This window comes from Silene latifolia, chromosome 10, assembly GCF_048544455.1.
Source record: "Silene latifolia isolate original U9 population chromosome 10, ASM4854445v1, whole genome shotgun sequence".
NCBI classification, from domain to species: domain Eukaryota; kingdom Viridiplantae; phylum Streptophyta; class Magnoliopsida; order Caryophyllales; family Caryophyllaceae; genus Silene; species Silene latifolia.
In genome coordinates, this window is record NC_133535.1 from 121,772,657 (window position 1) to 121,844,745 (window position 72,089).

The following is a 72,089-nucleotide window of genomic DNA, read 5'->3' on the forward strand; positions in this document are numbered from 1 at the left end:
AGATTGAAAGATTAGCGGAGTTAAATTTCTTACAAGTAATTGGAAAGACTAGTGGAGCGAAAGCATTTTATTTTCTTTCTAGGGTGGAAAAAGACCGAGAGGCTTAATTCGAATAGGGACTTAGACGACCTATTTGACATCCTGAGACGGTATTGGACAGACCTTGACTTTGCTTGACTGACCCTTAGGCCATGGTGAACCGAAGTTCCTAGCTGCTTTTAATTTCGAATTTAAACTTCGTTTAAGTTCCGATTATTAGTTTTGAATCAATCAACCAACCCCCCCCCCCCCCCCCAATAATTGTTACTTCAATAGATTAAAAATAGCAAATAGAATTGATCTTGTCTCTCTGTGGTTCGACCCTTACTATCACTAGCTATAGTTTTAGTTTGGTTTATAAATTTAATTTTGATACAAAACGACGGTATCAAATTTTGGCGCCGTTGCCGAGGAGACGGTGTAATTCTGTTTGCTTTATTTTTAGTTTATTTTTCTTGTCTCAAGGAACTTTGGTTCCTTGAGGCCGTTCCTTATCTTTTCCTTCTAGTTTTGCTTGTGCACAGTTAGAAGAAGATTTCGAGAGGAAGACTTGAGTACTCCCGATTTTGCTACAATCATGCCAACAATATATGATCATTCTCAGCCAAAGGTACAAGATATTCCTCAGGGATTTAACCTCCCTGTTCCTACACAGGGGACTTTTGACATCTACCTCTCTCACATCTCTTTAGTGGAGCGGAATCTGTTTGGGGGATTACCAGATGAAGATCCTGGGAAGCATATGGATATCTTCACGGATTACTGCTGTTCCATACCTGTACCGGCTGGAGTGACTCAAGATGAAGTAAAGGAGACATTATTTCTATACTCCTTGAAAGATTCTGCGCGTGAGTGGTACCACTACCTTGATAAGGTAGCAGCTGGAGTTACAAACTGGACATCTCTAGCTTTGGCTTTCCACAAAAGATATTATCCGCCTGTGAAAACCAATGCTTTGAGAAGTCAAATCACAAATTTCCAGCAAGGACCCGAAGAGGAATTACATGAAGCATGGGTCCGTTTCAAGAAACTAGTTCGATCTGTTCCTCACCACTGTTTTCAGCAGTGGTACCTTTGCAACCAATTTTATAATGCCTTGTACGATGACTACAGAGTCATCCTTGATGCGGCTGCAAATGGTAGGTTCCAAAACAATGTGGAGTCTAATAAAGGTTGGAACACTATTGAGGAGATGGCAGTTCATAGAGCTGAATATGGGAGTTCGCGTGGAAATTCGCGAAAGCCAAGTGATGAAATGAGTGCCGTTGCGACACTCATAGCTTCTATTACTGCCCGACTCGAAAAGCTTGAGACTTCTAAAGCTTCCGAGAAGAAAATTGAAATTCCTGTTCATAACTCAGATGAGACCGCGGAATTGAGAGAAATAATCCGAGCTCTTTTGGTTCAAGTCACGAAAATAGAAGAAGCTGGGATTGAATCTGCAAGGAATTTCGAGAAGCAGTTGGAGATTTTAGTGGCTAACCAAATCGCAAATTCTTCAAGTAATCGTGAGGTTCCTATCGAGACACTTAATACAATTCACCTCCGCAGTGGTCTCTCATATGACGGTCCTGATAAGCCAAGAAAAGACTCGGAAAATGATGAAAAGTCAGATTTAAATTCTGGTGCGAAAACGAACTCTACTTCCAGTACCAGTGGTCGATCGACCAACAACATCAGTCGATCTACCAGAATCTCTGACGAAAAAGCTTCTGACAAGGAACTATTTGAACCCAGCGCCAGTGGTCGATCGACCAACAACATCAGTCGATCGACCAAAGTTCCCGACGAAAAAGTTTCTGACCAGAAACTGTTCGAAGCCAGCGCATTTGGTCGATCAACCGAGCCCAATGGTCGATCGACTGGGTCTCCAGTGCTGAACGAAAATCCGTCAATTGAATTGCAACATACCTCAGTCAGTGACGATTTGACGGAGATTTTAAACATTCGGAAGACAAAAATTGTCGACCCTACGACATCTGTTGCAGTCCCGTATCCAGAGCGTTTAAAGAATACAAAGTTGGAGCATAAGTTCGGTAAGTTTTTGGAGATCATCAAGAATCTCGAGGTAACCATCCCTTTCACTGACTTAATTACCCAGGTACCTTCTTACACTAAGTTTATGAAGGATATTTTGAATCGTAAGAAAATTTTTAATGATGTTGGTACTAAAGCTTTCACGGAGGAGTGTAATGTTCTTTCAAGAAACAACGTACCACCTAAATTAAAAGACCCGGGTAGTTTTTCAATTCCATGCACTATAGGTATCCATGAATTTGGGAAAGCCCTTTGTGATCTAGGGGTCAGTGTCAGTGTTATGCCATACTCTGTGTGTGAAAAGTTGAATATAGGTAACCTTAAGGTGACCAATATGACCCTTCAGATGGCAGATAGATCGATTCAGAGACCCTTAGGAATTTTAGAAGATGTACCCGTTCGAGTGGGTAAGTTCTTTATTCCTGTCGATTTCGTCGTTTTAGACATTGCTGAGGATAGTCAGATACCTATTATCTTAGGTAGGCCATTTTTACATACGGCTGGGGCCGTGATAGATGTCAAACGCGGAGTCTTGACCTTAGAGGTAGGGGATGACACAATTGAGTTCAGTCTTGCTCGCACTGCGACTGAACCTGCTGATGATGATACGTGTTATTCCGTTGATATTGTTGACAGGGATGTTAATTGTAACTGGAGGGAATCCTTAGCCAAGGATCCATTAGCTGATTTAACCTGTTTAGGTGAGTGTGGAGTTTATCCAGCGGAGAATGCTGATGAGCTGGATGTTTTGGAAGCAGTAATGGAAGACCACGATCTCACAGAGGAAGAAGTTGAGATGATCATAAGCATGGCCAACGAGAATTTGGTAAACACTTGCTATACCATTGAAGCTGATTCTGCCTATGCTGTTGAGGTAAAGGTGCCAGAGCGTAAGCCACTTCCTCCTAATCTTAAGTATGTCTTTTTAGATGATACGGAGCAATACCCAGCTATTGTTAGTGCTAAGCTTGACGATAACCAGCTTTCTGCTTTGATGTGTGTACTTAAGAAAAACAGGAAAGCTTTAGGTTACTCTTTGGATGATATTAAGGGCATCACCACGACATTTGTATGCACAAATTGAGCTGGAGGAGGGTCACAAGCCCTACGAGACGGGGTCGTGAAAGTCAATCCGAAGATGCGGGAGGTTGTCATGGCGAGGTGATGAAATTACTCGATGCAGGTATTATTTATACAGTTGGCAACTCCAAGTGGGTTAGCCCAGTTCAGGTAGTCCCGAAGAAAGGAGCGACCACTGTGGTACAAAATGAGAAAAATGAATTAATACCAACTCGAGTTGTAACAGGTTGGCGGATGTGCATTGACTACAGACAGTTAAATGCCGCCACAAAGAAAGACCAATTCCCCCTCCCCTTTGTTAACCAGATGACCGAAAGACTAGCCTCTAATAAATTTTGATGTTTCTTAGACGGATATTCAGGTTTCTTTCAGATCCCTATTCATACGGATGATCAGAGTAAGACCACTTTTACCTGTCCATAGGGTGTTTTCGCATACCCCATAATGCCTTTCGTATTGTGTAACGCCCCAGCTACCTTTCAGAGGTGCATGATGGGGATTTTTTCTGATTATATAGAAAATATGATGGAGGTATTTATGGATGATTTCTCAGTTTATGGTAATGACTTTGATCGTTGTTTAGCTAACCTTGATAAAGTCATGCAACGTTGTATTGATGTTAATCTTGTTTTAAACTGGGAAAAATGTCAGTTCATGGTCAATGAGGGAGTTGTGTTGGGACATTTGATTTCTGATAAGGGCATATATGTTGATAAAGCAAAAGTGCAGGTGACTGAGCAACTGCCTCCTCCTACGAATGTTAAAGGAGTGAGGAGTTTCCTTGGCCATGCTGGTTTTTATCGGCGGTTCATAAAAGAATTTTTGAAAATTGCTAAACCGCTTACACAATTGCTTCTTAGAGATGTTGTTTTTGAGTAGACTGATGAGTGCCTTTTAGCTTTTAACAGGTTAAAGGAGGCTCTAGTTTTTGCGCCAATCATTCAGCCGCTTGATTGGGACCTCCCATTCGAGATTATGTGTGATGCCAGCGATTATGCGATTGGTGCAGTTTTAGGACAGCGGAAAAATAAAGTTTTGAATGCCATATATTATGCGAGCCGAACTCTGGATGAGGCTCAAGTTAACTATTACACTACTGAGAAGGAGTTTCTACCTGTAGTTTTTGCCTGAGATAAATTTCGGTCTTATTTGTTGGGTTCTAAGGTTATTGTTTATACCGACCATGCAGCGCTGAAGACTCTCTTTCTTAAGAAGGATGCTAAGCCGAGGCTTTTGAGGTGGATACTCCTTTTGCAGGAGTTTGATTTGGAGATCAAAGATAAGAAAGGTGCAGAGAATGTGGTGGCTGACCATTTATCTCGTCTGCAGCTGACAGAAAGGGAGGATTCGTTACCCATTAATGATTCTTTTCCTGATGAGAGTCTGTTAGCTATTACTAATTCGGGGTCTTATCCACCTCCGTGGTTTGCTGATTTTGCTAATTTTGCAGTGACAGGTAAAATACCACCCAAGCTTTCATGGCAGCAGAAGAAGCGGTTCGCTTATGATGCTAGACAATACTTTTGGGATGATCCATTTGTTTTCAAAGAATGTGCAGACGGTCTTATCCGGAGATATGTGCCTCAATGGGAAGTCAAGGATATCCTAGAAGCTTGCCACTCTTCTTCCTATGGTGGTCACCATGGTCCGTCCCGGACTGTGGCTAAGGTACTCCAATATGGTTTCTATTGGCCAACTTTGCATGCAGATAGTCGGAATTTTGTTGCTAAGTGCGATGCTTGTCAAAGATCGGGGAATATTTCAAAGAGACATGAGATGCCACAGGTAGGCATTCTAGAGGTTGAGATTTTTTATGTCTGGGGCATTGATTATCAAGGACCCTTTCCGAGCAGTCAAGGTAATAAATATATCCTCGTAGTTGTAGATTATGTGTCCAAATGGGTAGAAGTTGTTGCTACCCCCTCATTACGATGCAAAAGCCGTGATTAATCTGTTTAAAAAGATAATCTTCCCTCGTTTTGGTGTCCCTAGGGTTGTCATTAGCGACGGAGGTATGCATTTTAAAGAAAAACAACTTTGTGCTATGTTGACTAAATTCGGTGTCCAACATCGTAGAGGTTTGGGGTATCATCCTCAAACTAGTGGTCAAGTTGAGATTTCTAACCGAGAATTGAAAGAAATGTTAGCTAAAGTTGTTTCTAAATCACGGAAAGATTGGAGTCTTAAATTGGATGATGTCTTTTGGGCTTATAGGACTGCGTTTAAAACGCCAATTGGGATGTCACCATTCCGATTGATTTATGGTAAGACATGTCATTTGCCTGTTGAATTGGAACGTAAATCTTGGTGGGCTATTTGTGATTTGAATTTAGATCCTACCCTCTCTCCTGAGAAACGTATGACGCAGTTGAATGAGTTAGAGGAATTTAGGCTGCTGGCCTATGATAATGCTAGGATCTACAAGGAGAAGACGAAGCGATGACATGACAAGAGGATCATCAAGCGCGAGTTCAATGTCGGTGATAAGGTACTCCTTTTTAATGCTCGTATCCGTTTATTTCCTGGTAAGCTGAAATCCAGGTGGAGTGGCCCTTATACGGTCACATCGATTACAAAATTCGGATCGTTGAATTGAAACCTCATCCGAGACCGATTCAAAGTGAATGGTCAATACGTGAAACACTATCACGGTGCGAGGCATTTAATTTGTTGGGCAGGTCGAAGTACTATACTTTGACCCACTTTTAGAAGCTGCAAATTGAGGTAAGAAGGTCGTGCGGGACCTCTTAAACCAGCGCTAACCGGGAGGCAACCCGGCTTGTAATTTTTATGTAATTAGGAACTTTACAGTTTTATTTAATTAATTTGCATTAGGAGCTTTAGCTTATTTCATTTTAATTAGCAATTTCTTTTATGGAAAGACGCGCGCCTTTGAGAATGTTTGCAGGTAATTATTTTATGCAAAGTGCGTAGGGCGATTTGCTGGATTTCGATGAGAGAAAGACGGGAAATTGAAGTTGAAAAAAAAACAATTTTAACGTAATTGAGCTTAATTGCCAGTACTTGAAGTCGATCGACCAAGTGCATCAGTCGATCGACTGAAGAGAAAAAGTCAGAGAGCTGTTAAAGGGGAAGACTGGTCGATCGACTGGGTCTGATAGTCGATCGACCACAGCGCGAAATCAGAGGGCAACTAAAAGGGAAGTTCTAATTCATTCTTTCATTTATTCATCATAACTCATTGATCGTAAAAAAAAAAAAGAAAAACCCTAGTACCTCCCCTTTTCGCGATTTTTCTTGCTAATCTACCCTTTAATTTCGATTTTTCTTGCTCAAATCCCAAGTTCTCATCAAAGGTATGTTTCTAATCCTCTTTTCGTCCTTTAAATTCGATTTTCGCTGAATTTTTTCGCCCAAATCCGAGCATTTTCACCTTGTTTCAAAAAAAATCGATTTGGGGAAAATCGATTTAGGGCAAATTTCTTTTCGAATTTGTGCTTTAATTGCATTTGCTATCCTATTTCTTTGAATTTCGAGCCATATCAACAACTAGGAGGAGTCTAATTTCGTTTTCCCCAAAATTTTCGAAACCCTAATTGGATGATTGATCTCTGTTTGTGATTTAGGGTTTAATAATTTTCATTATTCAAGATTGCGGGAATCTAGTTGTTGAGTTTGTTAATTGATACGTGCCTAATATATAGTCTTTTTAGCCTATTTCAGCACGTATTTCTATGCATTTTTAAACTGTTTTTATGGTATTTTGCCCCGAATTGGCTACTTTGGTTGGTTTTGTCCATTTTGTAGAAATGAACGCAAAAGTAGTGGAATCGTACTCTTTTTCGTCCTTTTTGCATGCATTTAGAGGAGACGAGATCTGTCCAGAGTAAGATACTGCGTTGGGAAGCGTCATGGCACTGATTACGAGGCATTTAGGCGCGGACTTGAGCTGATTTGAAGACGAAGTACACGATCGAGCAGTTTTACCACTCGATCGAGTGGTTTTTACGTCTCCCATTGGTCGATCGAGTAGAATTCTACTCGATCCTTAGCATGCAGAAAGATGAGTTACTCGATCGAGTAACTTTCTACTCGATCGAGTAGTTTTGCTGGGGTGTTTGCTCGATCGAGTGGTTTTATTCCACTCGATCGAGTGGTTTCGCTGATTTGGGCTTCTAATTAGCCCGTGTTATGTTTATTTCGTTAAAACTTAATTACTTTGCTATTTAAGCACGCTTTACTAGGTCATTAGAAATCTTTTCATATTATCAGAAACTTTACTACGTTGCTTTACATTACTCACTGTAACCTTACTTTGGGATTATTCTTACTCGGATTTGATTGTTCTTTACGCCGGATTCGCTTGATTTTAATTCCTTCTTCTTCTCTTATTAATAATTGATCATTGTTTGCTTAAATTTCTTGTTTACTCCATTTAATCGCTCTGCCCTAATTTACTTTTATGCAAGTTATTATTTATTTCATTATGTTTACTGCTGGAATTTTATCTGCTGTTAGTTTAATTAGCGACATGAGTAGCTAAACCCATTTCATGTTGGGATTAGGGGATCTGCGGTAGGAATGTGACGATGTAGTAAATGAATTGGATCAATTAATTACGAGACTCTGTCACCATAGCAATTTAATTGTATTTACCGACTTAGTTGAGTGCACACTTCTGAGTCACCTCTTTAATCTGGCTAAAATTAATCCTAGATCGAAAGATTGGACTAAATAGGCCTGCTATGAACAGTAGACTACCCTGACGAGAATGAAAGTTAAGTTAGTGGTATTTTAGGATAGAAAGTGGATCGAAAGGACCTTTCAACATCCGTCTTACATTAATTGGTCTGAGTCATTTACAGCTGAGTCACTGGACTACCGTAGTGAACCGAAATCCTGACATGTCCCTCTCTATCTGATAGTTTAATCTTATTTCTCTGCCTTTATTGCTCTCGCCCTTTATTTATCTTTCCGTTAAAACTCGTAGTTTAGATAACAAATCAAACAACCCCCCCCCCCCCCCCATCTGTGACCAAATAGACGGACTACTACAAATATCTTGCCTCCCTGTGGGGATCGACCTGACTTCCCTAGCTATAAAGTTAGTTTATTTTTGACAGGTACACGAAAGACGTGTCAAATTTTGGCGCCGTTGCCGGGGAGACAGTTGCCCTATTTGTTTTCGTTCCGTTTATTTTATCCGTCTCAGGGAATTTCTATTCCTTGAGGCCGTTCTTATTATTTTCTTTCAGTGTTGTTTATGCCCAGGTCAGACAGGTTTGAATTACTTTCAGCTGATTCAGAACCGGAGAGATTATTCAAGCATAGACTCCGTCTGCTAAGGAAATCACGAAAGGAAGACTTGAGTACTTTCGAGCCAGAGCTAGATCATTCTCTTTTCGCGGAAGACAGTCCGATTTCTACAGTAAAGATGCCAAAGCTTTCCAGTTATTCAGTGCCTAAAGCATCCTCTATTCCGAAGGGTTTCAATCTCCAGACTGAGGATGGTAATACATTCGATATCCGTCTTTCTTATATCAATCTGGTGGAGAGGAATATCTATAGAGGTGTGGCAGGTGAAGATCCGAGGAAGCATATGGAGACCTTTACCGATTACTGTTCTACTATCCCCGCCACTAAGGGGGTAACTCAGGACAAGATTAAGGAAGTTCTATTTCCTTTCTCTTTAGTTTGATTCACCCGTGGAGTGGTGATCGACTGGACCGCACAACTGCTCGGGTTACAGATTGGGAGTCTCTTGCTCTTGCATTTTACAAGAGATATTTCCCTCCACAACATACCAATTTGCTGAGGGCCAAGATTACTAGTTTCAGACAGGCTCCCGATGAAATTTTCTATGAAGCATGGTCACGATTCAAGAAGTTGGTGAGGTATATCCCTCACCATGGTTTTGACCCATGGTTTCTCGCTAATCAGTTCTACAATGGGCTGTATGATGACCAGAGAGCCATACTTGATGCGGCATCTAGTGGAAGATTTCAGGAGAATACAGATGATGATAAGGGATGGTCCCTTATTGAAGAGATGGCGAATCACAATCTTGAATATGGTAACCCGAGGGATGGGATTAGGACAGTTCATGCGATTGATAAGCGGTTTTGGCTCACCGGAGACCATAAATGCTAGGTTCGACAAGTTGGAATTACAAGTCATGGCGGGGAGCCTCGGACGGTCCATGTTCTTACTAGGGGAGAGACCGTTTCATGTGAGAGATGTGGGAGTAATGATGGCCACACTGTTGTTGTTGGTCGCTTGTAGAGAGAAGGAACAAGTCCTTGCCTTTCAAAGAATATAGGCAAGGAGAGGGTTCCTATTACAATAATCAAGGGGCATCCATCCTAATCTGAGGTGGACTAGTCGAATGTGCTCAATCCTACTACTCCTCCGCACTTTTGCAGACCTTATGTCCCTCCACACAAGAATCAACAAGGCTTTCAAAAGCCCCCTTCTTTTACTCCTCCTAAACATGGTGCATCATCTTCCGGTGGGGTGAGTGAAATTGGTGAGCTTAAGTCTATGTTGCAAGCCTTCACAAAGCAGTGGCAATTGAGTGATCAACAGAAAGATGCGTCCATAAAGGCACTTGAAACTCAAGTTGCCAAATTAGCCACTAATCAGTCCACAAGAAAGCAGGGTCAATTACCGACTCAAAATGAGAAGAATCCACACGAGATGGTAAATTTCATCAATCTCAGCAGCGGTCGTTCATATGAGGGACCGGAAATGCAGAAATCAGACCCGAGGAGAGCTGTAACTGATGGTGAACAGTGTTCTGGCAAAGAAAATGAGATCACGGCAAAGAAAGTGCTCGATCGACTGGTTTCAGGTGGTCGATCGAGCTGATTTGGGGACGAAGGTGGTCGATCGAGTGAAAATACCACTCGATCGAGTGAATAGGAAAGGCAGAATGGTGGATCAAGTAGTTTTTCTACTCGATCGAGTGACGAGCAAAATGGAGTTGCTCGATCGAGTGAAAAAACTACTCGATCGAGTGACATTGATGAAGATTCTACTCGATCGAATGGGTATATTGGTCGATCGAGTAGTTTTGATGACGGGAAGCTTATTCGAGAGCCTGCTAGTGCTCGTTTAAGCGATAAATAACCGGAAAGACCTCGTTCGAGAGGTAAGAAGCGTCTAAAGGATACAGAACTTGCTCCGGAAGATACAGAGAAACAAGGGACTCGAGATACCTATCACGGTTCCCTTTCCGAGGCGGTTGCAGAATACTAAGGCCAATCAACAATTCGGCAAATTTGTCGAACTTCTGAAAAGCTTGGAAGTCACTATGCCGTTCACTGAGTTGCTGACAAAGGTACCCTCTTATCTTAAGTTTATGAAAGAAATTTTATCGCGTAAGAGGAGTATTAGTGATAGTGAGACCGTAGCTTTGACTGAGGTGGGGTCAGCCCTATTTTAAAATAAGTTACCTCCTAAGCAGTCAGACCCGGGTAGTTTTTCAATTCCGTGTCATATCGGTAACTATTTGATTGATAATGCGCTATGCAATTTAGGCGCTAGCGTAAGTGTCTTACCGTTGTCTCTGGCCAAGAGACTTGGTTTGACAAAGCTGAGTTGCACTAACATGACAGTCCAGATGGCCGACCGTAGTATATCACGGCCACTAGGCATAGTTAAAGACGTACCTGTGAGGATCGGGAGGTTCTTTATTCCCGTTGATTTCGTTGTCTTAGACATCCCCGAAGATGCACACACCCCTATTATTTTAGGAATACCATTTTTGTCCACTGCCCGTGCAGTTATAGACGTCGGGGGAAAGACTTTGACCTTTCAGGTAGGGGACGAGGAGCTGATTTTTCATCAGTCTAAGTCCCGGAGGGCTCCCATGCAAGCTCAGCCTTGCAATGTCCTCTCTTCTATTGACCCTATTATTGACACTCCAGATGAAAATTTGGAGTATTGTGCTGCAATTGTTACCCCTCCGCCTCAGACTGAGAGCAAAAAGGAGGAAAGTTCGTCTGTTTTCCTTGCTGTAGGTACAGATGAAAGCAATGAAGGAGCTGTCAAGGGACATGGTGCAATTACAGTCAATCAAATTGGAGATGATGACGCTTCACCGGTGATAGAGGAGCAAGGACGAGGAAAGTTCGCGCTTATGTGGATGTGAATTACTCCCCTCCTACCGTTTCAAATGATAATTCATGCTCATGGAAATTGAAGAGGGACAACAATGTTCTTTGAGGTGACGTCCTCCGGTCGAGCCCTTCAAGGGGCTCTTGAATTGCATTGAGAATTAAACGGGGAAATGCCCCGTGTAACACTTTGTAATAGATAATTTTTGAATTTTCCGTTGAATATATTTTATTGCTTTTAATTAGGACAATTAATTTATAGACTGTTTTTAGCGTAGAATTAAGACTATAGACTGTCCCTATGCGTATTTGGTACTTTGGGAAATTTTTGCACGTGTTTTTATGCAGGTTTGGGGAAGTTTTACGCATTCCAGGGAAGAACTGACGAAACTCAAGAGCTTACGCGAGAAAAGAGCTCGATCGAGTACTTTTTGTACTCGATCGAGTGAAAATTTGGTCGATCGATCACTTTTTCAGGTCGATCGAGTAAAGCATATAGTGGGACTTCTCGATCGAGTATATTTCTACTCGATCAAGCAGATGAAACATCAAGGTGTTCGATCGAGTGGTTTAAAACCACTCGATCGAGTGAAAATGAACAGGACGCAGGGAGTTGTTACTTTAAACTCTTTCTCTTTGTTCTAATTTCATTTTTCCCCTATTTTTCGTCTAAACACCCCCTTTTTTCGATCAAACTCTCCCAAATCCCCATATTTTCTTGTCCAATCTACAAATACGCCTCCTACAATCTATTCCTTGCTAATTAATCTTTCAAAACACCTTATTTTCCCCCTTGATTGTGCTCGTTTTCACGGTTTTAAAGAAGGGTTAGGGTTCGCGGTTTTTAGTTCAAAAAATCGCTTGTTTTGCTTGATTCTTTGAAGATTAATTGCATATTGTAGGTTGTTCTCATCAAGTAAGTGATTCCTCTAGCTTCATTGCAATTTAATTTCGATTATTTTGATTATTATGAGGTAATTTGTTTCTAGGGTTTCGAAAATCCATGGTTGGTCGATTTTCTTCGACTTTCATTGTGTTTATTGCCCCTTGTTTATCTTGCTTGATGATCAACCCCAATTCCTCGCTGTTTGTTGCATGCCTTTTTTGAATTTCACATGATTTTCGCGATATGGGTTCAGGACAGTCAAAATTTTCGACTATCAGACGGGGTATTACTGCTGTCATTTGTCCAGTTAGCTTACTTGCTGCGAATTTGCTGCTGTTGTAGACTATTGCCACACCCCTTGTCGATGATTAACATGCTTCAATTCGAATGTTGCGTGAATTTTTGCGATTAGGGCTGTTTCTGTCGAAATTCTTGACTGTCAGACGGGTTTGCCTACTTTCATGGCTTAATTCCCCTCAGTGTTGCTTGTATGCTGTTGTTGTTCACTGTCATGCCCGCTTTATCGCCATTTACATGCTGCTTTTCGATTTTGTTTGAGGAGTTGTTGGGAGTTATATGCTGTAGGTCGAAAATTTTCGACTGGTAGGGGAGTTTTTATGGTTTAACATGCTGTTTTTCCTGCTGTTTTAGCCTCTGTTAGCCATTGTTTCTTATCATACCCCTTACCCTTTGTTTACAAGATGGATTCTAGTTCTTTACCCTCTACTAGTTCATCCTCTAGTCCGTCTTTGAGTGAGACAGTGGCCCCTGCTGTTGCCACTGCCTCCGCCTTAGTCACTACTGCAGCCCCAGTGTTTCTAGTTTCAGCTGCAGGGACAGTTTTTGCTCCAGCTAGCTCAGCTGCTAGCTCAGTTCAGGTTGCCACTTCCTCTACGGTCACCACCACAGCTAGCACTGCTGCTAGTCCCTCTTCAGTGGTGACCACAGCAGCCACTACCTCTGCACCAGCCTCTACTTTTACACCTGTGGCGGACTCGCCAGCAGTCGCAGCTGCCTTCAGAGCAGCCCTGGTTCCTCACACCGTCGCTGCACGGGCTTCTGCTTTGAGTTCCAGAGGCCGAGGTCGTAGACAGTCCCGAGCTACGCCAGCTCCAGTCACCTCTACTTCCGCTCCTAGCACTTCTACAATTGCTATTGCTTCTACTTCTGGCACAGTCACGGTCTGAGGTGACACTTCCCTCGACCCTCACCCAGATTATCCGCAGGTACTTTTCGTTATCGCCTTACATCGTAAAAAATTTTATAACCTGCTTCGCTGTGTGCATGTACCTTCCCGATTTCTAGAGAAATCGGCACTTGAGAGACTCGGTATCTACGAGTCGGTTTGTGACTAACTACGGGGCACGGGGATGGCCGGGCTCATCACTATGAGCGGTCGTACCTTTTTAGAGCTGAGCCTCGAGTTTCTCAGCTCTTTTACCTTCTCCCCCGGGGCACACGAGGCTGACCCTGATAGCTCTTCAGTGTCCTTCCGGTTGTTTAACCGGACCTTTCCGATGACACTAGGGGAGTTTGGTAGGTTACTTGACCTTTCCTCTACGGGCCTGACTGCTGCCCCAAGGAAGGTCTACCATCAGCTTTGGCGGTGCTTGGCCCAGACCACTTTTAGGGAGCGAAAGCTCCATCAGGTCCACCTCCCCCCTGTCTGCTGTTTCCTTAGACTGATGGGGAGCACTATTTTCGGCCGAAAGGAGCCGAACAACATGACCAACACCGAGCTCTCCATCCTGGACGGTTACCTAAACATCGACTGCGAGGGTCCTTTTACCCTCAACATAGCTTATTTGACCGCCCAGTACCTTCTGAGCCAGGGGAAGAAGGAGACGGGAACCATTGCCTGCGGTGGCATAGCCACCATTCTTGCCCGTCGTCTTTTCCCCGTTTGGCCTCGTGACCTGCAGTACCTCGAGGGAGAGAGGCTACTGAGTCTGGACGCCATGCTTTCTCAGCATTGGCTGACCCCAGACTACCAGACTTGGAAGATTGACGGCTCCTTATCTGTAGACTTACCTTGTGACACTCTCCCCCGTCTTGAGCCCCTTCCCTACATTGCTAGGGGCGCCCGTCTGCCACCACTACCTCACCTTCTCCTTCCACCTAGACCTACTCCTGCTGCACCCGCCGCCAAGAAGCGGCGTCTTGAGACCGGAGAGGGGTCTACACCTTCAGGGAGTGCCCAGCCTTCCACGGCTACTCCCGATCCGACCCCTACTCCCACTCCTACTCCTACTCCCACTCCCACTGACCAGACACAGACTGAGCCGGTCTTACCGGCTACTTTCGTACCACCTCCTCCCTTTGTGGCGCCCGCGGTCATGGACCAAGGGGGCGCCGTTTACGGTTTGTTGCTTGAGATTGCAGCACGTCAGGCTCGTATGGAGAGGGACATGGCTCTTGCCTTGCATCCTCTGTACGAGTACCACTTGCGGCGACACCGTCCGATTCTAGAGGGTTGGCCACACCCTTCCTTCTTCCGGTTCCCAGCTGAGGGGTACCCGGAGTCTGCTGACGAGGAGGAGGACGAGGACCCGGAGGTGGCAGTGGAGAGAGCTCGAGCAGAGGAGCAGAGGAGGAGAGAGGAGGAGAGAGACCCGGAGTTCAGGGTGGAGGAGATCCGTGACAGCAGTGACGACGACGACGACGAGTAGCTACTGGTCTACTCACTTCCCCAGTTTTCTGGCTGGTTTGGGGAAGTTCGTATATTGTATGTATCTCTTACTCTTTTATTTTGTCTCCTTTATATTTATTATTTTTTTTTTCTTATTGATTGGTTGTATATTCCCGTTCCCTTGTATATATCTGCTGGTGTATGCTGGAGGACAACGAGGGCGTTGTCCGTTTTGGTTTGGGGAGGGTATTGCATCCTTTTGAGTCTGCATTTGTATTTGTTTTGCATTCACGTTTATTTTTCAGCCTGCATTGTTGTTTATTTTCATAAAAAATTAAAAATCCAAAAAAAATTAGAAAATTTCAAAAAAATCAAAAAATATTCACGTTTATTTTTGCATATAGGTTGAGTCGGAACGGTAGATTTCCGTGATGATAATGCACTATAACTTGTCTTTTTGCTTGAGCCCTGCACTTCCTTTGATAGTTATTAGCTTTGTCATACGCATAGTCTACGAGTTTCTGTTCAAATATAGCCGATTGTCTAGATTTGACCTGATAAATTGGCAAACTACTTGAAAAATTATGAGTTTTAGAGCCATAACTGGTGACATTCATGACCAGTTCATTAGGAATTGAGAGTAGTACTCCTTGCATAGCATGTTCATTATTTTTGCACTTTTATGACATTCAATTTCTTGTCAAATGCACATATTCGGGTTTGTGGTCGGTGTCACATGCAGGGAGGTGCTTGCAAATTTCCCTTTCTTTATGTTCTTCGCCCATTTAGCTCCACATTAGCCAAATTTGCCCTTTTGACCCATTAGCTACATCCTAAATTAAGCCTGCCTAGTCAAGCTAGTTAGTATGTTCTTTTGTGGTATGTTTTTCCGTTGCAGTCTGGCCCATATTTCTCTGTTTTGGAGTTGGTGGGAATTGAGGAAGGAGGAATAAGAAAAAAAAAAGAATTGAAAAAGAAAAAAAGGAAAGACGTGAAAAAGAAAGAAAGAAAAAAAATGAAAAAAAGAAAAGAAAAGGAAAAGCTGGAAACGTGAATCAGGAGTAAAAAAAAAAAAAGGAAGTTTGAAACAAAAGAGTTGTTTTATTTGAGTTAGTTCATTCAGACTGTACTAAAAAAAGGCAAGTTTGTGACCATCTGACTCCTCCGTTTTATCCCATTATTTTTGAGGAGATTGTGTTTTGAGTCTAGTGAGTTTTGTGCCAAATGAGGGCAATTGTACTTAGCTTTTCAGTCAGTTGAGATTCGGATGGTTTCTTTATGGTCCTGTTAGGAACTAGCTTGACGCTTTTACCTCCACATTTTCATAACATGTTTTGCCTTTTCTCACCTGAACCTCACTATTCCCATATTATTTGTAAGCCCTCGGCTGTGACAGACATTATCGGTTGGAGTGTGTGCATTAGTACTTGAATTATCTTTCACTTTTGTTGCATGCATGCTATGTAGGTCGCAGTTAGGTGAGTGACTGTCTTTTCGTACCTCTTTTACATATATCATTCACCTTTGCTTCATGAGAGAAGAGTGACCACGAGAGAGTCTGATTTTGTTGGTCTTGCAAGGTCGATAGGTTGGCTATATTTCTGAACAGCTTATAATTCGTTTACGTATTGACTGCTTAGCTTTAACTGTTAGTTTTTGTTGCATTAAATTGGTTCAAGTAGACAAGTTAAGCTAGCTCTGAGTTATCATTTCCGTTCCATTAGTTTAGTTTTGAGTTTACTCGAGGACGAGTAAAGGTTCGGTTTGGGGAGATTTGATACGTGCCTAATATATAGTCTTTTTAGCCTATTTAAGCACGTATTTCTATGCATTTTTATACTGTTTTTATGGTATTTTACACCGAATTGGCTACTTTGGTTCGTTTTGTCCATTTTGTAGAAATGAACGCAAAAGTAGTGGAATCGTACTCTTTTTCGTCCTTTTTGCATGCATTTAGAGGAGACATGATCTGTCCAGAGTAAGATACTGCGTTGGGAAGCGTCATGGCACGGATTACGAGGCATTTAGGCACGGACTTGAGCTGATTTGAAGACGAAGTACTCGATCGAGCAGTTTTACCACTTGATCGAGTGGTTTTTACGTCTCCCATTGGTCGATCGAGTAGAATTCTACTCGATCCTTAGCCTGCAGAAAGATGAGTTACTCGATCGAGTAACTTTCTACTCGATCGAGTAGTTTTGCTGGGGTGTTTGCTCGATCGAGTGGTTTTATTCCACTCGATCGAGTGGTTTCGCTGATTTGGGCTTCTAATTAGCCCGTGTTATGTTTATTTCGTTAAAACTTAATTACTTTGCTATTTAAGCACGCTTTACTAGGTCATTAGAAATCTTTTCATATTATCAGAAACTTTACTACGTTGGTTTACATTACTCACTGTAACCTTACTTTGGGATTATTCTTACTCAGATTTGATTGTTCTTTACGCCGGATTCGCTTTATTGTAATTCCTTCTTCTTCTCTTATTAATAATTGATCATTGTTTGCTTAAATTTCTTGTTTACTCCATTTAATCCCTCTGCCCTAATTTACTTTTATGCAAGTTATTATTTATTTCATTATGTTTACTGCTGGAATTTTATCTGCTGTTAGTTTAATTAGCGACATGAGTAGCTAAACCCATTTCATGTTGGGATTAGGGGATCTGCGGTAGGAATGTGACGATGTAGTAAATGAATTGGATCAATTAATTACGAGACTCTGTCACCATAGCAATTTAATTGTATTTACCGACTTAGTTGAGTGCACACTTCTGAGTCACCTCTTTAATCTGGCTAAAATTAATCCTAGATCGAAAGATTGGACTAAATAGGCCTGCTATGAACAGCAGACTACCCTGACGAGAATGAAAGTTAAGTTAGTGGTATTTTAGGATAGAAAGTGGATCGAAAGGACCTTTCAACATCCGTCTTACATTAATTCGTCTGAGTCATTTACAGCTGAGTCACTGGACTTCCGTAGTGAACCGAAATCCTGACATGTCCCTCTCTATCTGATAGTTTAATCTTATTTCTCTGCCTTTATTGCTCTCGCCCTTTATTTCTCTTTCCGTTAAAACTCGTAGTTTAGATAACAAATCAAACAACCCCCCCCCCCCCCATTTGTGACCAAATACACGGACTACAACAAATATCTCGCCTCCCTGTGGAGATCGACCTGACTTCCTGATACGTGTCTTTTATATGATGTTTTACATCCCATTTTACACGCATTTCAGAGCTCATTCATGTAGTTTATGCTGCATTTCTCCCTATTTCCGTCTACTTCCGTATTTTGTACATTATTGCAGAAATGTGAAGAATCCAACGGAAATCGAGCTAAATCCGTCCCCGAGTATCATGCATTGCATATGACGTGAAGTATTCACCCGAGGAATGAGCTTGGTGCGCAGTTCAAGGCCCAAAAGACAAGTCCACGAGTTTATAGAAGTCTAGTAGCAGCTTAATCAGTCGATCGACCACCTCCATCAGTCGATCGACCAACCATCGGGTTCCAGAAGCTACTCTTTGCTGAAGACCAGTCGATCGACCCAACTGCTATTCCAGACGAGAATTAAAAGACTGAGGAAGCGCAAGCCCATGATGCTAGGTTTAGGAAATAAGAAGTTACGTTAATTGCTATATAACGTAACCTAGAAACATTGAGTTAGGCATCTAGTTTTATTCAGAAATTCATTAGTTTTACATTAGCTTTAATAGTTAGGGTTTGGGATATCGTTTGCATCAGATTTTATTCATACTTCTAATCATTTCGTTACTGTTCTCCTGCGATTTTCGGTATTCCTCTGCCCTAATTTTAGTTCTTCTTTATTTCTTCATTAGTATAGAATTGCTAGTTAGGTTCCCAAAGCCAATATTATTTGTCTATGTTAATTGTTTACTTTATCGTTTCAAGCATGAATTCATTAGTTAGTTTCATCATCGTTATTATTGTTTTTACCCTTAGCATGAGTAGCTAGATTATTTGTGCTAGGATGTAGGCGAATTTTAGCGTAGGCGGCAAAGTATTGAACACGGACTGAATTCGCGCGTCAGTCGATCGACTGACATTCTCAGTCGATCGACTGACCTCGTGAGGTTACCCTTCGTTTTAATTGATTTTAATGTTGTATTTAACGAATCGAATGCATGCGACCAGTTAGATGCTTAATTTATGACTGACCCATAAGATCGAAAGATAGGGAAAGTTATTTGACCACCAATTAAGATGACTAAACTGTGCTGAGATCGAAAGATAGGTATAGTTTAGACCGTTAGTCACTTTTCAGGACGAGAGTCAGTATTAGTGATATTAGGGACCTATAGCGAGATCGAAAGATGCTATCTGTTAAGAGTGGACCGAGAGGACCTCTTGTTTCCCGCCTCACTTGTGTTTGATTCAGACCGACTTAGTATGCTGCCGCCGAAGCTTTAATGAACCGACCATCCTAGTACCCCTTCTTTATCTGTTTAAGCCATCTTTTTAGTTTACTGTTTTTATTTATTCTTACCTTTAGACCAAATCAACTCAACCCCCATACTTGTTACCTTAGACTGAATTTAGACAACTAGAATTTACATCTGCCTCTCTGTGGTTCGACCCGACTGCCACTAGCTATAGTTGTAGTTGGAAATTATAAATCTTATTTTTGACACCTCACGACGGGTATCAAATTTTGGCGCCGTTGCCGGGGAGGCAATAGTCCTAATTTTAGTTGTTTTATTTTTAGTCTTTCTTAGTTTAAGGGACTTCTGTTCCTTAAACTTTTCTTATATTCTTTTTGTAGTTTCTTCTTATGGGCAGGTCACAGGGTGGTGAACTAGTACCCTTCAATCCTGAGATAGAGAAATCTTTGCGCGAGTTGAGATGATCACAAAGGGTATTACTGACAGAGGAAGAGCTGAGTACTCTGTCAAGCTATCACGAGAACGAGTTGTTCGAGGAAGACCCACAGTCTTCACCCGTTTCTACTTCTTCAGCCGAGACAGTTACTTCTCTAGAAATTCAAGTCATGGCCGAGGAAGCGAGTATAGCTAGTCATTCTGAGCCGACAGCTGACAACTTATATAAGGGGTTCGAATTACCAGGAGATGCCAGGAAGTTCGAACCAAAGCCTTCATACATCAATATGGTTGAGAGAAACCAGTTCGGGGGAGCTGCAAATGAAGATGCAGCTAAGCATATGGAGACCTTTATTGACTCTCTTGTTCCATACCCCCCACCAGCCGGCGTGACCCAAGACCTGATCAAGGAGACCATGTTTATCTTCTCCCTTCGTGATGCTGCAAGGGAGTGGTATAGAGATCTGGACCTAGCCGTTCATGGGATCACTGACTGGAATTCCTTGGCATTGGCCTTCTACAAGAAGTACTTTTATGCTTCTAAGACGATTGCTATTAGAGCCCAAATCACAAGTTTCAAACAAGGTCCGGATGAGAACTTCCACGAGGCATGGGTCCGATTTAAGAAGCTGGTGCGAACCATACCGCACCATGGTTTCGAAAAATGGAGCTTGTGCAATCATTTCTATAATGGGTCAGTATGACGATCGAGGGCTATTTTGGATGTTTGCACCAATGGCCGATTTGCTTGAAAATCTGGGAGCAACCAAGGGGTGGAAGATCATTGACGATCTAGCTACCCACAAGGCTGAGTATGGGAATTCCAGAGGGAACCAGAGGAGAGCTGCTGAATCTTCCTCTGTTGCTGCACTTGAGGCTCTCACTGCGAGATTCGACAAATATGAATTAGGAGGAGCTTCAAAAGGTGGGATGTACCAAGTAAATGCTGTGTCAGACGGTCCTTTCGTGCGTGAAAGGTGTGGAGTTGAGGGACACGTTTGAAGAATTGTCCTAGTCCCTTTAAATCTTGTCTTTGCCTTTCAACACTATAGGCAGACGAACACCTACTATGAGCCCAATGTTCATCCCAACCTGAGGTGGAGTAGCCAGAATGTCCTAAATCCAACTCCACCTCCGCAGCAGCAACCCTATGTGCCTCCTCATCAAAAGCAACAACAATATCAGAAACCTCCTTATGTCTTTGCAGCAGCAACAACAACAATCCCATGGTTCGATTTTGCTTTGAGTTCAAAAACTTGTTCTTTGAAGGAGTCCCAAGCACGAGAGGCCGGGATGAAGCTACTAGAAAGCCAAATAGCTCAATTGGCTAGCAAGAGTACCTCTCGAGCTCCGGGACACTTGCCGACTCAAACCGACCAAAAGGAGACCTTAAACGCCATCACATTAAGGAGTGGGTCCACCCTGGAGGGGCCTGCCATGGTCGAGGATGCTGTTGAAAAGAATGAGGCAGATCCGAGTCAAAACAAAGATGTAACGAACAATTCAAAGAAAAAGGCGTCTACCAGGTATATCAGTCGATCGACTGATATACCCGGTCGATCGACTGATACACGGGTTACAGGAGCTTCGAATCAGTACTGGATCGATCGACGAGGACAAAGTGGTCGATCGACCAAGGTTATCGCTGATATAGCGAGATTTTTCGTCCTCCGATGCCCGATAACTTGAGGGACCATTTGTTTCGGGGCACGATAACTCCGAAGGTGTTAGGACCAGACCCGAGTGCTGATGGGTCCGTCCCGGTTCCGAAGTTTGACCCAATGATGGTCAATGGCTCACATTTGAGACGGTCTGAGGAGGGTTCAAGCCTCAACAAGGAGAAAGCAATGGGCTTCCAGCCTAAGTCCACGGATGCCGGCATGCGCAACTTAGAGGAGAGGGCTAAGGTACTTCTTACAGCCCCATATCCGGAGAGACTAGTGCCGACAAAGGAACAGGTATCTTTCAGTAAGTTTGAGAAAGTTATTCGTAGCTTGAATGTTCAGGTACCCTTCCTTGAGTTAGTTAACCAAGTGCCAGCATACACTAAATTTATGAAACAACTATTGTCAAAGAAAAAGTCGCTTGAACATGTTCACACTGTTGCATTAACTAAAGAGTCATGCTCTTACTTGTCTCACACCGCACCCCATAAGCTAGAGGACCCGGGTAGCTTTTCTGTTCCTTGCAATATAGGTACCTTCTCTATTGAGAAGGCATTATGTGACCTAGAAGCTAGTATAAGCGTCATGCCTTTGAGTCTAGCTAGGAAGCTTAAATTGACTAGGTTCGCAGTGATGACATGACAGATTCGATGGTGACCGATCTGCGGTCCAGCCAATAAGAGTCTTAGAGGACATTCCTGTCCAAATAGGGAAGTTTTTCTTCCCTGTTGACTTTGTTGTACTTGACATGCCCGAGGATGCTCATATACCCATTATTTTGGGTAGGCCATTTCGCACACTTTTTGGTGCGATCATAGATGTCGGTCTAGGAACCTTGACTTTCAAGGTAGGCAAGCATTCCATTGTCTTTGCCCAACTCTGCTAAGAAAAAGGACCCCATGTGGCGGTGACTTGTAACACGGTTTACGAAAAGAAATCGTACTTTGTGCTTCCCGAATTGCCTGTCTCTATTACTACTACGTGTTAACCCCTCCGCCCCATCGGGAGCAAATTGGAGGAAGATTTGTCTATTTCTGATAATGCAGGGGTTGGTTTGGGGAAGGAAGTGCCGCAAGTTGCTCCAACTGTAACAAAGCCTATCATTCAAAGAGGAGGTCTTGGTTGCCTGAGCTATGGAATTGATGAGATAGTTGATGACGAGCCAGTCAAAGCCAGAAAGTCTGATTTGGATTCTGACAAGCCCGAAGAGATCCTTGACTGGGGAGATGATGAGAGTGTTGATCCGTTGAGCCATACAGACGTGGAAGCTAAGAAGGGTGCAGCTGCTCAAATAAGCACCATTGAGGCTACCTCTAGTAGCTAGAAGCCGACGAAGTGGGCCATACCGTGGTCTTTCTTGATCAACTATTAGTTGATCGAGTTCGTTATAAACTTCATTTTATTTGCTTCTATTAAGACACTTTTTATTGCTTTTGTGTGCACGAAAACTTCGCATTTTATTTTGCTTGCTTAGGATTTTATACGTTTGAGACTTTGTTTTGGGTTTTGCGCAATTTTGGGCGCGTATTATTGTGCACTTGCAGGTTTTTAGACCTCATTAGCTCAAGTTATTGAGCAAATACGAAGAAATAAGGAGTACCGCGAGTGCCTTGATCGATCGACCGCCACATTGGTCGATCGATCGTGTTTGCACTTTCCAGAGCTACTGTTCACGACACGTGGGTCGATCGATCGATCCATCCTTGGTCGATCGACCGAGGACACTCTTTGACCTATTCACGACCTCTCCCCTGTTGTGTTTGGTCGATATGCGGACTTAAGGGAGTTTTCTACTCCACTTTATTTTCCGTCCATTTCTTTATTTCTTCTATTGTCTCATTTGTGCACAATTTTACCGCTTCAAAAATTGTTTTCTCGGTTTTATGCGTGGTTTTGCTTGTTTTTCAGGTACCTATTAGTAGCACTGCTGGCTACTGAAACTTCCTAGCTCACGCTGGTTTGGGGAGGTTTCCTTTGATGCGCTTAAAGTCTTGTAAATTCCCAATCTCCACTTCACGTCATGTTTATTTATTTCAATTTACGCAAATTCCCATTTCTCTTTTCTTCATTACATGATTCTGCACAATGGGGACATTGTGCGATTTGGTTTGGGGAAGGGTTTTGCGTTGCATATCATTTGCTTGCATTCACGTTTACATTCTGTTTTGCATTGCTTTTTCATTTCATATATATATACAAAAATTCCAAAAAAAAAAAATTGAAAAATTTCAACAATTTCCATAAAATGCACGTTTATTTTAGCATATAGGTCGAGTCGGAACGGTAGTATTTCAAGGATGATATAGCATTTGCACCTGTTTCTGCCCGAGCCTTGCTTGATTGACATGTTATTAGTAGAATCGTAATTGCATATCTACGAGTTGTCGTTAATTATTTGCTGAACGTTAGACTTGACTTAGAAAACTGGCAAACTACTTATATATTCTAAGATTTAGAGCTTATAACTGGTGTCATTCATGACCAGTTTATTTAGGAATGTGAGTAGTACTCCTTATGAGGCATGTCACATAAATGTGCATAAATATGAACTTGATCTGCTTAATACATGTATGCATTCGGTTTGTGGTCTGTCGACACATGTGGTAGAGGTTTCCCTTTATTCATTTTGCCCATAAGCTCCACACTGCCAAAAATACCTTTTTTTTGTCCTATTTACTACATCCTACATTTAGCCTGTCCTTTGTCAAGCTAGTAGTCTGTGCTCTTGGGTTGTTACTCATTTTTGGTGGCATATGCTCATGTTTGAGATAATATTGGGAAGATGAAAAGAAAGAAAGAAAGAAAGAAAGAAAGAAAGAAATAGAAAAGAAAAAAAAGGTGAAAAATGATTCGAAAATATGAAAAAAGAAAAAAAGAGTTATGTACTGTTTAAGCAGTCGATCGACTGCCCCTATAGGTCGATCGACTGAGGTTCGAGAAAGAGAAGAAATCAATTCGCATAATTCAATCTTTATCTTTTGGCGATTTTTGCTCCCATACCATTATTCATATTTTAGGGGGAGTAAGTTGATTACTTTTATCTCTGGAAATTGTGAGATTTGTGCTTGCTATAGTACCATTTCATTTGATTATGAGCAAGAAGTTGGATGTTGCCATTTGGTTCCGTTTTGGTACTAGCTTGATCACCTGTACCTCCACTTTACCATAAATGTTTTGCCTCTTCTTACCCATACGTCACATATCCACATTTATACCTCGACATGTGTCACGGTCTCTTGTTGGTTGGAATGCGTATGTACGGTTGTAGAGATTGCTTTCATATTATATTGCAGGCATGTTCTTATAGGTCGTAGTTAGGTGAGCGTCATTACATTTACTTCTTTTTATCTTACATATATTCACCTGTACTTATTTAGTGATTTGAGCGACCCGTGAGAGTCCAATTTGATGAGTCTCTACAGTTGACGGTTCAGCAGTTTTACCGACTCCATAACTCGTTTGCATGATTCATTTGGTAATTCATTGTTGGTTAAAGCATTAAATTGGTTTAGGCTTTACATGTTGCATTTCGCTCTGAGATTGAACTCGTTCCATTAGGTCATTAGATCGAGTCTAGTTCTTGCTTGGAGATAAGCAAGGGTTTGGTTTGGGAAAGTTTGATGCGTGTCTTTTATATGATGTTTTACATCCCATTTTACACGCATTTCAGAGCTCATTCATGTAGTTTATGCTGCATTTCTCCCTATTTCCGTCTACTTCCGTATTTTGTACATTATTGCAGAAATGTGAAGAATCCAACGGAAATCGAGCTAAATCCGTCCCCGAGTATCCTGCATTGCATATGACGTAAAGTATTCACCCGAGGAACGAGCTTGGTGCGCTGTTCAAGGCCCAAAAGACAAGTCCACGAGTTTATAGAAGTTTAGTAGCAGCTTAATCAGTCGATCGACCACCTCCATCAGTCGATCGACCAACCATCGGTTCCGTGGAAGCTCTTGTTTCAAGACCGATCGATCGACCGATCCTATCGATCGATCGACCCAACTACTATTCCGCAGGCGAGAATTAAAAGACGAGGAAGCGCAAGCCCATGATGCTAGGTTTAGGAAATAAGAAGTTACGTTAATTGCTATATAACGTAACCTAGAAACATTGAGTTAGGCATCTAGTTTTATTCAAATTCATCGTTTTACATTAGCTTTAATAGTTAGGGTTTGGGATATCGTTTGCATCAGATTTTATTCATACTTCTAATCATTTCGTTACTGTTCTCCTGTGATTTTCGGTATTCCTCTGCCCTAATTTTAGTTCTTCTTTATTTCTTCATTAGTATAGAATTGCTAGTTAGGTTCCCAAAGCCAATATTATTTGTCTATGTTAATTGTTTACTTTATCGTTTCAAGCATGAATTCATTAGTTAGTTTCATCATCGTTATTATTGTTTTTACCCTTAGCATGAGTAGCTAGATTATTTGTGCTAGGATGTAGGCGAATTTTAGCGTAGGCGGCAAAATATTGAACACGGACTGAATTCGCGCGTCAGTCGATCGACTGACATTCTCGGTCGATCGACTGACCTCGTGAGGTTACCCTTCGTTTTAATTGATTTTAATGTTGTATTTAACGAATCGAATGCATGCGACCAGTTAGATGCTTAATTTATGACTGACCCATAAGATCGAAAGATAGGGAAAGTTATTTGACCACCAATTAAGATGACTAAACTGTGCTGAGATCGAAAGATAGGTATAGTTTAGACCGTTAGTCACTTTTCGGACGAGAGTCGATATTAGTGATATTAGGGACCTATAGCGAGATCGAAAGATGCTATCTATTAAGAGTGGACCGAGAGGACCTCTTGTTTCCCGCCTCACTTGTGTTTGATTCAGACCGACTTAGTATCTTTGCCGAAGCTTTAATGAACCGACCATCCTAGTACCCCTTCTTTATCTGTTTAAGCCATCTTTTTAGTTTACTGTTTTTATTTATTCTTACCTTTAGACCAAATCAACTCAACCCCCATACTTGTTACCTTAGACTGAATTTAGACAACTAGAATTTACATCTGCCTCTCTGTGGTTCGACCCGACTGCCACTAGCTATAGTTGTAGTTGGAAATTATAAATCTTATTTTTGACACCTCACGACGGGTATCAAATTTTGGCGCCGTTGCCGGGGAGGCAATAGTCCTAATTTTAGTTGTTTTATTTTTAGTCTTTCTTAGTTTAAGGGACTTCTGTTCCTTAAACTTTTCTTATATTCTTTTTGTAGTTTCTTCTTATGGGCGGGTCACGGGGTGGTGAACTAGTACCCTTCAATCCTGAGATAGAGAAATCTTTGCGCGAGTTGAGATGATCACAAAGGGTATTACTGCGACGAGAGGAAGAGCCGAGTACTCATCAAGCTATCACGAGAACGAGTTGTTCGAGGAAGACCCACAGTCTTCACCCATTTCTAATTCTTCAGCCGAGACAGTTACTTCTCCAGAAATTCAAGTCATGGCCGAGGAAGCGAGTATAGCTAGTCATTCTGAGCCGACAGCTGACAACTTATATAAGGGGTTCGAATTACCGGAGATGCCGGGAAGTTCGAACCAAAGCCTTCATACATCAATATGGTTGAGAGAAACCGATTCGGGAGCTGCAAATGAAGATGCGGCTAAGCATATGGAGACCTTTATTGACTACTCATTGTTCCATACCCCCACCAGCCGGCGTGACCCACGACCAGATCAAGGAGACCATGTTTATCTTCTCCCTTCGTGATGCTGCAAGGGAGTGGTATAGAGATCTGGACCGAGCCGTTCATGGGATCACTGACTGGAATTCCTTGGCATTGGCCTTCTACAAGAAGTACTTTTCTGCTTCTAAGACGATTGCTATTAGAGCCCAAATCACAAGTTTCAAACAAGGGCCGGATGAGAACTTCCACGAGGCATGGGTCCGATTTAAGAAGCTGGTGCGAACCATACCGCACCATGGTTTCGAAAAATGGAGCTTGTGCAATCATTTCTATAATGGGTCAGTATGACGATCGAGGGCTATTTTGGATGCTTTGCAGCCAATGGCCGATTTGTCTTTGAAAATCTGGGAGCAACCAAGGGGTGGAAGATCATTGACGATCTAGCTACCCACAAGGCCGAGTATAGGAATTCCGGAGGGAAACCGAGGAGAGCTGCTGAATCTTCCTCTGTTCTTTGCACTTGAGGCTCTCACTGCGAGATTCGACAAATATGAATTAGGAGGAGCTTCAAAAGGTGGGATGTACCAAGTAAATGCTTTGTGTCGACGGTCCTTTCGTGCAGCAGAAAGGTGTGGAGTTGAGGGACACGTTTGAAGAATTGTCCTAGTCCCTTTGAATCTTGTGTTGCCTTTCAACACTATAGGCAGACGAACACCTACTATGAGCCCAATGTTCATCCCAACCTGAGGTGGAGTAGCCGAATGTCCTAAATCCAACTCCACCTCCGCAAAGAAGAACCCTATGTGCCTCCTCATCAAAAGCAACAACAATATCGAAACCTCCTTATGTGCCGCAGCAGCAACAACAATCCCATGGTTCTGATTTTGCTGAGTTCAAAAACTTGTTGCTGAAGGAGTCCCAAGCACGAGAGGCCGGGATGAAGCTACTAGAAAGCCAAATAGCTCAATTGGCTAGCAAGAGTACCTCTCGAGCTCCGGGACACTTGCCTACTCAAACCGACCAAAAGGAGACCTTAAACGCCATCACATTAAGGAGTGGGTCCACCCTGGAGGGGCCTGCCATGGTCGAGGATGCTGTTGAAAAGAATGAGGCAGATCCGAGTCAAAACAAAGATGTAACGAACAATTCAAAGAAAAAGGCGTCTACCAGGTATATCAGTCGATCGACTGATATACCCGGTCGATCGACTGATACACGGGTTACAGGAGCTTCTGGAACTGTGCACAACGGTCGATCGACTGAGGACAGTGGTCGATCGACCAAGGTTACTGCTGATAGCGAGATTTTTCGTCCTCCGATGCCCGATAACTTGAGGGACCATTTGTTTCGGGGCACGATAACTCCGAAGGTGTTAGGACCAGACCCGAGTGCTGATGGGTCCGTCCCGGTTCCGAAGTTTGACCCAATGACGGTCAATGGCTCACATTTGAGACGGTCTGAGGAGGGTTCAAGCCTCAACAAGGAGAAAGCAATGGGCTTCCAGCCTAAGTCCACGGATGCCGGCATGCGCAACTTAGAGGAGAGGGCTAAGGTACTTCTTACAGCCCCATATCCGGAGAGACTAGTGCCGACAAAGGAACAGGTATCTTTCAGTAAGTTTGAGAAAGTTATTCGTAGCTTGAATGTTCAGGTACCCTTCCTTGAGTTAGTTAACCAAGTGCCAGCATACACTAAATTTATGAAACAACTATTGTCAAAGAAAAAGTCGCTTGAACATGTTCACATTGTTGCATTAACTAAAGAGTCTTGCTCTTACTTGTCTCACACTGCACCCCATAAGCTAGAGGACCCGGGTAGCTTTTCTGTTCCTTGCAATATAGGTACCTTCTCTATTGAGAAGGCATTATGTGACCTAGAAGCTAGTATAAGCGTCATGCCTTTGAGTCTAGCTAGGAAGCTTAAATTGACTAGGTTCGCAGTGACAGACATGACAGTTTAGATGGCTGACCGATCTGCGGTCCAGCCAATAGGAGTCTTAGAGGACATCCCTGTCCAAATAGGGAAGTTTTTCTTCCCTGTTGACTTTGTTGTACTTGACATGCCTGAGGATGCTCATATACCCATTATTTTGGGTAGGCCATTTCTGCACACTGCTGGTGCAGTCATAGATGTCGGTCTAGGAACCTTGACCTTCAAGGTAGGCAAGCATTCCATTGTCTTTGCCCAACCTGCTAAGAAAAAGGACCCCATGTGGCCGGTGACTTGTAACACGGTTTCTGAAAAGAAATCGTACTTTGTGCTTCCTGAATTGCCTGTCTCTATTACTACTTCTGTGTTAACCCCTCCGCCCCAGACTGGGAGCAAATTGGAGGAAGATTTGTCTATTTCTGATAATGCAGGGGTTGGTTTGGGGAAGGAAGTGCCGCAAGTTGCTCCAACTGTAACAAAGCCTATCATTCAAAGAGGAGGTCTTGGTTGCCTGAGCTATGGAATTGATGAGATAGTTGATGACGAGCCAGTCAAAGCCAGAAAGTCTGATTTGGATTCTGACAAGCCCGAAGAGATCCTTGACTTGGGAGATGATGAGAGTGTTGATCCGTTGAGCCATACAGACGTGGAAGCTAAGAAGGGTGCAGCTGCTCAAATAAGCACCATTGAGGCTACCTCTAGTAGCTAGAAGCCGACGAAGTGGGCCATACCGTGGTCTTTCTTGATCAACTATTAGTTGATCGAGTTCGTTATAAACTTCATTTTATTTGCTTCTATTAAGACACTTTTTATTGCTTTTGTGTGCACGAAAACTTCGCATTTTATTTTGCTTGCTTAGGATTTTATACGTTTGAGACTTTGTTTTGGGTTTTGCGCAATTTTGGGCGCGTATTATTGTGCACTTGCAGGTTTTTAGACCTCATTAGCTCAAGTTATTGAGCAAATACGAAGAAATAAGGAGTACAGCAGTGCCTTCAGTCGATCGACTGGCCACATTGGTCGATCGACTGTGTTGCACTTTCCAGGAGCTACAGTTCCTGACACGTGGGTCGATCGACTGCCATCCTTGGTTGATCGACCGAGGACACTGCTGTACCTATTCACGACCTCTCCCCTGCTGTGTTTGGTCGATATGCGGACTTAAGGGAGTTTTCTACTCCACTTTATTTTCCGTCCATTTCTTTATTTCTTCTATTGTCTCATTTGTGCACAATTTTACCGCTTCAAAAATTGTTTTCTCGGTTTTATGCGTGGTTTTGCTTGTTTTTCAGGTACCTATTAGTAGCACTGCTGGCTACTGAAACTTCCTAGCTCACGCTGGTTTGGGGAGGTTTCCTTTGATGCGCTTAAAGTCTTGTAAATTCCCAATCTCCACTTCACGTCATGTTTATTTATTTCAATTTACGCAAATTCCCATTTCTCTTTTCTTCATTACATGATTCTGCACAATGGGGACATTGTGCGATTTGGTTTGGGGAAGGGTTTTGCGTTGCATATCATTTGCTTGCATTCACGTTTACATTCTGTTTTGCATTGCTTTTTCATTTCATATATATATACAAAAATTCCAAAAAAAAAAAAATTGAAAAATTTCAACAATTTCCATAAAATGCACGTTTATTTTTGCATATAGGTCGAGTCGGAACGGTAGTATTTCAAGGATGATATAGCATTTGCACCTGTTTCTGCCCGAGCCTTGCTTGATTGACATGTTATTAGTAGAATCGTAATTGCATATCTACGAGTTGTCGTTAATTATTTGCTGAACGTTAGACTTGACTTAGAAAACTGGCAAACTACTTATATATTCTAAGATTTAGAGCTTATAACTGGTGTCATTCATGACCAGTTTATTTAGGAATGTGAGTAGTACTCTGTTGGAGGTAGTGTCCTCCAGTTAGTGCGGATAACGTCATTGCACATACACTTGTACGGACAAGTGGGAGCTTGTTGGGGTTAGTGTCCTTAACAGTTAGTGCAAGGACTTATAAACCTCTAAAAAGGATCAAAGGGTATACTTTGTATCATAATCAGTTGATCCACGTTTATCAATAACGGTTGGCTTGCTAGATAAGTTTGACGTTATTGTCATACGATTGGCGGTGATCAACTGGTCCCTAAAAGTCACACCTATAGGATACGTCTTGAGTGACGTGACGGTATGAAAATACAGTCATGTAGATGCCAAATTTGACTAACCATTAGTTCGAGTTATTTGACTAATAAGTAGTCAAAATGTGATGGTGAGATATTATATTTAATACGGATTAAATATCATGAGCTAAAGGCGAATTAACCAGTTAATTCGTAAATTTAAATATAAGCGTTTTATATTTAAATTAAATGTATATTGAATATAATTATACAATACTGTTTTGTCGGACATGTATTAATAATTCAACTAACCCGTATTATTAGTTGATGCCTTAATTTCCGATAACCGATAACAGTTTATAATGAAACCGCGTCGTATACATTTAGTAAGCTATGGACCGGACCGCAAGTTTAAGTGAAGAGAAAATGAAAAGCCCAAATGGGCTCCTCTCACTCGGTTTGGCCGAGACACACAAGGACAAAAGGAGAGCTTCTCCTCTTTGTCTAACCTAATTCATTTTTGCAAAATAATTAGGGTTTTTGGGAATTGTGCCTCCTAAATTCCGGATCTCTCATCCAACACAAATTCACAAAAACTAATCCCCTCGATATTGCAAGTCAATTAGGGGATTGTCTCTAGCACAAGGGCATTACTCGGACATCTTGGGTGCATCGTTTAGGAGGAGATTTGCTTTAATCTCTCATTGCCTTATTGCACTAGGACCGAAGGTTATTACTACATCTTTATCGTTTTCATCTTGTTTTTCGTTTTATGACTATAAACTACATATGAATTTTGCGTTATAATCCTACAATTAAAGGGTATTATACCAAACCACCTTTTAATGATTAAAATTCATGTGATAAAACCGCTTCTATCAATTAATTTTAATCCCTTACAATCCGTTACTTTAAAAACGCTTTAAAATAACTTAATGGTACGTGTGTGAACCGTTTCACAATCATAGCGAGTGTACTATATCCGTATAAAGTACATATTGAAGCCAAAAGAAAATTTAAATCAAAAGAAACAAATTTTCAAAGCTGTTATTCGTTCACTTAAAATGAATTATAATTTTGTTGATGGGATCTTCCTCGTATAAACCAAAATTGAGAACGGTCTTTATAGGTCAAACTCTAATGACTCCCTTCTTCGTCGGTAGGCATACTATGACCCCTTCTACGTCGGGTAAATTGGAACCGATTGACCTATTTTATCTCAACACTGTGGTCACTCGTACGATCCTGTGATCATGGTGGACTATAGATAGGATTTACGGAAATCTATCGACCAAGAGTTCTTCCTGAAGAATTAGCTAAACAGTTGGCTTATCAATTTACAGAAATTGAGTCTTGGGATCACTTGTATCATTCTTGAGGGAGATCAATTATGCAAGTGCCAGAGTCTACATGTTTAAAATGAATTTTAAAATAGACTTAAATCACCTCGATGAGTTGCTTATTTCGTTTTGTTTTCTTTCTTTTTCAGTGTAGATCACGATTTTAAACTGCTAAACAACAAATGGCTGGTTCAAGTGATAACCCAATGCCAAGTGCCACATTGGACCGTGAGTCCTGGCTTAGGATCTTCATGAATCGGATGAATCGGTCTACTAGATCAAGAATGATGGATCCAACTTCGCGGGATCGGGAGGCGGATTACGGAATGCTTTGCCGCTGGCCGACGGAAGCTCAAATATCTCTTGGAGCCCATCCCGGCAAACCCAGGTCCCACGGCTAGAGCTGCTGAAGTCACCAAGTTTAATGATTTCTGTATGGAAGCGGGTGCGATTAAAAACGTACTCATTTTTGCAATGGAACCCAATTTGCAGAAATGCTTCATAGCCCATGGTGCAAACAAGATTTTCACCACGCTCACCAAGGAATTCTCGAAAGCACCGAGAATCGTGACCTATGAGCATACCACTCGCTTCTTTGATGCGAGACTCGAAAGGGCCAACCGGTTAGCCCACACATTCTCAAACATGATTGAGAATGTCGAGAAACCGGAGACCTTTAATCGTAACATCAGCGAGAACATTGTTATCGACCGTATTCTTCATTCACTCCACGATGGTTATTCGCAATTCAGAGCGAATTACTATATGAATGATTTGAAGAAAACTCCCCATGAATTGCACTCCCTCCTCGTACAGACCGAGAAGGACATGAAGTTCAGTGGGAGCTCGAAACAGGATGTTCTCGTTGTATCAAATAAAGGAAAGGGTAAGGGCAAAGCTCAGGCAAACCTAGCGAGGTAAGGCGAAGTTCAAGAAGTCGGGCTCGGGTAAGAGTGGTCCTGGTGAGGCGAGCAACTCATCGAGCACGACAAAGAGCAAGAGTGAAAACATGGAATGCCATCATTGCCACAAGACTGGGCATTGGAGACGCACATGTCCTGTTTATCATGAGGACTTAAAGGCAGGTCGTGTTAAACCTGTTGGTATGTCTTCCTCTTCTTCTACTTTTATTCATATGATTGAGATTAACCACGCAAGTTACGGAACTTGGGTACTTGATACTGGTTGTGGTTCTCATCTGTGTAATCATGTGCAGGGGCTCCGAAACATCGAACCCCTCGTAAAGGGTGAGGTGGACCTGCGTGTTGGGAATGGAGCAAGAGTAGCTGCCATCTCCAAGGGGACATATGTGATCCAGCTTCCTAGCGGATTCGAGTTGTCATTATATGACTGTTATTATGTTCCTAGTCTTTCGAAAAACATTATTTCAGTTTCTTCACTTGATAAACTTGGTTTTTCATTTGTAATAGAAAATAATTCTTGCATTTTCTCATTACACGATATGATTTACTGACAAGGCGGTCTCCATGAACGGAATTTATGTTTTAGATCAGACCACGGAAATATTACACGTAATGAATAAAAAGTTAAAGGTTGGTGACAAAGATCAAACGTATCTATGGCACTGCCGTATGGGACACATTAATGAGAAACGCGTAAAACAGCTCATCAAACATGGAGCTATCTCGGCCTTTGATTTTCAATCATTTGGCACGTGTGAATCATGTCTCATCGGTAAGATGACTCGTATTTCCTTCAAAGGTGTTGGAATGCGCGCTGCTGACATATTAGGACTCATACACACGGATGTATGTGGCCCTATGTCAATCACCGCACGAGAAGGCTATAGGTATTTCATCACTTTCACGGATGATTTAAGTAGATATGGCTATGTCTACTTAATGAAGCACAAAAGTGAATCCTTTGAGAAATTCAAGGAATACCAGAATAGGGTACAGAACCTATTAGGTAGAAAGATTAAAACACTACGTTCAGATCGTGGTGGCGAGTATCTTTCTCACGAGTTTGATCAACACCTCAAAAACTGTGGGATCGCCCTACAGTTAACTCCACCTGGAACACCCCAGCTGAATGGTGTGTCCGAACGGAGAAATCGAACACTACTTGATATGGTTCGATCCATGATGAGTCACACGGTTTTACCTGATTCATTATGGGGTTATGCTCTTTTGTCAGCCGCTCTAATACTTAACCGAAGTCCGTCTAAAGCTGTTGACAAAACTCCATATGAACTATGGAAGGGAACGGTCCCTAACTTGTCCTTTATACGGGTTTGGGGCTGCGAGGCTTATGTCAAGTGGAGACCTGAAGATAAGCTCGGCCCGCGATCGGTCAAGACATACTTTATAGGTTATCCTAGAGGAACACGTGGTCATTACTTCTATTCGCCAACCGAACAACGTGTTTTTGTTGCGGCTAGTGCGACATTCTTAGAGAAGGAATTTCTCGAGAATGCAAAGAGTGATAGAACCTTCGACCTGTCGGAGATTCCAGAACCAAACACCGAGCAACCATTGGAGGAACCTATTCCTTCAATCCCGGCTGCGGTGAACATTCCTGAGGAACCTAGAAGGTCGGGAAGAGTCTCTATTCCTCCGGACAGATACATTGGTATGGTCGAGGAACATGACATAGATGACGTTCTACTCTTAACGAGTAGTGAACCCGCAACCTATAAAGGTGCCGTGACCGATTCGACTCGAAACTATGGCTTGAGGCCATGAAATCCGAGATGGACTCTATGTATGAGAACAACGTATGGGATCTTGTTGACTTACCTGCTAAGGTTCGTCCCCTTCAATGCAAATGGCTTTACAAGATAAAGCATTCTGTGGAAGGTCAACAAGATATCTACAAAGCACGACTAGTTGCTAAAGGTTTCACCCAAGTGCCAGGTTTGCACTACGATGAGATTTTTGCACCCGTAGTCATGCTGCGTTCCATCCGGATTATCTTAGCGATTGCCGCTTTTCATGACTATGAAATTTGGCAAATGGACGTGAAAACCGCCTTCTTAAACGGCTTTTTGGAGGAAGAGTTGTACATGGTACAACCCGAAGGTTTTATCGATCCAAAGACATCCTAAGAAAAGTGTGCAAGCTTAAGCGTTCCATTTATGGACTTAAGCAAGCATCAAGGAGTTGGAATCATCGCTTCGACCAAGTGATAAAAGAAAATGGATTCACTCGATCGGTCGAGGAACCATGTTTATATATCAAGTCGAGTGGGAGCAAGATTGTCTTCCTAATATTGTATGTTGACGACATACTCCCGATTGGGAATGACATACCTCTCTTAACTTCGGTGAAAGTATGGTTGAAAAACCATTTCCAGATGAAAGATCCGGGAGAGGCACAAAGAATTCTAGGCATCCGTATCTATCGAGATAGATCACGACGGATGCTATCTCTCGATCGAGTCTTACATAGACAAAGTCCTAGAGAGATTCAAAGATGACTAACTCCAAGAAGGGTTCCTTCCTATGTCTCCGGGGTGCATTTGAGCAAGTCTCGGGCGCCGGAGACACCGGAAGAGAAAGAGCGCATGGCACGGATACCTTATGCCTCGGCAATAGGATCTATCATGTATGCCATGATATGCACACGTCCGGACGTGGCATATGCATTGAGTATGACAAGTCGATTCCAACAAAGATCCGGGTGAACCACATTGGTTGGTCAAGAACATTCTTAAGTACCTACGGAGGACTAAAGATTGGGCATTGACTTATGGAGGCGATCAAAAGCTATGCGCAACCGATTCTGTGCAGATGCTAGCTTCCAAACGGATCGAGATGACTCGAAATCTCGATCTGGATTCGTTTTTACTCTTAATGGCGCTGCAGATCACCGGAAGAGTTCGAAACAAACTGTTACATGTTACAGATTCTACGACCGAGTCCGAGTACTATGCCGCGTCTGAAGCTACAAAGGAAGCGATATGGATGCGTCAATTCTTACATGGGCTATCGTAGTGCCTAGTTCGAATGACCCGATCACCATCTATTGCGACAATAGTGGTGCCATCTTCCAAGCTAAGGAGCCAAAGTCTAGCAACAAGTCTAGACATGTACAACGGAAAGCTCATCTAATCCGGGATTACGTGGAGCAAAAGACAGAGTGATAGAAAAGATTGCTACGATGACAACATAGCGATCCTCTCACTAAAGCATTACGACAAGATAAGCATGAAGGGCACGTTAATTCCATGGGAATTAAACGTGTTCCTAAGTTGTAGTACTCTTTTATGGATCAGATTCATTCCCTTTTGTACTCTATACAACATCATCGTTTTGATATTTATATATTTTGTTTTTCATGTGGATTTGTACGACAAATTTTGAACACCACAAAGTGAACTGCAAAAACATTATATTTTTTAGTCCTTCATTGCCCACATGAGCTGATAACTCTGGCAATTATTTTGTGACGTTGGTTGATGGTGGGTTCAACTAGCCATAAGTCAACAGGTTGACTGACCAATCACAGAGGCGAATTATACGGATATTTCGTAGGACACAATTGTGACATCGACGTGGAGTCCTAAATGTTTTATAACATTCGATGCCCGGTCGTGGATAGGACCTCCATGGTGATCCTAAGAGTCGATTCTTTTGACTATCGACTGTCTCTTGAGACTAAGGCAGATTATGGGTGACTTTGGTTTCTTTCTCACGGTCATCCGTAACGGGGGCCAAGTAGATTGTTTACGGTCATTTCATGCTTTGTGCTTAGATCGGAAGGAGTTCGAGTTGAAGGAAATATTCAGCCTTTATCGGTACTCGATATTTTTCAGGGCCACTCGAGGAGCTGTAACTGAAATGCATGGCCATGCTCGGATACGGATTCGTTTTATCAGTTGAGTTACTCTCTAGTCGGGGAAACCACTCTAGATACAGATCTGCAAATTGTTTTACATTGAGTGGGAGAAATTTTAAATGAATATGAGAATCGGTTATCGCACATACACTTGTTCGGACAAGTGGGAGTTTGTTGGAGGTAGTGTCCTCCAGTTAGTGCGGATAACGTCATTGCACATACACTTGTACGGACAAGTGGGAGCTTGTTGGGGTTAGTGTCCTTAACAGTTAGTGCAAGGACTTATAAACCTCTAAAAAGGATCAAAGGGTATACTTTGTATCATAATCAATTGATCCACGTTTATCAATAACGGTTGGCTTGCTAGATAAGTTTGACGTTATTGTCATACGGATGGCGGTGATCAATCGTCCCTAAAAGTCACACCTATAAGATACGTTTTGAGTGACGTGACGGTATGAAAATACAATCATGTAGATGCCAAATTTGACTAACCAGTTAGTCTGAGTTATTTGACTAATAAGTAGTCAAAATGTGATGGTGAGATATTATATTTAATACGGATTAAATATCATGAGCTAAAGGCGAATTAACCAGTTAATTCGTAAATTTAAATATAAGCGTTTTATATTTAAATTAAATGTATATTGAATATAATTATACAATATTTTTTTGTCGGACATGTATTAATAATTCAACTAACCCGTATTATTAGTTGATGCCTTAATTTCCGATAACCGATAACAGTTTATAATGAAACCGCGTCGTATACATTTAGTAAGCTATGGACCGGACCGCAAGTTTAAGTGAAGAGAAAATGAAAAGCCCAAATGGGCTCCTCTCACTCGGTTTGGCCGAGACACACAAGGACAAAAGGAGAGCTTCTCCTCTTTGTCTAACCTAATTCATTTTTGCAAAATAATTAGGGTTTTTGGGAATTGTGCCTCCTAAATTCCGGATCTCTCATCCAACACAAATTCACAAAAACTAATCCCCTCGATATTGCAAGTCAATTAGGGGATTGTCTCTAGCACAAGGGCGTTACTCGGACATCTTGGGTGCATCGTTTAGGAGGAGATTTGCTTTAATCTCTCATTGCCTTATTGCACTAGGACCGAAGGTTATTACTACATCTTTATCGTTTTCATCTTGTTTTTCGTTTTATGACTATAAACTACATATGAATTTTGCGTTATAATCCTACAATTAAAGGGTATTATACGGATAATAACCTACATACTCCTTATGAGGCATGTCACATAAATGTGCATAAATATGAACTTGATCTGCTTAATACCTGTATGCATTCGGTTTGTGGTCTGTCGACACATGTGGTAGAGGTTTCCCTTTATTCATTTTGCCCATAAGCTCCACACTGCCAAAAATACCTTTTTTTTTTGTCCTATTTACTACATCCTACATTTAGCCTGTCCTTTGTCAAGCTAGTAGTCTGTGCTCTTGGGGTTGTTACTCATTTTTGGTGGCATATGCTCATGTTTGAGATAATATTGGGAAGATGAAAAGAAAGAAAGAAAGAAAGAAAGAAAGAAATAGAAAAGAAAAAAAAAAGGTGAAAAATGATTCGAAAATATGAAAAAAGAAAAAAAGAGTTATGTACTGTTTAAGCAGTCGATCGACTGCCTCTATAGGTCGATCGACTGAGGTTCGAGAAAGAGAAGAAATCAATTCGCATAATTCAATCTTTATCTTTTGGCGATTTTTGCTCCCATACCATTATTCATATTTTATGGGGAGTTAGTTGATTACTTTTATCTCTGGAAATTGTGAGATTTGTGCTTACTATAGTACCATTTCATTTGATTATGAGCAAGAAGTTGGATGTTGCCATTTGGTTCCGTTTTGGTACTAGCTTGATCACCTGTACCTCCACTTTACCATAAATGTTTTGCCTCTTCTTACCCATATGTCACATATCCACATTTATACCTCGGCATGTGTCACGGTCTCTTGTTGGTTGGAATGCGTATGTACGGTTGTAGAGATTGCTTTCATATTATATTGCAGGCATGTTCTTATAGGTCGTAGTTAGGTGAGCGTCATTACATTTACTTCTTTTTATCTTACATATATTCACCTGTACTTATTTAGTGATTTGAGCGACCCGTGAGAGTCCAATTTGATGAGTCTCTATTTGATTCGGTTCAGCTTTTACGACTCCATAACTCGTTTGCATGATTCATTTGGTAATTGATTGTTGGTTAAAGCATTAAATTGGTTTAGGCTTTACATGTTGCATTTCGCTCTGAGATTGAACTCGTTCCATTAGGTCATTAGATCGAGTCTAGTTCTTGCTTGGAGACAAGAAAGGGTTTGGGTTTGGGGAAGTTTGATGCGTGTCTTTTATATGATGTTTTACATCCCATTTTACACGCATTTCAGAGCTCATTCATGTAGTTTATGCTGCATTTCTCCCTATTTCCGTCTACTTCCGTATTTTGTACATTATTGCAGAAATGTGAAGAATCCAACGGAAATCGAGCTAAATCCGTCCCCGAGTATCCTGCATTGCATATGACGTGAAGTATTCACCCGAGGAACGAGCTTGGTGCGTTGTTCAAGGCCCAAAAGACAAGTCCACGAGTTTATAGAAGTCTAGTAGCAGCTTAATCAGTCGATCGACCACCTCCATCAGTCGATCGACCAACCATCGGGTTCCGTGAAGCTCTTGTTTGTTGAAGACCGATCGATCGACCAGATCCTATCGATCGATCGACCCAACCGCTATTCCGCAGGCGAGAATTAAAAGATCGAGGAAGCGCAAGCCCATGATGCTAGGTTTAGGAAATAAGAAGTTACGTTAATTGCTATATAACGTAACCTAGAAACATTGAGTTAGGCATCTAGTTTTATTCGAAATTCATCGTTTTACATTAGCTTTAATAGTTAGGGTTTGGGATATCGTTTGCATCGATTTTATTCATACTTCTAATCATTCCGTTCTTCGTTCTCTGCGATTTTCGGTATTCCTCTGCCCTAATTTTAGTTCTTCTTTATTTCTTCATTAGTATAGAATTGCTAGTTAGGTTCCCAAAGCCAATATTATTTGTCTATGTTAATTGTTTACTTTATCGTTTCAAGCATGAATTCATTAGTTAGTTTCATCATCGTTATTATTGTTTTTACCCTTAGCATGAGTAGCTAGATTATTTGTGCTAGGATGTAGGCGAATTTTAGCGTAGGCGGCAAAGTATTGAACACGGACTGAATTCGCGCGTCAGTCGATCGACTGACATTCTCGGTCGATCGACTGACCTCGTGAGGTTACCCTTCATTTTAATTGATTTTAATGTTGTATTTAACGAATCGAATGCATGCGACCAGTTAGATGCTTAATTTATGACTGATCCATTAGATCGAAAGATAGGGAAAGTTATTTGACCACCAATTAAGATGACTAAACTGTGCTGAGATCGAAAGATAGGTATAGTTTAGACCGTTAGTCACTTTTCAGGACGAGAGTCAGTATTAGTGATATTAGGGACCTATAGCGAGATCGAAAGATGCTATCTGTTAAGAGTGGACCGAGAGGACCTCTTGTTTCCCGCCTCACTTGTGTTTGATTCAGACCGACTTAGTATGCTGCCGCCGAAGCTTTAATGAACCGACCATCCTAGTACCCCTTCTTTATCTATTTAAGCCATCTTTTTAGTTTACTGTTTTTATTTATTCTTACCTTTAGACCAAATCAACTCAACCCCCATACTTGTTACCTTTGACTGAATTTAGACAACTAGAATTTACATCTGCCTCTCTGTGGTTCGACCCGACTGCCACTAGCTATAGTTGTAGTTGGAAATTATAAATCTTGTTTTTGACACCTCACGACGGGTATCACTTCCCTAGCTATTGTTGGAGCTGTGTCCTCCAGTTAGTGCGGATAACGTCATTGCACATACACTTGTACGGACAAGTGGGAGCTTGTTGGGGTTGGTGTCCTTAACAGTTAGTGCAAGGACTTATAAATCTCTATAAGGATCAAAGGGTATACTTTTGTATCATAATCAGTTGGTCCACGTTTATCAATAACGGTTGGCTTGCTAGATAAGTTTGACGTTATTGTCATACAGATGGCGGTGATCAACTGGTCCCTAAAAGTAACACCTATAGGATACGTTTGAGAGATGTGACGGTATGAAAATACAGTCATATAGATGCCAAATTTGACTAACCAGTTAGTCCGAGTTATTTGACTAGTAATTAGTCTAATATGTGATGTTGAGATATTTTATTTAATACGGATTAAATAAGAATGGCTAAGACGAATTAAGCGATTAATTCGTAAAATTGAATATAAACGTTTTATATTTAATTAAATGTATATTGAATATAATTATACAATACTGTTTTGTCGGACATGTATTAATAATTCAACTAACCCATATTATTAGTTGATGCCTTAATTTCCGATAACCGATAACAGTTTATAATGAAACCGCGTCATATACACTTAGCGAGTTTTGGACCGGACCACGAGTTTAAGTGAAGAGGAAATTAAAAAGCCCGCGGGCTCTCCTCTCACTCGGTTTGGCCGAGCCTCACATAGACAAAAGGAGAGTTTCTCCTCTTGTCTAACCAAATTCATTTAAAAAAACTTTTTAGGGTTTTGGGAATTGTGCCTCTCGAAATTCGGATCTCTCATCCAACACAAACTCACAAAACAATCCTCTCTATATTGCAAGGCAATTAGAGGATTCCTTCTAGCACAAGGGCATTACTCGGACATCTTGGGTACAACAATTAGGAGGAGATCTACCTTGATCTCTCATTGCCTTTTGCACTAGGACCGAAGGTTATTTCTATATCTTTATCGTTCTTTGTTAATTTCGTTTATGACAATAAATTACATATGAAATTTGCGTTATAATCCTATAAAGAAAGGGTTTTATACGGATATTACCCCACAAGTGGTATCAGAGCGAGGCCACGTAAATTTTTCTATGTGATTTTCATTAAACGATTTTTGAATCGGTAATTTTTTGCATAAAAATCTTCACGGCACAATTGTTTTTGGCTCGGCAATTTATATTTTTTTTGCTGCGTTTTTTGTTGTTTTTGTGCCTTGGGATCCGTGTCTTGTTTACATGGATCGATTTTTTTTTTGAAGCAAATTCCACACGGCAGAATTTTTTTCTTTGCACGATTGTTGTTTTTTTTTTTTTTGAAAACCGTGTCCTTTAGTTTACACGGCTGTTTTTCTAGGATTTCGTGCCATGTTTATGTTTTTGTTGTCGATTTTATCTTTGCATATTATTTTGTAATCGATATTCATTATAATATGTTGGAGATCTATCAATTGCTATTTCATTTCTATACGGATTAGGTGATATCGCAATTGGTTTTTATCAAATCGATAAATTTTGTATAAAATTTTGATAAACCGTGTGGCATGTTTGGTCTCGGCATTTTTTTTATGCCACGGCCTGTTTTTTGCTTTGGGAACCGTGTCTAGTTTACACGGTTTGCATTTTTGTTTTGTGTTGTTTTCTTTTTGTTCTTTGCGAATTGTTGTTTTAAACGATAATTACAACAATATGTGAAGAACATGTCAATTGTATTTTTGTTTTAATCCGGATTAGAATAAATTGCAATTGGGTTTTATCAAATCGTTTGTTTTGATCTTTGTTGCTCTCGATTTGAAGCCGTTTTTGTTTTTGTTGCTCACGTTTTTCAGCAACGATTTTAAAAAAAAAAAAAAATTTTTGCGGTTACTGTTCACGACCAGCAGTACAGAAGAAAAAAAAAAAAATTTCTGTTTTTTTTTTTTCGGCCCTTTTAATGCATAAAACGGTTTTTATGCTCTCGCTTGATAGTGAAACGGTTCACCCACGTAAGATTAAGTTACTTTAAAACAATTTAAAGTAACGGATTATATCGAATTAAAATTAAGTTGATGAAGCGGTTTTGTCACATAATTTTAATTATCTTTGGTGGTTTGGATAAATTTAACATAATTACGGAATTATGTCACGAATAAATTTTAATTTTAGTTGATGCATTTTATTTATCGTTATTGTTAATTGTTTTGAATGCTTTTAATTACGTATTTATTTTATTTTGCAAACGGTTGTAACTTAGTGTGGCCTTAGTAGAACGTGTTACCGTAATGATGGAACACGGTCTTGGTTGTATTTTGAGATCTCGTATCTCCATTTTTATTTCTTTTAATTACAGTTTTTATTTAGAATGTAAATAGGTTTATATTTGTAATTTTTAAATTGTAATCTTTAAGAAGACCAAAGATGGAGACCGGATGCTCACTCCCGCTACATGGATCAAGATGGAACATCAAGACAAGCTTCTCGGGTCCAACGGTGGATTCCAAAGTTGTTTTATGTTTTATTTTACTAGGATAGGCCACACTAGGAATTTTTATTTACGTATTGCATTCTTTTTATTTATTTTTCGTAACGATAATATGCATCATATTCCGCCTAAAAACCAAACCACCTAATTATTGCATGAAAACTGACACATATAGAGGTCACGAGTTAGTTTTCATTGACATTCTCATGTCACACTATTTTTAAGCCATCACCCAAATTTAATTCATTCACGCAGACGCTAGTTATTCGTTCACTTAATATGAATTATAATTCAGTTGATGGGATCTTCCTCGTATAAACAAAAATTGAGAACGGTCTTTATAGGTCAAACTCCAATGAGTCCCTTCTTCGTCGGTAGGCATAATATGACCCCTTCTTTGTCGGGTAAGTTAGAACCGATTGACCTATTTTATCTCAACACTATGGTCACTCGTACGATCCTGTGACTATGGTGGACTATAGATAGGATTTACGGAAATCTATCGACCAAGAGTTCTTCCGGAAGAATTAGCTAAACAGTTGGCTTATCAATTTACAGAAATTGAGTCTTGGGATCACTTGTATCATTCTTGAGGGAGATCAATTATGCAAGTGCATTGAGTCTACACGTTAAAATGAATTTTAAATAGACTTAAATCACCTCGATGAGTTGCTTATTTCGTTTTTGTTTTTCTTTCTTTTTCAGTGTAGATCACGTATTTTTAAACGCATATAACAAATGGTGGTTCTACGATAACCCAATGCCAAGTGCCACATTGGACCGTGAGTCCTGGCTTCGGATCTTCATGAATCGGATGAATCGGTCTACTCGATCAAGAATGATGGATCAAACTTCGGAGACTCGGGAGGCGGCATTACGGAATGCTGCCGCTGGCCGACGGAAGCTCAAATATCTATTAGAGCCCCTCCCGCAAACCCGGTCCCACGGCTAGAGTCTTTGAAATCACCAAGTTTAATGATTTCTGTATGGAAGCGGGTGCGATTAAAAACGTACTCATTTTGCAATGGAATCCAATTTGCAGAAACGCTTCATAGCCCATGGTGCAAATAAGATTTTCACCACGCTCACTAAGGAATTCTCGAAAGCACCGAGAATCGTGACCTATGAGCATACCACTCGCTTCTTTGATGCGAGACTCCAGAAGGGCCAACCAGTTAGCCCACACATTCTCAGCATGATTGAGAATGTCGAGAAGCTGGAGACCTTTGATTGTAACATCAGCGAGAACATTGTTATCGACCGCATGCTTCATTCACTCCACGATGGTTTTTCGCAATTTAGAGTGAATTACTATATGAATGATTTGAAGAAAACCCCACATGAACTGCACTCCCTTCTCGTACAGACCGAGAAGGACATGAAGTTCAGTGGGAGCTTGAAACAGGATGTTCTCGTTGTGTCCAACAAAGGGAAAGGTAAGGGCAAAGCTCAGGCAAACCTAACAGTAGGTAAACCGAAGTTCAAGAAGTCGGGTTCAGGTAAGAGTGGGCCTGGTGAGTCGAGCACCTCATCAGGCGTGACAAAGAGCAAGAATGAAAACATGGAGTGCCATCATTGCCACAAGACTGGGCATTGGAGGCGTACATGTCCTGTTTATCATGAGGACTTAAAGGCAGGTCGTGTTAAACCTGTTGGTATGTCTTCTCTCTCTTCTACTTTTATTCATATGATTGAGATTAACCACGCAAGTTACGGAACTTGGGTACTTGATACTGGTTGTGGTTCTCATCTGTGTAATCATGTGCAGGGGCTCCGAAACATCGAACCCCTCGTAAAGGGTGAGGTGGACCTGCGTGTTGGGAATGGAGCAAGAGTGGCTGCCATCTCAAAGGGGACATATGTGATCCAGCTTCCTAGCGGATTTGAGTTGTCATTATATGACTGCTATTATGTTCCTAGTCTTTCGAAAAACATTATTTCAGTTTCTGCACTTGACAAACTTGGTTTTTCATTTGTAATAGAAAATAATGCTTGCATTTTCTCTTTACACGATATGATTTATGGCAAGGCAGTCTCCATGAACAGAATTTATGTTTTAGATCAGACCACGGAAATATTACACGTAATGAATAAAAAGTTAAAGGTTGGTGACAAAGGTCAAACGTATCTATGGCACTGCCGTATGGGACACATTAATGAGAAACGCGTAAAACAGCTCATCAAAAATGGAGCTATCTCGGCCTTTGATTTCCAATCATTTGGCACGTGTGAATCATGTCTCATCGGTAAGATGACTCGGATTTCCTTCAAAGGTGTTGGAATGCGCGCTGCTGACCTATTAGGACTCATACACATGGATGTATGTGGCCCTATGTCAATCACCGCACGAGAAGGCTATAGGTATTTCATCACTTTCATGGACGATTTAAGTAGATATGGCTATGTCTACTTAATGAAGCACAAAAGTGAATCCTTTGAGAAATTCAAAGAATACCAGAATAGGGTACATAACCTATTGGGTAGAAAGATTAAAACACTGCGTTCGGATCGTGGTGGCGAGTATCTTTCTCACGAGTTTGATCAACACCTAAAGGACTGTGGGATTGCCCTACGCTTAACTCCACCTGGAACACCTCACCAATGGTGTGTCCGAACGGAGAAATCGAACACTACTTGATATGGTTCGATCCATGATGAGTCACACGGTTTTACCTCGATTCATTATGGGGTTATGCTCTTTGTCACCGCTCTAATACTTAACAAAGTCCGTCTAAAGTCATGACAAGACTCCATATGAACTATGGAAGGAACGATCCCTAACTTGTCCTTTATACGGGTTTGGGGCTGCGAGGCTTATGTCAAGTGGAGACACGAGGATAAGCTCGGCCCGCGATCGGTCAAGACATACTTTATAGGTTATCCTAAAGGAACGCTTGGTCATTACTTTTATTCGCCAACCGAACAACGTGTTTTTGTTGCGGCTAGTGCGACATTCTTAGAGAAGGAATTTCTCGAGAATGCAAAGAGTGATAGAACCTTCGACCTGTCGGAGATTCCAGAACCACATACCGAGCAACCATTGGAGGAACCTATTCCTTCAATCCCTACTGCGTGAATATTCCCGAGGAACCTAGGAGGTCGGGAAGAGTCTCTATTCCTCCGACATGATACATTGGTATGGTCGAGGAACATGACATAGATGACGTTCTACTCTTAACGAGTAGTGAACCCGCAACCTATAAAGGTGCCATGACTAGTTTCGACTCAAAGCTATGGCTTGAGGCCATGCAATCCGAGATGGACTCTATGTATGAGAACAACGTGTGGGATCTTGTTGACTTACCCGCTAAGGTTCGTCCCCTTCAATGCAAATGGCTTTACAAGATAAAGCATTCTGTGGAAGGTCAACAAGATATCTACAAAGCACGACTAGTTGCTAAAGGTTTCACCCAAGTGCCAGGTTTGCACTACGATGAGATTTTTGCACCCGTAGTCATGCTGCGTTCCATTCGGATTATCTTAGCGATTGCCGCTTTTCATGACTATGAAATTTGGCAAATGGACGTGAAAACCGCCTTCTTAAACGGTTTTTTGGAGGAAGAGTTGTACATGGTACAACCCGAAGGTTTCATCGATCCAAAGACATCCTAAGAAAGTGTGCAAGCTTAAGCGTTCCATTTATGGACTTAAGCAAGCATCAAGGAGTTGGAATCATCGCTTCGACCAAGTGATAAAAGAAAATGGATTTACTCGATCGGTCGAGGAACCATGTCTATATATCAAGTCGAGTGGGAGCAAGATTGTCTTCCTAATATTGTATGTTGACGACATACTCCTGATTGGGAATGACATACCTCTCTTAACTTCGGTGAAAGTATGGTTGAAAAACCATTTCCAGATGAAAGATCTGGGAGAGGCACAAAGAATTCTAGGCATCCGTATCTATCGAGATAGATCACGACGGATGCTATCTCTCGATCGAGTCTTACATAGACAAAGTCCTAGAGAGATTCAAAGATGACTAACTCCAAGAAGGGGTTCCTTCCTATGTCTCCGGGGGTGCATTTGAGCAAGTCTCAGGCACCAGAGACACCGGAAGAGAAAGAGCGCATGGCACGGATTCCTTATGCTTCGGCTATAGGATCAATCATGTATGCCATGATATGCACACGTCCGGACGTGGCATATGCATTGAGTATGACAAGTCGATTCCAACAACATCCAGGTGAATCACATTGGTTAGCTGTCAAGAACATTCTTAAGTACCTACGGAGGACTAAAGATTGGGCATTGACTTATGGAGGCTCTCAAAAGCTATGCGCAACCGATTCTGTGAGATGCTAGCTTCCAAACGGATCGTGATGACTCGAAATCTCGGTCGATTCGTTTTTACTCTTAATGGCGCTGCAGATCACCGGAAGAGTTCGAAACAAATCTGTTAAAGAGATTCTACGATCGAGTCCGAGTACTATGCCGCGTCCGAAGCTACAAAGGAAGCGATATGGATGCGTCAATTCTTACATGGGCTATCTGTAGTGCCTAGTTCGAATGACCCGATCACCATCTATTGCGACAATAGTGGTGCCATCTTCCAAGCTAAGGAGCCAAAGTCTAGCAACAAGTCTAGACATATACAACGGAAAGCTCATCTAATCCGGGATTACGTGGAGCAAAAGGAAGTAGTGATAGAAAAGATTGCTACGGATGATAACATAGCAGATCCTCTCACTAAAGCATTACGACAAGATAAGCATGAAGGGCACGTTAATTCCATGGGAATTAAACGTGTTCCTAAGTTGTAGTACTCTTTTATGGATTAGAATCATTCGCTTTTGTACTCTATACAACATCATCGTTTTGATATTTTATATATATTTTGTTTTTCATGTGGATTTGTACGACAAATTTTGAACACCACAAAGTGAACTGAACGAACATTATATTTTTCAGTCCTTAATAGCCCACAAGAGCTGATAACTCTGGCAATTATTTTGTGACGTTGGTTGATGGTGGGTTCAACTAGCCATAAGTCAACAGGTTGACTGACCAATCACAGAGGCGATTTATACGGATATTTCGTAGGACACAATTGTGACATCGACGTGGAGTCCTAAATGTTTTATAACATTCTGTGCCCGGTCGTGGATAGGACTTCCATGGTGATCCTAAGAGTCGATTCTTTTGACTATCGACTGTCTCTTGAGACTAAGGCAGATTTTGGGTGACTTTGGTTTCTTTCTCACGGTCATCCGTAACAGGGGGCCAAGTATATTGTTTCTCGGTCATTTCATGCTGTGCTTAGATCGGAAGGAGTCGAGTTGAAGGAAATATTCAGCCTTTATCAGGTACTCGATATTTCTCGGGGCCACTCGAGGAGTCAGAATCGAAATGCATGGCCATGCTCGGATACGGATTCGTTTTATCACTTAAGTTACTCTCTAGTCGGGGAAACCACTCTAGATACAGATCGATTGTAAAATACGACCTTTGTGGATCCGGATCCGCAAATTGTTTTACATTGAGTGGGAGAAATTTTAAATGAATATGAGAATCGGTTATCGCACATACACTTGTACGGACAAGTGGGAGTTTGTTGGAGCTGTGCCTCCAGGTTAGTGCGGATAACGTCATTGCACATACACTTGTACGGACAAGTGGGAGCTTGTTGGGGTTGGTGTCCTTAACAGTTAGTGCAAGGACTTATAAATCTCTATAAGGATCAAAGGGTATACTTTTGTATCATAATCAGTTGGTCCACGTTTATCAATAACGGTTGGCTTGCTAGATAAGTTTGACGTTATTGTCATACAGATGGCGGTGATCAACTGGTCCCTAAAAGTCACACCTATAGGATACGTTTGAGAGATGTGACGGTATGAAAATACAGTCATATAGATGCCAAATTTGACTAACCAGTTAGTCCGAGTTATTTGACTAGTAATTAGTCTAATATGTGATGTTGAGATATTTTATTTAATACGGATTAAATAAGAATGGCTAAGACGAATTAAGCGATTAATTCGTAAAATTGAATATAAACGTTTTATATTTAATTAAATGTATATTGAATATAATTATACAATACTGTTTTGTCGGACATGTATTAATAATTCAACTAACCCATATTATTAGTTGATGCCTTAATTTCTGATAACCGATAACAGTTTATAATGAAACCGCGTCATATACACTTAGCGAGTTTTGGACCGGACCACGAGTTTAAGTGAAGAGGAAATTAAAAAGCCCGTGGGCTCTCCTCTCACTCGGTTTGGCCGAGCCTCACATAGACAAAAGGAGAGTTTCTCCTCTTGTCTAACCAAATTCATTTAAAAAAACTTTTTAGGGTTTTGGGAATTGTGCCTCTCGAAATTCGGATCTCTCATCCAACACAAACTCACAAAACAATCCTCTCTATATTGCAAGGCAATTAGAGGATTCCTTCTAGCACAAGGGCATTACTCGGACATCTTGGGTGCAACAATTAGGAGGAGATCTACCTTGATCTCTCATTGCCTTTTGCACTAGGACCGAAGGTTATTTCTATATCTTTATCGTTCTTTGTTAATTTCGTTTATGACAATAAATTACATATGAAATTTGCGTTATAATCCTATAAAGAAAGGGTTTTATACGGATATTACCCCACAGCTATATAGTTAGTTTAGTTAGTTTATTTTTGACAGGTACACGACAGACGTGCCATTATTTTTTGTAGGAAGCATAAATGACGAAAGGGAAAGCAGTTGACCGCGGGCAGCCGAGCAGTCAAGGAGCATCTAAACGGTCGCGGGTTCCGCCGCTAATGATCGAGGCAACTACAGATAGTCTACCTGGCTATCCGCAGGTGATTTTCTCTACCTCTACTCAGAGAGCTAAATTTATTACCTTGTTCGAAAAAACAAAAGTTCAGGCAACCCGTTTTATTCATAAGCCAACTTTAGAGAAACTAGGGTGTCTTGAATCTGTTGTGTCTCTGCTAAATGGGACAGGGATGTCGGGATTGGTTGACATGGCTGAGTTCACTTTCGATACTTTAACCCTCGAGTTTTTCTCGTCTTTTGCTTTTGACCAGGCTACTTTTGAAGCTAATAAGAGTAGCTCTTGCATATCTTTTCGGTTGTTTAATGTCACCTACTCCTTGACATTAGCTGAGTTTGCCGGTTATTTGGGTCTTTGTTTCGAGGGTAACACCTCGGAATCTTCTGATGTGCACAGGGTAATGTGGTCGTGTATCTCCAACCTGGATGCCCCAAAGAGGAAGGGCACTTCCGTCCACTTACCCCCTTTTCGTTACTTCTTCCGGCTGATGGGCAACACCATCTTTGGCCGCAAAGAGTCAAATAATGTTAATACAATTGAATTGTCTATCTTGGCAGGCTACCTGAACATCGAGAGTCGGGTAGCCCTTATTTATAACATAGCTTATTTGACTGCCTCTCACTTTAACACTATAAGTGAGGGTACCTCTTTGGCCACTATTGTTTGTGGTGGGCTGGTGACTCGTATAGCCCACCGTCTGGTTCTTATTTTCTCTCAAGAGGACGCTACTCTCGACCCTCAGGCACGCTTCATGGACCTTGACTACGTCAAGTCTGTGAAGTGGGTCGATACTCGGGGTCAGTGGAAGATTGATTCTTTCATTTGCGACCCCATCCCTATCCTTGGCCTCCCTCCCATTTTGCCCCTTACTACTGTTTTGGGAGCGACTCGCCCGCCCTTGCCTAGCTATAGGCTCCCTATTAGGGCGGGCACCACCACTGCTTCCACCTCGAGAGGAGCTCACGCCTCCTCTTCACAGGCCCCCTCCTCCTCCACTCCTGCTCCCACGGGTTTCCCGACTTCTTTTCGTCCCTCTACACCTATTGTTATCCCTGCGGTCATGGACCAAAGGGCAGTTTCACGTGTGTTGGGTGACTTGTGAAGGAGTTTTGATCAGCACAGGATGGACATGGCTCTTGCCATGTACCCAGTTTACGAGGAGTTTGCTCGGATGGGGATGCTCCCACGGGGTCCCTGGACTCACCCATCCTTCTTTGTTCCCCCGGTGGGCAGATATCCTCCGCCTGCTACGACGTCTACTCCTGCTACTGCTGCTGATGAGAAGGAAGAGGAGGACGACTCAGGGTCAGATGAGGCGAGTGGTTCCGAGTACGAGCCAGAGGACGACCGGTAGCAGCTTTGAAGCCTCCCCTTTTTTACGGCTGGTTTGGGGAGGCCGTTTTAGTGAGTTTCCGTTTCTTTTTCATTAGTTTTCATTTCTTTTGTAGATGTTTATATTCTTCCCAATTTTGTTGTTGCTGCTGTTGAGTTTGCTGCTGAGCACAATGAGGGCATTGTGCGTTTTGGTTTGGGGAGGGTATATGCATATGTCTATTGCATTTGCATTTGTTATTTATTGCATTTCTGTTCCACGTTTATCGCATTTCAGCTTGCATTTGTTCATCAATTTCAAAAAAAAAAAATTGATTGAATTTTTTTTTAAAATTCAAAAATATCACGTTTACTTTAGCATGTAGGTCGAGTCGGAATGGATGGATTTCAATGATAAAATTGCTTTGCGTATTGTCTTATTGCCCTTCCTTGCACTTGTAATGTCGTTGAGTATGTCACTTGCATAGTCTACGAGTTTTTGTTGGAATTTTACTAAACAAATAGACTTGACTCAATATTGGCAAACTACTTAAAATTTATGAGGTTAGAGCTTATTTAAACTGGTGTCATTTATGACCAGTTTCATGTAGGAATGAGAGTAGTTACTCCTCGTAAGGCATGTCACATAAATTTGCATAAACATGAATTTTATCTGCTTAATACCTGTATGCATTTGGTTTTACGGTTTGCTGACACATGTGGAAGAGGTTCCCTTATTTCATTTTGCCCATAAGCCCCACAAAAGCCAAATTTGCCTTTTTCTCCCATAAACTACATTCCAAATTTAGCCACCCTAGCCGAGCTAGTAAAGGTAGTTATTCGGGAATATTATCTTGCGATTTGGTTTTTATTTTCTCGTGTGAGATATGCATCAGTTTTGGATGATTTGTTGGGAAATGAAGGGAAGTTTGAATTGAAAAAAAAGAAAGAAAAAAAAAAGAGAAGAAGAAACTGAACTGGGCAGAGAGATTCAGCTCAGCAGGGGTGGTCGATCGACTGCACCACCTGGTCGATCGACTGCCAGTCCAGGTTTTGAAAAAAAAAAAAAGTGAAAGGAAAGAAAAGAAAAAAAAAAGAAATCACATGATTAAAATGATTTTTGGATGGTGATTTCTTAATTCCCATGTTGCTATTCATATTATTTGGGGAATTGTTATTATTGGGAGTTTGTGAGATTTGTGCTTACATGTAGCACCGTTTTGAGTTTTCTCTCGAGTATGAAGTTGGGAAATGTTCAGAAATTTGGGTTTAGAATTTGCCTGCTCGGCTTTATGTCCTCTTATCCAAATTTATTTTAGCCCCTTCTTACCCGTAGCCTCACAATTCCAAAATCACCTCGGCATGTGTCATGGTCATTAAATGGTTGGAATGCATATGTACGGTTGTAGAGATATTATTCATGTTAGATTGCAGGCATGTTTTTATGGGTCGTAGTTAGGTGAGAGACTTGTTTCGTTCATTCTTCTATCTTGCACAATTAAATTCTCACCCGATTCTTAAATTGAGTGAATGAGCGACCCGTGAGAGTCAGATATACACGAGTCTTGCAAGGTCGAAAGTTTGGTATATTCTTGAACATGTTCAACTCGTTTGCGCTTGACAAAATACTTTGATATTATTTGTTGCATTAAATTGGTTGGGCATGATAATACGTTCTTGTTTTGAGAAAGAAATCCGTTCCAATAGGTGTTTAGATTGAGTCTTAGTGCTTGCTTGGGGACAAGCAAGGTTTGGTTTGGGGAGATTTGATACGTGCATATTCTATACACTTTATTAGCGTTTTTGGCACGTATTTCTATGCGTAATTATTAGATTTAAGCTATTATTTCTCCCGAAACGGATTACTTATTATTTCCTATGTCATTATTGCAGGAATGACCGGAAGTAAGCTAAATCGAGCCTTTATCCGTTCCCGGGGGCATTTTATGGACACTATGAAGTAGAAGCTCGGAACTAGATCGTCTTGGCATGCGTGCATGAAGTTTGGAGGCTGCAATCTGCTGCAGCGTCTTTGGTCTATCGACCAAAGACCCCAGTCTATCGACCGTGGAGTTCAGAAGAGGAAGCACTGCAGCCCGCACTGTACTGGCTGGTCGATCGACCTTGCCACCTGGTCGATCGACCGGGTCTCGAAGCTGTGATTTCTTTTACGCGTTAGTCTTTTGAAAGCCCACTTGTAATTTATCTTATGGGCAGAATGTTTATCAGTAGTACGTAACAATAATTTCGGTTATGCTTTTGATCATTCAACAACTGAAGTTTTAGATCTAGTTTTGGGAACGAAGAAGTGGAAGCTACGGATTTCAATCAATTGTTTTGTTCATCAAATCCTTTAGTAAGCTTTAATTCAATTTCAATCTTCACTTATTCTTGTTTATTTTAATTCTAGTTTCTACTAGTTTATGTTTAAGCAATTTAGTTTTAATCCTTTAGTTTTAATTCCAATTTAATCATGTCAATTTTATTCTATGCCTTTAATTTCGCAATTGTCATATTTTTAAGCATGCGTAGCTAAATTCCTACGCTAGGAATTATGGAATCCATGGCGTCATGAGTCGATTTTACTAAGTCTAGGTTGAACCCGTACCGGTCTTATTTACTGCTGTGAGACTTTACCCCTTTGCTAGTTTGAAAGATTAGCGGAGTTAAAATTCTTACAAGTAATTGGAAAGACTAGTGGAGCGAAAGCATTTTAGTTTCTTTCTAGGGTGGAAAAAGACCGAGAGGCTTAATTCGAATAGGGACTTAGAGGACCTATTTGACATCCTGATACGGTATTGGACAGACCTTGACTTTGCTTGACTGACCCTTAGGCCATGGTGAACCGAAGTTCCTAGCTGCTTTTAATTTCGAATTTAAACTTCGTTTCAGTTCCGGTTATTCGTTTAGAATCAATCAACCAAACCCCCCCCCCCCCCCCCCCAATAATTGTTACTTCAATAGATTAAAAATAGCAAATAGAATTGATCTTGTTTCTCTGTGGTTCATCCCTTACTATCACTAGCTATAGTTTTAGTTTGGTTTATAAATTTAATTTTGATACAAAACGACGGTATCATAGACAACAACGAAACGCCAGATACTCAAATTCCAAGTATAAACAACAAGGCCAAATTCCATAATCTTAGTAATATAGGCAATACACACCTACACACAGAATTCCACTAATTAATTATGCTCACTTTATGTCAAGAAACTAGGTATAAGAATTACCAAGTATGTCTCACCATACTGCCTAAGTCTCTCTAACATCACAACTACTAAACCAAGGTTATGGGTCAAATACAAACAAACTCCACAAAGCCAAAGTATCCAACCAAGATTAACATCCCACAAAAGAAAGAGAACTATCTAAAAGGCGTCAAGGGAGGACAAGCAAGGAACAAAGGACAAGTTAGGAGGGTACAAGAGTAGCTTCCAAGGAAAAAAGAGAGTTTAGAAGAAAGATAAGCACCAAGAGGTAAAGAATAAGGCAAGGAACACAAAGAAGGAGGAATATCTTCGAGGAAGAAGAAGCATTCTTCAAAGGTTGAACAAACCTTCAGTTTCCAGCACTAGGCACCAAGTCTTGATCTCCACATAGGAAAGTTCACGGTCATTGATCCAAGAGTACAAAAATAATTGACAATCAACAAATATGTTAGAACCTAACAAAGAGCAAACACACTACAGACTACTACCTTAGGTCCTTAAGTCTACCCATCTCTCATTCATTATTCAAGGTCAAGTTCAAGTTTAAATTTGGGGTACACGTGTGTGCGTCGGGAGCAACATAGGCTCTGATACCAACTGTGAACCCCCGCTATAACGCGGAAAATATAACTTATAAATTCAAGCGGAAATTAGGAATTTTTTTTTGAAACTTTTAAAGTTTGAAGCGCGGGTTCAATAAAACCTAAAACATAACTAGAGAATGCGGAAGTAAAATATTTAAATTATACAAATGTGGTAGTCAAGGTGAGGGAAAATATATCCCTCGAATGACAAATGATAAAAGGTGAGTCTAAGCAATTCTACTAAACCGACTACTAGTCCAAGGTGCTCGCTAGCTCACACGTCTAAACCCCACAAATGTATCTTCACAAACCTGTCATTCATGTAAACATGAACGCCACAGTCAGTGGGGAGTAACTCACGGTTCTCCCAGCCACATTATGTCAAAACAAACATAACAAAGAACATGAACAAATAATCATATTAGATAAGTTATGAGTGAATTGACTTATAACTAAACATGGGATCATACGTGTTTAAACCAACAAGGATAAAAGAAATGATGGAATAAACAAGTAAGTAAGGCATAAGCAACAATAAAATAAATGGAGAAGAAAGGCAAGGAAACAGACACGACCACTTAGCCACGAGCACGTATTTTATGGAGATATGACCAAAGTAACCATCCAATTAATGCAAGACATTTACTACTCTTAGACTATAATTTTCCCGGGTAGGACTACGATAATAATACGGTCGTAGTCTAAATCTGTAGATTCTCGGGTGTACATCCCGATTCGACGTGCGCCAGCACAGCACGCACCCAAGACTCGACTACTAATGGAGACCGAGTACCCCAATCGCCAGAAGAGCACGAAAGTGGCGGAAAGACTAAGATAAAACTCACTTGCCAGCACAGCACAAGTGGGCAAAACCATACTTGCCAGAACAACACAAGTAGGCCAAACCCGTACTTGCCAGAACAGCACAAGTAGGGCGTAAATGTAAATCAAGCATATATGATAGTATTATGGCATTTCTCCAAGCGTACGGCTCTTACAAGTAATTATGTATAATAATCTTTTCATACTTGTAACACAAAAAATAAATATTTCATTTCAAATTTAAACATGCCGGTTAAATAAAATATAACAAGCGATAATGAATAATTTACGTATGTGAAATCTACAGAATAAATGTGACCAACTCAAGAGACTCATTTATGAGCCCATCAAACAAGTCATAAAAACCCAATACTTGAAGTCACATGAAATCGATCAAGTTAATCATGCAAAGTCCAACCATGTAATCATGTGAAGTCCAACATTTAAAACATAACAAGCCCAAAAGAAGGAAGTATGTAAATTCCCCATATGAATTATAGTAAACCCTATCTATAAAATATAATGAGAGGTAATGAATAAACGTTTCATTTCTCATTCACATTCACATGTTACTTGAACAAAGTATAAATAACCGATAACAAATTAATTAACTAATACGGAACACGAGGCAAAACGTAAACAAACCAAAATCCAAACCACCCATAAGCATATACGAGTCAACAAGGGAAAACTTTGGTCATGATACGAATAAAAAGTATAAACAACCATCATACACAAAGGATATATATATTTATAGAACTTGAAACGGTAAAACGGGCGCCATTTACTCATACGGACTCCGAATCGAGTGATTCAAGTGGCTAAACCACCTAATTTTTCGACGCCGGCGCATCTGTCATATTTTCAGTGGCATTGGAAGTCGCACCGGTCAGATACGACGGGTTACAGGCCAACATGGGTCACCCAAAACAGTCTCAAAAATGCAACTTTAGCAAGCTAAATGGAACCGTCTCAAAACTAAAACTTCAAGTAATGATACTAGTGACATATAACAACAACCACATCTAATTACCCATCTTATAAGAAAGCCAAAGATACCATCTTTACTCAATTTAAGCAAGTAAAACCTTGTATAAATCCACCTTAAACAACTACACATATAATCTCATAAGAATCACAATTACTAGCTTATAACAACAAAACATAACATATAAACATACAAATGACATAATATCGAGTAACCCATCACCGTTACCTCACTATTTCTTCAAAATGCAACGATTCAAAACCATGCCGGTTGCCCAAAAGGAAGCTCAAGGACCGAGTTCCCAAGTAAGACCTTGAAAATCATGCCACAAAAGTCACGGCCAGCAGCAAGGGTGAGGGAAAGTCACGATCTTTCTTACCTAGGAAGATGGAAGGCGAGGAGAGGAAGAGATAGGCATGTCCCTCAGGACTTGCAAAGCTCTATTCAACACTTTAGCATTGTTATTTACTAATCTACCCTTACTTAACCTAATGATGTACCACTATATATACTCCATTGTATTATCTAGCTAATTACCAAGTTTTTAGATTACAAAAAAAGTCCTCTTAGCTTAGAAAAAGTCGTCTTAGTGGAGGCAAACCTTCCTTAGATTAGATTAGGAGTAGACTAGAATAGATTAATCTCAATCATTCCACATTAATCTTTCCTTAATTATTGTTCAAGTTTATTATTGGGTAATTGAAGATTATTGGGTTATTATTGGAGAATTGACAACTCTTCATCAATCAATCAAGTTTTCTTCTATTATTCTTTCCTTTCTAATTGTTCATCTTAAGTTTGGTATAATTCATTTACTCTTTACTCTTTATTACATATTTCTTCACTCTTTTATCATGTGTATACTTGCTGTGATGATTGACACCATTGATGACATGTTTTCCTTGATAATAAGTGAGTAGTTACTTAACTAGGATTAGTGGGGGATTAGGGGAGTTAATCATGGGATAGATTTATGCTTAATGAGTTCATATGAATGCTTTCTTATTGTTTTCCAATTTATGCACATATCATGTTTGATGAAAGGCTTGATTGACAACCTAGCATGTTTTCTTATCCTTTCAACAAGGCTTGTAAGATATAAACTAACTCAAGTTTTGTTAGACCTTACCTATAGTTGAAATAGGGAAAACCCAAGTCGACTTGTAGGTGTTGTAAAGTCTTAACCGACTCGGCTCTTAGACGTAAGTTTTCCTAGGATTTGGTTTATCATCCATATAGTTTAATAGGAAGAATTAAGTCGACTTGTAGGTGTTGTAAAGTCACAAATGACTCGGCTCCAGGACCCAAATCTTCTTATGAATTATATGACATGAACTAACTTAATTCCAACAATAATAAATTGCTTGCTTCTATATAACTCATTTATGCTATCTCACCATGATTCCCTTATGATCCCATGACATCCTAGTATCCTTTATTAGTTGTTTACATCTTTATTTGCTTTATTGCTTGTTTTACTTTATTTCTTTCATTAGTTTGGAATCAATTAATTCCAAATCAATTGTGACAACCCTTAGCACAACTACGATTAGATTGAACAATTTGAATACCCCCGTAATGTGGATCGACCCCGACTTGCTTGCTATGCTAGTAGTTGGGTATAAATGTGTTTGATGGTGGACAATGACACGCTCCATCAAAATGGCGCCGTTATCGGGGACGGTGTTGTGTATTTGAATCGTTCTTTTGTCTAGTTTTAGTTGTGTTTCTTCTTGAGGAGCCTTGGTTCCTTGGGAATTTCGTTTCTTGTGCTTTAAACTTGAGGAACTTGTTCCCCTAGGTTCGTTCTTACTATTTTATTGTAGTTTTCGTGCTTGTAGTTGTTTCCTTGTCTTAGCTATGATGATGGCTCAAGACTCGATATATGGAGTATGTGGTGGATCTTTTGAGTATGACTATGGGTATGAGGAGTTTGAGGAGCAAGTCAACACAAACCTACCTTACAACTCATACAATGAAAGTTCTAACTACTACCCCAACTTTTCCTACCAAAACTCCCACATCCAAAATCCACACTAACTACCCTCCCAATACCCACTTTACAATGAATCTCAAATACCACAATACAACCACTCTCACACCCACCCACAACAAGAAGATGAGCATGAATTTGACATTCAAAGTATGATTTTCCAAATGATGGGAGACCAACAAAATTTCTTCAAACAAGTGCTAGAGAAGAGCCAAAATAGGGACAATGTTTTTCAAAGCATTGTTACCAATGGTGAGGAGTTGGCAATTCAAATTGCCTAAATGAAGGAAGCCCAAGTAACTACTCCTCACCATTCCTTAGACATTGATCATGAATGCGAGTTTGAAGGAGTTACCTTTGATGAGAAGTAGGAAGAGCCAATCTCCTTGAGCTCTTGTGAGTATAAAAGTGCGGTATTTGATGAGGAAGATATGAGGTTGAATAAGCCAAATACTCTTAGCCTTTGTGAGTATGAGGGTATGTCATTTGATGTGGACATTAAGGTGTTGGAGGAAGAGTTAATGAAGAGAAGCAAAGCCCCCATTTATGATTCATATGAATATAGCGATGATGATAAGCCTATGGAAGAAGTTTATGCGAAACATGTATTTTGCAATGACTTATGGAATGAAGAAGAGGAATGGAGTTGTGAGATCGCCTCACTTGAGGAGCCCATCCTTGAGAAATTTGAGGTATGCTTCCATGAAGAAGATGAATGTCTCCTTCCTATTGACTATGAAGACCTTTTCTCACCCACCATGGAACCTATGATTGTTGGAGATGATATGGCAGACCTTCTCCAAAAAGTCAAATTGTTATATAAAAGGTACTTGGTGAAGAAGTTCAAAGACAAAGTAATGAATGAGCTTACTTGTGGAGACTTGGCACCCACAATCTCAATTCCTAAGGTACATGGTCATCAATGTTATGAGAATTCTCCTTTTATTCTTGAAGGATTGATAAATCCAAATGCTATCATCATCACCAAAATTGAAGGAGAAGGTGGTGAGTGGAAGTCTTCGGACGAATATGAGCCATGCCTCACACCTTGTGTTGACAAGAATCATGGGCTTGTTGGTTTGAGGCATTGCAAAGGCCCAAGTGCTAAGGGCAAGGTAAATGAGAGAGTGAGTGACAAGCTCCCTTGGGCAAGCTTTATTTTGATTTGGAACAAACTATATTCATGCTTATTTGAAGCTTGTTCACAAGCCTTTGCCCTTCTACTAAGAGCCTTGAGCTTTATGGACAATAGATTTCGACATTTAAAACTAGTTTGGTGAAGTCCTATCTTAAACCACTATTTGTAAACATTTTTTCCTTTCTACAATTTTGCATTGTATAATATTTAACATACTTTTAGATTACTTGCATTCTTCTACATGAGAGTTGTGAGGGAGGGTTACTTATCCATTATTTGAACAAAATTTCAGAAATTAATAAGAAGGAAGCACAAAAGGGTGCAAGGGAAAGAATTAGCATGAAACAATTGAAGGGTTGATAAAGAGCAGCTCAGGACGCACGTCCCGACAGTAGCCCCCTCGTCCCGAGCTGTGCTTCAGGCAAAAGAGATTGTTGTTGCAAAATCCGTGCGACTTGGAGCTAGGACACACGTCCCACTACTGATCCGCTCGAGCCAACACCAGGACACTCGTCCTGGACCATACATTGGGCAAAAAATTTTCTGGATGAAAATCTGGGCAGATTTTTCAGAGGACGCGCATCCCAGACAAAGATCCGCTCGTCCTAACCCCAAGACGATCTTCCTGACCTGAATTCAATGAAAAAGACTAGCTGGGAGAGAATCCGCGCGTCTCCTTGATGGGACACCCGTGCAGCATCCTCAGGACGCTCGAGCCGATGGCAAGACGCACGGATTGCAACGGGTAAACGACTGGGTCACAGTTTGGTACGTCCGAGCCCAACCCTAGCCCGCTCGTCCCAGAACCCCTTTCTTCGATATAAATGCCCCCCACCATCCCTATTTCCTTATATTATCAATTCAAAACCACATATCATCATCCCCAAACCATCCCCATCACAAAAATTGAACAAATCCCTACCTATCATATCAAGCAAGGATGAATCTAAGGAGCAAAAGCAAGAAAGCAACTGAGACCGTGCCTAAGCGTCGCAAGGGTGCTACTTCATCCACCTCACGGGAGGCAAGGGGCCGAGAGAATGTAGTGATACACGGTGTTACACAACTTGAGTATTTCCCGGAGGTACTCTTCACCAAAGATGAACACCGCCAACGATTTGAGCAATTGCTAGGTAAGGACTATGAATCTACTCAATTCATTGATCTTGATGCAATATAAATACTTGGCATAAGGCATCAAATGGAGTTGTTTTTCAATGGCTTGGGGGTCTTGAGAAAATGTTCTATGCCCATGAGGACACTTACTTGAGTCTCACCCTAGAGTTTTTGTGTAGTCTCCGTGTTGTCACTAATCAACGGAGAAATATTGGTATGGAGTTCCATCTTTGCAATAGAGACCATAGGTTGACTCTAGACCACTTTGAAAGTATTTTTGGTCTTGAAGTACCGAGGGACAACACCGATAAGCCCTCCGACTTCACCGTTAACCACCTATGGAGGGCCATTTCTGGGAGAGAACTCCATTCCTATAAGCAATGTTATACTTTTGCCATCCAACATCTTAAGATAGGTGCACCCTTCTCGACTTGACCTTTCTAGAGTCTTACTTGAATGTGCAAGGGACAAGTGATATAGGTCCGCGGTCATCACACACCCGATCAAACACATTTATATTTCTCAACAAACAACTAGTTATTGTTTAAGTCGAGGTCGATCCACGGGACGGTGTGCTTTGGGTTCTAGGTCTATCTATCTCAATTTATGCTAGTGTCACAATTGATTTGGGTTAGAGCTGGTGAGTCTAAACTAATAGAAGAAATAAAGTAAAACAAGCAATAAAAGGAAGGATGTAAACAAATGACTAAAAGTGATAGGATATCATGGGTTCATAGGGGATTGATGGGAGTAAATCATACAAACATGTTCTCAATTAGATGCAAGCGCTTATTGTTGCGATGAGATCGAGTTAGTGTATATCTTACAATCCCTAAGAAGGTTTGGGTCCCGGAGCCGAATCGATTAGATTGTAAAACACCTACAAGTCGACTTAATCCTTCCTACTCAACTCTATGCATGGTCTAATGAGGCTCGAGTTGGTTTATATGCTTAAAAACCTCATTGAAAATATAGGTGATGGATAAAAAAATGCAAGGATTCATAGGATCGCATTTCATCGAACATAACATGTGAATAAGTTGAAATCACAATAGGCAAGCAAATTAATTATGAAAACATATTTGATTAAGCATAGATCAATCCCCATGTTTGTTTCCCCTAGTTCCCCATTAATCTTAGCTAAATAACTACTCACTTATTATCATGGGAAACATGTTATCAATGGTGTCAATCATCACAACAAGTAAAAATATGATAAGAGAGTGAAGGAATAAACAATAAAGAGTAAAGAGTAAAAGAATTATACCGAACTTAAGGTGAAAAAAATGGAAAGGAAAGAATAATAGAAGAGAACTTGATTGATTGATGAAGAGTTGTCAATTCTCCACTAATAACCCAATAATCTTCAATTACTCAATAATAATAGAGCTTGAACAATAATTAAGGAAAGATTAATGTGTAATTTTGTGGAATGAATGAGATTAATATATTCAAATCTACTCCTAATCTAATCTAAGGAAGGTTTGCCTCCTCTAAGAGGGCTTAGTGCCTTGATTATTACAAATGGAGTATATATATATTGGTACATCATTAGGTTAAGCAAGGGTGGTTTAGTAAATAGCAATGCTAAGTTCTAAATAGGGAATTGCAAGTCCCGAGGGAGATGCGTAGATCATGTTGCTACTCCTAACCCGATATGCTCGTCTTGGCTTGAGGCACGGCCAGTCTGTCTGGAGATCCGCTCGGATCACAAGGAAGACGTCCAGATCTAAGCTCCCGAATCCGCTCGTCTCGTGCTCGGGCCGCTCGGATCTGGGCATGGCAATCCGCTCGTCTGGTGCTTAAGACGCACGGATCTTGGCACAGTTTCCATCCTATTGCTTTAAAGCCTACGATCTATGTATACTCTTTATTCTTTCTTCGTTGGTCATCTTTCTTGCCTCCTCTTCATACTAGTCCATCTAATATCATCAAAAAACTTCCGAATATGCACGGGAGACGGGAATTCCGCCTCATTATCTCCTTTCCTATAAGACATATGAAATGCACTAGGAAAGCAAAATAGAAAGGATTTGACGGATAAAATGGCCATAAAATTTTATAATAGTCTGCAAAATAGGTTCAATTAACAGTCACATCAAACATCCCCAAACCGAACCTTTACTCGTCCTGAGTAAAGAGGTGACTAGAACTAGACCTTTATTTTAAACTATCCTAATAATATAACTGATGTGAGACAATTAGCTGGTCTCACTCCGCCCCTTCAACTCACAACAAGACATCCATGAGGTAAGATGCCTTCTTGCAAGGCAAGGTGTGGCTTGCCAAAATGGCGATACATCCAAGCATTTAAGCGCACAAAACAAGTAATGGATGCATCAACAAAAGAATAGCCACTTTCCTCATCTAAGTGGCGGAAATCACCTACAAGGGAAGCAATTTAAGGGTACACACTCCATCATAGATATTGTTTCTCCAAGGTACTAACTCTAAAAGGATACCAACAAATCACCTCCAAGTTGTGTCAAACTAGGGTACTTTTATACTCAATCGCTAAATGCTTTTGTCAAGAGTAGTCTCCTTATGGTGTTAAAAACACTGTAGGGTCGTGGAATTCCCCCTCTTGCTTAGATAAGAAGAAGGATCGTCCCCTTTCCACCATGTAACAAATAAGATCAATGGATAAAAGGGATCAAGATGTTTTGAGTTTCACAATGGTAGTTTGCTTTTGAATTGTTTTTCCCCTCAATTTCTTGTGGTATTTGACTTATAAGAACATTTCTTTCGCCACTTTTGATGTTTTGGCAATTTTGATACTTGGCAATTTCTTTTGCATTTTTGAACATTTTCAAAGTAACCCCATTTTGTAGCAAGGGCATTTTTATTGAAGCATAGGAGTCTATTTTTGCTCCTCTTTTCATTGATGCAATGTTTGTAAACCTTTTGACTTTTTTCATTTTTGATGCTTGAACTCAAATTGGTAATTTTTATGCCCATTCCCTTTTTGTTTGGCAAAACATGATGATAGAAGTGAAAGAACGGTTGCATGGTTTCAAAGGTCACCTTGGAATAAATGGTAGCCGAGGAGTTATCACACCACAAGGTACTCTTGACTAGGCCTTAGTCCATGGGTCAAAAGATACTAGTATGACACATCCTGGGGTGTCTTGAGGGTATTCTAGAAAACAAAGTCTCAAGGAGAAAAATTATCTACAAGGGCCTTATATACACTTTTCAAGCTTCCCAAATAGGCATTTTCACAAAATTTTCCTAACCATGCAAACTACATTCCATGATGCAACTATCATATATATACAACCTAATGCATATGCTTCTATCAACTAGTATGCCACATAAACTAAATGCAAACTCCTAACAACACATAGATACATAAACCGCAACAACAAAATACACCACATCCTCCTTGACATGTAAGCCCATCCTCCTCATATTAATAATGAAAAAAATGGAAGGGAAATAAAGATTAGAGCGATCATACCAAGCGGTCTTCACGTTCCCTTGGCAATGCCTTAAATGTAGTGTTGTATCTATGTGAGAAGAGAACAAAAACACAAGTATATACAATTCTACACTACTAAATTAAAGAACATGTTTTTGGTTTTTGAAAATTTCAAATTTTTATGGATTTTGTTTTTATGAAATTAAAGAACTTTTTTTTTGGATTTTTTCGAAATTTTTCAATTTTTATGCATTTTGGAATATAAATTCCTATCCCCCACTTTATTTTTGACATTATCCTCAATGTGCATGTAGGAGTAGGAATGAAAAAGAAATACATGTTTTTGGATTTTTAAAGTTTTACGGAAAATGAAGTACAAATGCAATGATATGATATGAATGAATGCATGCTCTAACTAAATGCATTTCTATATAACATATGTAACAAATGAATGCAAACTAATCTACACTATGTGATGCATGCTAAATGCTTAAGTTACCTATTATCAAACCTCCCCAAACCGATTTAAACACTATTTCTAGTGTAGAAATGAATAGGTTTGGTCATTAGTGATTAAATGTGAATGCAACTAACTATATGAAATATATCACAATGCAAACTAATATATTCATATGAGATATATTACAATGCAACTTTACTATATGAATGAACTAATGGAAATGCAATATGAAATATAATACAAATGCAACTAAATGCAAGATAATTGAAAATGCAATGCAACTATACATGAGAGAAAGGGGAAAAGAGTATCATATAAATGGAGGTGGTGTGGTCAAACACCTCTTGTCATCTTAGTCGTCATCATCATCATCATTATGGTACCCACGTCCGCTAGAACCTCCTTGGTCATATCCTCCTCCTGGCCAAAGAGTCCTCCACCTTGGCCACCAAAGTTCTCTTCTTGGTTCCCTTGGTTAGGGAACAAAAGGTGCGGTTGAGCCCAAGATAGGTGAGGGCCTCTAGGGTTGATATACCCTTGTTGAGCCATATTATAGTAGGAGGGGTATTGGACCAAGTAGTTGTCGACCCTCCCATCGTTTACTCCAAGATCGACACGTTGCATGAGTTTCATTAAGTCATTCATGTTTGGAGCTCTTGGATCTTGGGGAGTGAATTGTACATGTGGTGTCGGTTAGGGTGGAATGGGTATATAGGATGGTGGTGCATTACGCCATTCCGACAACCCATTAGGTTGACGAGGCGCTTCTTCTCTTTGTGGTGGGTTGTGATTATTCTCAATGGGGAGGATGTAGCTCGGCCTAGGTGAATACCGACTCAACCGTGGCTCGGTGGGTGGTATGTTCCACCCCAAAAGAATAAGCGAAGAGCATCTCTTTGTGAACCACTCCACACTTCCGGCTTGGTTGTAAGTGCACCATCGGTGGTGGTTGAAGATAGCATCCTCATCAATCAAAGTGCCCCCTTGGCGATTTTCATAGCTCCCATGAAGGTTACACCCGGGGCAATGTTCATTGGCCAATATTGTGATTAGGCCTCCTCACAAAGGCCTTGATATTAGAATTCTCTTGAGCAAAGTCATTGAGCCTTGTAAGCATCTCAAGGGGCATGTTGAAGTTGTAAGTCCTCGTCCCTTGTAAATTTAAGTAGGACTCTAAAAAGGTCAAGTCAAGTAGGGTGCACCTATCTTGTTCTAGCCTCCCATTGACGGTTCCGGCTATAAAGCGCTGGGTGATCCGAATCACCGGGTGTTGGATGGCAAAGGTATAGCATTGTTTAAGGGAATAGAGTTCTCTCCCAGAAATGGTTCTCCATATGTGGTTAACGGTGAAGTCGGAGGGCTTATCGGTGTTGTCCCTTGGTACTTCAAGACCAAAAATGTTTGCAAATTGGTCTAAGGTTAATTTATGGTCTTGATTACAAAGACGGAACTCCAAACAAGCATTTCTCCGTGTATTAGTGACAATGTGGAGACTACACAAAAACTCGAGGGTAAGACTTAAGTAGGTATCCTCATGAGCATAGAATAACTTCCTAAGACCCAAACCATTGAAAAACATCTCGGTTTGATACCTTATGCCAAGAACTTCTAAAACATAGGTATCAAGAAAGTGAGTAGGCTTGTAATGCTTACCTAACAAATGTTCAAACTTTTGGCGGTGGTCATTGCTAGTGAAGACTACCTCGGGCAAGTATTCAAGTTGTCTAACACCGTGTATCTTTACATTTTGACTGCCCCTTGTCTCCATTGGGTTGGATGAGGTTGCACCCTTGCGCCTTTTAGGTGCAACATCGGAGGATTTCTTGCTCTTTCCTCTTAGGTTCATCATTTTGTTGATGGAAATGTTAGGGTTTTGGGTGTTTTTGGTGATGGGGATTGTTTGGAGATGATGATATGAGATTTTTAGAAGATAAGATAAGGAAAAAGAGGGATGGTCGGGGCGTTTATAACAAGGAAATGGGTGGGAGACGGGCAGACCAGGGCTGGGCTCGGGCGGATAATTCGAGAACCCGGCTAAAAACTGTGCCAACCCGAGCGCCCCGAGGACAATCCGGGCATCTTGCAGCTGCAGCCCGGGTGTCCTGCTGAGGAGACGCAGGGATTCTCAGTCCGTGAGCCGTGTGTTTTTGCAATCAGCCGGGGACGAGCGGATCGTTGAGGAGACGGGCATCTCTGCTGAGACGAGTGGACTCTGGAGGATCCGAGCGGATTCTCAGTTAGTGCATAATGTTTGTCAAAACGCTGTCCAGGACGAGCGTCTTAGGGACAGGTCGAGCGGTTTCTTTCTGGGACGGGCGTCTTCTTGACAATCCGGGCAAATTCTTAGACAGTATGGATTTGTGCTCGTAGCAAGGCTCAAGACGAGCGTCTTCTGCCGCTTTTCGTCAATCTCTCATTTCTTTCATTTAAATTATTTCCCTTGCACTCTTTTGTATTCCTTCTTATCGTTTTTCTGAAAATAAACTCAATGAATGAGTAAGCAACCCTCTCTCACTACTCTCATGTAAAGAAAATGCAAGAAACATAAAGGTATATACAATTTTATACAATGCAAAAATTATGGGAAGGCATATATTACAAATAGTGGTTTGAGATAGGACTTCACCAAACTGGTTCGATTTGTCGAAATTCTTTGTCCATAGAGCTCAAGGCTCTTAGAAGAAGGTCAAAGGCTTGTGAGCATGCCCCAAATAAGCATATGTATGGTTCGCTCCAATTAAATATGAAATTTGGCCAAGGAAGCTTGTCATTCATTCTCTCTTTCACCTTACCCTTACCACTTGAGCCTTTGCAATGCCTCCAATCAATGCGCCCATGATTCTCGTCAACACGAGGAATGAAGTACGGCTTATTTTCGTCCGGAGACTTCCACTTACCACCTTCTTCTTCAATTTCAGTGATGATGATAGCACTTGGATTTGTCAATCCTTAGCTTCCAAAGTAGAAGGAGAATTCTCATAATATTGATGACCGGATACTTTAGGAGTTGAAATTGTGGGTGCCAAATCTCCACAAGTAAGTTCATTTACAAGTTTGTTCTTGAGCTTTTCCACCAAGTACCCTTTATATGATGATTTGACTTTTTGGAGGAGATCCACCATATCATCTCCAACAATCATAGGTTCCATGGTGGGTGTGAAATGGTCTTTATAGGCAATAGGGGAGAGACATTCATTTTCTTCATGATAAGATACTTCAAATTTCTCAAGGATGGGGTCCTCAAGTAAGGTGATCTTACAAGTGCATTCTTCTCCCTTACCGCAAAGGTCCTTGTAAGACACATATTCTTCATAAGCTTCTTTCACGATCTCATCATCATAGATATCCTTATAAGAATCATAAATAGGGGCTTCATTCTTCTTCAATAATTCTTCCTCCACCACCTCAATATTCACATCAAAGGACACACCCTCATAGTCACAAAGGTTAAGAGTATTTGGCTTACTCAACCTCATATCTTCTTCATCAAACACTACACTTTCATACTCATAAGAGCTCAAGAAGATTGGCTCTTCCAACTTGTCATCAAAGGTAACTCCTTCAAACTCGCATTCATGATCTAAGGAATGGTGAGAGGTAGTTATTTGGGCTTCCTTAATTTGGGCAACTTGAATTGCCAACTCCTCACCATGGGTAGCAATGCCTTGAAGAACATTGTTCCTATTTTGGCTCTCCTCTAGCATTTGTTTGAAGAAGTTTTGTTGGTCTCCCATCATTTGGAAAATCACATTTTGAATGGGTTTATCTTCTTGTTGTGAGTGGGTGTAAAAATGGTTGTATTGTGGCAATTGAAATTCATTGTGAAGTGGGTATTGGGTGGGTGGTTGTTGTGGATAATAGATGTGAGGATTTTGGTGGGAAAAATTGGGGTAGTAGTTAGGATTTTCATTGTATGAAGTGTAAGGTAGGTTTGTGTTGACTTGCTCCTCAAACTCCCCATACCCATAGTCATACGCAAAAGATCCACCACATACTCCATATGTCAAGTCTTGAGCCATCATAACTAAGACAAGGAAACAACTACAACCAAGGAAACTGCACAAAAACGGTAAGAACGAACCTTGAGGAACAAGTTCCTCAAGGTTAAAGCAAACTTAAAATAGACAAACAAACAAGAACTTAATCATATCACACCGTCCCCGGCAACGGCGCCATTTTTTTTATGTAGGTCCGCGGTCGTCACACGCCCAATCAAACACAATTATATTTCTCAACAAACAACTAGTTAGTGGTTAAGTTGAGGTCGATCCACGGGACGGTGTGCTTTGGGTTCTAAGTCTATCTATCTCAATTTATGCTAGTGTCACAATTGATTTGGGTTGGAGTTGGTGGGTCTAAACTAATAGAAGCAATAAAGTAAAACAAGCAATAAAAGGAAGGATGTAAACAAATGACTAAAAGTGCTAGGATATCATGGGTTCATAGGCGATTCATGGGAGTAAATCATACAAACATGTTCTCAATTAGATGCAAGCACTTATTGTTGTGATGGGATCGAGTTAGTGTATATCTTACAATCCCTAAGAAGGTTTGGGTCCCGGAGCTGAATTGATTAGATTGTACAACACCTACAAGTCGACTTAATCCTTCCTATTCAACTCTATGCATGGTCTAATGAGGTCCGAGTTGGTTTATATGCTTACAAGCCTCATTGAAAAGATAGGTGATGGATAAAAAAATGCAAGGATTCATAGGCTCGCATTTCATCAACCCCTATATTTGTTTCTCCTAGTTCCCCATTAATCCTAGCTAAATAACTACTCACTTATTATCATGGGAAATATGTTATCAATGGTGTCAATCATCACAACAAGTATAAACATGGTAAAAGAGTGAAGAAATAAGTAATAAAGAATAAAGAATAAAGAGTAAAGGAGTGATACCAAACTTAAGATGAACAATTGGAAAGGAATGAATAATAGAACAAAACTTGATTGATTGATGAAGAGTTGTCAATTCTCCAATAATAACCCAATAATCTTCAATTACTCAATAATAATAGAGCCTGAACAATAATTAAGGAAAGATTAATGTGTAATTTTGTAGAATGATTGAGATTAATCTATTCAAATCTACTCCTAGTCTAATCTAAGGAAGGTTTGCCTCCTCTAAGAGGGCTTAGTCTCTTGATTATTATAAATGGAGTACATATAGTGGTACATCATTAGGTTAAGCAAGGTTGGTTTATTAAATAGCAATGCTAAGTTCTAAATAGGGAATTGCAAGTCCCGAGGGAGATGCGTAGATCATGTTGCTACCTCTAACACGATCCGCTCGTCTTGGCTTGAGGCATGACCAGTCTGTCAGGAGATCCGCTCGGATCACAAGGAAGACGCCCGGATCTAAGCTCCCGGATTCGTTCGTCTCATGCTCGGGCCACTCGGATCTGGGCATGGAAATCCGCTCGTCTGGTGCTTAAGATGCACGGATCTTGGCATAGTTTCCATCCTCTTGCTTCAAAGCCTACGATCTATGTATACTCTTTATTCTTTCTTCGTTGGTCGTCATTCTTAGCTTGCCTCCTCTTTATACTAGTCCATATAAGATCACCAACAAGCTTCCGAATATGCACGGGAGACGGGAATTCCGCCTCATTATCTCCTTTATTATTAACATATGAAATGCACTAGGAAAGCAAAATAGAAAGGATTTGACGGATAAAATGGCCATGAAATGTTATAATATTCTGCAAAATAGGTTCAATTAAGGGACTAAATGTGCGCAATTAAGAGTCACATCAACAAGGCCTTATAATTTTAACACACCCCTTTAGATATTTACAAGGCTTAATGACTTTGCCCAAGGGAATTCTCATATCAAAACCTTTGTGATGGGAGGCCTAATCACAATTTTGGCCAATGAACTTTCCCCCGGGTTCAACTTTAATGGAAGCTACGAAAACCTTAAGGGGAGCACTTTGATAGATGAGGATGCTATCTACAACCACCATCATTGGTGTACATACAATCAAGTCGGAAGTGTAGAGTTGTTCACTAAGGGATGCACACCACTTATTCTCATGGGGTAGAATATACCACCTACCGAGCCTCGCTTGAGCCGATACTCGCCTAGGCCAAGCTACCTCCTCCCCATTGAGATCTATAACAACCCATCACCAAGAGAAGAAGCACCTCATAGAGATCGCGAGTTGCTAGAATGGGGTGATGCACCACCATCCTATGTACCCATTCCACCCTACCTAACACCACATGTACCATTCACTCCTCAAGATCCGAGAGCTCCATCCATGAATGATTTAATGAAGCTCATACAAAATATTGATCTTCGAGTGCACGATGGGAGGGTTGACAATTACTTGGCCCAATACCCCTCGTACTACAACATGGCTCAACAAGGGTATATCAACCCTAGAGGCCCTCATCCATCTTGGGCTCAACCACATCTCTTGTTCCCTAACTATGGCAACCAAGAAGGGAACTTTGGTGACCAAAGTGGGGGATTCTTTAGCCAAGGAGGAGGCTATGACCAAGGAGGATCTAGCGGACGAGGAAACAGCAATGATGATGATGATGATGATGATTATGATGATGATGAGTAAGATGGCTAGAGGTGCTTGACCACACCACCTCCACTTGTATGATACCTTTCCCTATCTCTCATGTATAGTTGCATTGTAATATATCTCATATGATTAGATTAGTTGCATTGTAATATATCTCACATGATTCATGTAGTTAGTTGCATATAGACTAGAATTCATGCATAATCACTAATGACCAATCCTATTCTTTTCTACACTAAAAATAGTGCTTAAAACGGTTTGGGGAGGTTTGATCATAGGTGACCATAGTTTAATAAGAGAACATGCATCATATAGTGT

General features: G+C 40.9%; 1 non-coding gene across 1 annotated transcript; it reads right to left on the reverse strand.

Annotated features, from left to right (window-relative positions):
* Nucleotides 1-8,925: 8,925 nt before the first annotated feature.
* On the reverse strand, nucleotides 8,926-9,032 carry LOC141609594 (small nucleolar RNA R71). Its single transcript, XR_012527520.1, has one exon. It is a non-coding gene; the product is annotated as a small nucleolar RNA R71 (small nucleolar RNA).
* Nucleotides 9,033-72,089: the final 63,057 nt, after the last annotated feature.